Here is a 72089-nt window from a genome sequence, read left to right as displayed (position 1 = left end):
TTTGATGGGCGAATGAGGCGACTCTAAGAGCCGGCTCTTTTAGGTGAACGTCGGGAGCTGGCTCGCATATCTGAAGAGCCGACTCTATTTAGCTTCTCTTTACAAATTTAGCCTATAGAAATTAAATAATTATGTAATAAAAATTGAAATATTATAGTCAAAGTCATTTAAAGAGCCGTTTGTGAGCCAAAAGAGCCGGCTCTTTTCAGTGAGCTGAGTCAAAAGAGCCGAATGCCTACTACTATGCGTGCTTTCGAACACCCGCCCAACTCTACCTCTGATTGGCTTACAATGACATTTTACTCTACCTCAGTCGTCAGCATTTATGCGCTTGTCTCGTGCTCTGCCCACTAACCAAGGAAGAACAGTAAAAAAAGTATTTGCCTCTCGCTCAGAGATCTAGTTGGTCTGATGAAAAAACAAACAAACAGCTTCATCAGTTATAGTAACGCGCCGCATTTTTTTGGCAGTAAAAGGGAACGGCGTTATTAAGATGAGAAGACTAATCAATTAGATTACTCGTTACTGGGAAAAGTAATGCCGTTAGTAACGGCGTTATTTATAACTGTTCCACGATTGGCCAGATTCACCGGATGACAACGATCACGTGCGTTTCGTGTTTATTCGGTTTATTCTCACACCTTTAGTTCCACTAAAGCTCACAAGTCAGTTTTTTATAACAGTAAACACTCTTTTCATGTAGTCGCGATGTTATATTGTGTCATGTTTATCAAAATAAAACTGATTAAAAAACGTTGATTCCACTTCATTGATAGTAGCTGTAGGTGTAACGGAGGCCAGCTAGTAGTCGCTGTGCGAGTAAACCTCACTCCTCTGATCTCAATAGGCGCTCTAGCAACAGACGCTAGGGGCTGCAGTCTTTAGCCTCCTTGTTAGAGCGCCTGACTCTCATGCCGGAGACCCGGGTTCGAGGGTCGAGTGGGACCCGGGTGGAGGGGTTACATAGGCTTATGTTGAACTTTACTCTTGTTCAAACAGATGCTGTATGAAGCAGTAAAGTATTGAATGAAAATGTCTCTGAAACATCTGTGTATTTGGCAAATATTGCATTTATTTCACTTCAGCTGTGGTAAAGTATACAAACACCACGTGAGCGGTCACTACTGGAACCAGAAAGTGTCCGACTCCACGTCTCCGTTTGCAGCTCCTCCCGCCTGCACGCTTACATCCAGCCACAGCCGATGTCCAACACACCTAAAGTCTGTCCACAGTGTCACTGATCATGTAAGTAACATCATCTTACTGAACCAGTGGTGAATAATATGTTTTATAAATGTAGTTCATTTGTTTAATGTGGAGTGTGTGGTGGAGTTGTTAATGGGTGGAGGTGTTGCAATATATGTGAAAAAGTCTTTTATTGTGAATGTGATTGTCTCAAAGTCAATATGCAGACAATTTGAATTGTTGGCCCTTGACTTAGAAGTTTCTAAGAGTCTTCACATCACAGTTGTTGGTTGTTATAGACCCCCTTCAGCTGATGGTGGCACTCTTTCTTCATTAAGGGAGTTGTTAACAAGTTTAAATTATAATGAAATTGTTTTTTTTAGGAGATCTTAACTGGAACTGGCTTTTGCCAATGTCTGATCATTTTAAATCATTTTGTGATTCTTTTAATCTTTTTCAGATTGTGAATAGCCCCACTAGACCAAACCAAAAACATCCAGAAAAATCCTCCATAATTGATCTTATTCTTACTAATACCCCGCACAAATACTCTTGTGCCTCTGTTTTTGCAAATGATATTAGCGATCATTGTCTTATAGCATCGGTAAGGAACACAAAACTTCCTACAACAAGGCCGCGCATAATCTTTAAGAGGGCAATGAAGCAGTTCTCATTGCAAGGTTTTTTACATGATATGTCTGATTTTGATTGGGGAAGAATTACCCTTATTGATGATGTTGAGAATGCTTGGAATTTTTTTTATGATGGCTTTACAGGCCTGGTAAATAAGCATGCCCCACTCAAAAGGCATAGAGTGAAAGGGCGAAATAATGTTTGGTTCAGTAATGAATTGTCTGACCTTCTTCTAGAGCGAAACCAAGCCTGGGCTCAGGCTAGAAAGTCAAAGCTTGAGTCTGACTGGTTGAAATTTCGGCGTTTACGTAATTTATGCACTGAAAAAATCCGTAATGCTAAATCCGCTTTTTTCCTTTCTGAAACATCAAAGAATTTAAATAACCCTCTTAAGTTCTGGAAAACAATTAAATTATTAACGGAAGCAAAAACAGATTCAGAAGTACCATCTTGTATTGTTGTTGATGACAAAAACGAAATTCTCAATAGTTTTAATAATCATTTTATTGCTGCTAGCTCCCTTTATGAAACACTACATAATCCAATTTCCAGCTCTCCCATTGCTTGTCCTGTTGATCAGTTACTGTCAGCACAACCATTTCATTTCAAGACAATAACTGTATCAGAAGTAAGGAAGGCCTTGAAGGATCTAGATGCGAAAAAATCATCAGGTCCAGACAAATTGGAGCCTTATTTTTTAAAAATAGCTGCAGATTTGATAGCCAACCCAGTTTCATATTTAATTAACCTTTCTTTAGCTACGAATCACAATTACTTCAATTACTACACAAACTACAATTACTTCACAAATGGTGATCCTGCAAACATAAATAATTATAGGCCTATTTCTAAATTATCAGTATTAGCTAAATTAATGGAATCACTCATCAGTATGCAATTAAAGGATTATTTGATTAATAACAATATTCTCAATGAAATTCAATCTGGTTTTAGGAAACCACACAGTACAATAACAGCTGTTTCAAAAGTTGTCAATGACCTGGTTAATATCTTGGACAATAAGCATTACTGTGCAGCACTGTTTATTGATTTGTTAAAAGCTTTTGACACAGTGGACCATAAAATACTTCTTCAAAGACTCATCTCTTGGACTATCAGAACAAGTAGTGGGATGGTTCAATAGTTACTTGTCGGGGAGAACACAATGTGTGCAAGTAGACGGCCTCACTTCTGCTTCCCTAAATATTTTAAAAGGGGTGCCTCAAGGCTCAATCCTTGGGCCTCTTCTTTTTATTATTTATACAAATAACCTCTGCAATTATATAAAAAATACAAACTATCATTTCTATGCTGATGATACTGTTCTTTATTGTTCGGGGTCCACATTAGGTCAAGCAATCACGAATTTACAATCTGCTTTTAACATTTTACAATATAATTTGGCTACTTTAAAACTGGTTTTAAACTCTAAAAAAACTAAAGTTATGACCTTTACACTGGGGAAATCAACTAAAAACTACCTCCCAAATATTCATACACTTTCTGGTATAGAAATCGAAGAAGTGTCACATTATAGATATTTGGGCATTACTATTGATCAATCACTGTCTTTTACAATGCATGTCCAGGATTGGGTCTCTTCAATCCTAATGGTGTGTTCACACCGAACGCGAATTTAATTATTTGCAAGTCAATGCAAAGACGCGAATAGACGCATCATTCGCGCCGGCTGTTGCGAATGACGCGAATTGGGCGACGCGTTTGCCGCGAATGTCTTCCGCGCAAGTTGAACAATTTTAACTCGAGCGAACGTTCAAGCGTCTAACTAGACGCGATAGTATTTGACGCTCTATTCGCGTTCGGTGGGAACACACCATAAAGGGGTTGGGTCCGAAATCTTCAGGATTGAAATGTAGACTGCACACCGTCAGATGTCTTAGTGCTTCAATGGCTGTGTCCTCTCCGAACTTCGGGTTATTGATAGCCCGTAGCCACTTTTTGCACAAGTCCAAATCTTTGGGTAATCTATGATAACTTACTCCGTGTATTTTCCTTGTGCTGGCTGGACATGCCGGTACTATGCAAGTGCACACCATTTCGAAACAAAAACGAGGAGTAATTAAATAATTAGTTCGCAAAGTAACTCTTCACTAGAAATTGACATGGAGACATAAAAAAATGGCGGCAGATGTGTTGGGTGGTTTGTCAGGCTCCACTCCAATACTTTCTAACTCATTTTCTCAAATAGTTACTGGTTTAAGAACAAAACAAAGAAACCAGTTAAATAATAATTATAGAGATGAAGGAAATGTTTGCGTATTTCTGCTTTGCTGTTGGCTTTTGTTGTTGCCACTTGGACAACACCTAAGCGCAAACAAACAGTCGCGGCACGCCAAGCAAACAAAAACAACATTGCCATCTGCTCGAACACCAAACAAATTGAATTCACCCATCGCGGCACGCTGAGAAAGCGGGATTACCAGAGAGGATGCAAGTGGCGTGATTTCGGAGTTCTCCGTCTGGTGATGTGCAATTGAATCCAGGCCCAGTTGTTGCTGGCCTTTCCCCGGAGGTGCACCGGCGAGTGGATTGTGCGTGCAGCGGCTGAGCTCCGGAGGGACGGACGTCCCCGAGGTAACAGGAGTTCCATACGGTGACGGTATCCAATCAGTAAGGAAGCAACGAGAATTCAGATTTTTTCAGACTGTAAATCACGCACGGGTAATATGGGAGCCTATGTCTAAACCTAAGGGTATTTTAGGTGGAAATTTGAACATTCGGAGTATATTGCCTAAATGGGATCAGATCCAACATCTGTTAACTGACTCTAATTTAGATTTTTTAGCGTTGAGCGAAACTTGGCTGCACAGTAATATCCAGACCAGTATGATTGATGTCCCTGGTTACATTTGTCATAGAAAGGATAGAACATCTAAAAAAGGTGGGAGTACTATTCTATGTTAGAGACACTCTGAAATGTAATGAAATCAAACTGGATACACCATTAGAATGTTTGGCTTTAACCCTTGTGTTATGTTGCGGGTCAATTTGACCCGTTTCGATTTTCAAGTAGTTGGAAATACTGGTTAACCTTTGTTTTTTTTCTTGATATTTTGTGACTTTTTCTCATTTATCATGATGAACATGCACGCAAAGTTTCAACATGCTGATGTGTTTTGACATATACAAACAAAATTACTGTTACGTTCGTGATGTTCGCGGGTCAATTTGACCCTGATAGACAGCCATTCAAAAGCAACTGTACAGACACAAAATAAAAACATTTATTTTCTGTATGTCAGGGCACTTCAAATCCAGTTCTAACGTGCAAGTGCATCTAAAATGTGCTCTAACCCTAACCAAACACACTTGAAAAAGCTAAAATCACAGTGTTCAGAATTATTTGCAAATTACAGATGAAAATCTTTGTCAGACACAGATAGTAAAATAAGCTCTTATTTCAATATACAAAATATCTAAAATGCCTAGCTTTTAACCAAAACTTTTATGTAGGATTTTCAAAGGCAGATTCACAGAGCCAAAAAATAAATAAAAAACATTTATTTGATGTATGTTTTTGTTATGTTTGGTTTCTCATTTCCCAGTGAGTGAATAATGAAACTAGGAAAATAGGTCTTAGGAAACTAGGGAAAGTTAACTTAGGAAAATGAAAAATTTTCATTATACAGCAATTTTTTTTGTTCAGTTACGATGTTCAAAAAATGTAAAAAAAAAAGTTTAAAAAAAAATATATGCAAAAAAATCAGTATACTGTTTATTTTCCAATTTTGTCAAAACAAAACTGTTTTAAAAAATGTTTTAAAAACATTTTCATACATCATATTTTCAGATATAATGTTTTTGTAATGTTTGACAAATGTTGATATTAAAAGTGTATAGTTTGTATCTAAATCTTTGTTGTTTTTCATAGTTCGATTTTTGAGCCGGTCCATAAGGGGTGTACACAGAAATCGAACAGAACACAAGGGTTAAATGTTGTATTATCCCCAAAGATGAATTTTAACATTATAGTGCTGTATAACCCACCATCACATGATGTTTCATTTTATGAGAATTTAGACAACATTTTTAAATATGTAAATACTCGCACCGAATCTATCTTTCTTGGTGATTTTAATATTAACTGGCTAGAGAAAAGCAGAGGAAAAAATTAAAGAGACTGTTGTTAAAACACAGTCTTCATCAGATGATTAAAGGTCCAACAAGGATCACACGAGCGAGTAAAACTATGATAGATCTGATAGTTACTAACAGACCACCGAGAATCATCAGAACTTATCATTTATTAACAGGGCTCTCTGATCACAATATGATCATGGTTGTACGAAAACTCACTAAACAGCGTTTACCCAAATTTACGAACGAAAGTAAACCAGGGAACTTGGGTATCCCCAAAAATAAGTTGACACAAGTTAAAAATGATTTAGATAATTTAGATTGGAATAATGTTTTACAATCGAATGATTTAGAAAATTGTTGTAACTCTTTGATGAAAAACCTTACAAATCTGATTGAAAAATATAGTAAGACTTTTAAAGGCACGCAACGAAAAGCCTCCTTACCATGGCTGAACAATGACACTCATCAGCTAATGAAAAAAAGAGACTACGCATTGAAAAAATCGCTGCTCTCCAAAACAAATACAGATTTTCTCATCTTAAAAGGATTGAGAAATGCAGTAGTCAGAGAACTGCGTAGAGCAAAGACAGCCTATTTTATGCAATTGATTGAGGAATCGGAAGGAAATAGTGCATCCCCTTGGAAGCACCTCAATAGCCTTACTAAACTTAAGCCTTGTCAACAAAAAACAATAGCTGAGTTGGAAGTGAATGGAGTTATCAGCAATAACAATTCAGCTATTGCAAATGAATTTAATAATTTTTTTATTCAGTCTGTGGAGGAGCTTGCTGAGACTTTTAAACCAGCAACCCTCTCACAGACTACAAAGTCTGACCAATCAGATCTTTTTCAAATTAAAGAGGTTAGTCAGGAAAAAGTACATACAATTATTAATAAATTAAATAAATCTAAGGCAAAGGATGTATTTGGGTTGGATACTGCCTTTATTACAACTCACTGCTCTGTCTTGATTAAACCTGTAACCCACCTTGTAAATCTTTCCATCAGAGTGGGCAAATTCCCACAAAGTTGGAAACAAGCCATTATTACACCGATTTTCAAGGCTGGTGCAAAGAACCAAGCAAGCAACTATAGGCCAATCTCAATACTGCCGGCTTTATCCAAAATTTTAGAGAAAATGATCATAGAACAGTTAGTAGAACATCTTGAAGGTAACAAACTTATCAACTCTAAACAGTTTGGATTCAGAGCAGGGTATTCTACAGAAATGGCTTAGATCACGTGAGAGATCTCTACATTCTTGAAATAAAAGATGCTTGATTAGATTCACTTTTTATTAGTTTGTTATGTATTAAACATTTTATGAATGTTTTAATCTATATTACAGGTTTCCTGAATTGCTAAAAAAAAAAATATTTCCTTGGAACCATCACCACTTTCTCAAAACCTTAAACACAAAATGTTCATAATACATTCAGAGAACATCTGACTCTTCTGTCAAAATAAAAAAAAATACTCAAAACCATTTAATCTGTGCTCAAAATCAAACAATGCTTTCGAATCATACACACAGCTCAATATTATAACCACTACAGATCATTCATTAGACACTACATCAAAAAATGGAGAACACAGAATCCAAAGTAAGCAGTTACAGAAAAAGAGTATTGTAACAAAGTAAATCAATTTTGCAGTTTCACGTTAAAAAAAGTAGGTTATAGTAATTGCACCTCAGTAAGTGGTTTCAGTTGTTCTGTAAATAACTTTGCAGAAATCTTTGATGCCAGAAATATTAGACTTTATTAAACTTGTTTCGTTCTTTCCTTTAATCGAGAGAGTAAAATATTCTCTACTCTTTAATTAAAATTAAAATTAAACCAAGAATAAGACAGTGTTATAAGTGTGTGTATACACTTGGTTCAGCATTGCCTGTCATTGTCACAGTTATGTAAAATATGTCAAACATAAAAATACATTATACTATTAAAAGGTTTCTTGCAGTGTAGACATCTTCTTCGACCCAGACACTCTTCTGGGGAGAGGTTATGCCAGCACACACACCCCGGGTCTGCCTCATCAATCATCTTCTTCATCCTCATTTGAGGAACTTCAATCATTGTCCAATGCTTGGAAATATCCAATTTGTTTTTTCAGGGTAATCCTGAAAATACATACTTTGGTTGGCCTCTTAGCTTTCCATTTTTTTTTTTTAACTTCCATTTGCTTAGTCGTGGTTTTGACGACTAGTGATCTTAATATGGGAAGTACACAACATAATAATAACCCTCCTATTAATATTGCAACACCTAAGAACATTCCTAATTGAGCAAACCATGCTCCCAGTGTTTAAATCACGTTTTCCTTAACTTCTGCTCTTAAGTTTTTTCTCTCCCACTTAATCGTAATTGCTAAATTTTCCCTGCGCAATATTATTTAGTAAAAGTGCACACTAATCTCCAAACATAAGTCATTCTACTTTTTTCATGTAATTGTTTTTCTAGACAAAGCATTATAATAAATCTCTGCTGATTATAGTAGTCTAATTGATTCATTCTGCATTTTTGTTTCGCATGATCCATATTAATATGGGATCAAAATATGGCTGGGTAAAAATACCTCTTTCCTATTTTGTTAATCACTTCTTATTTTTATGAAGGAATATCAATTCTTAATTTCGAAGAATCAATCTTTTTAGTCAGTCATTTTTAGTTGATGAACGAACAGAACACTTTAGTGAATCTTCTATTTAATTAATCGCAATACGCTTTAATAGTTGTTATAAAGTTTTACATTATGTCAATTTTATTTCCAAATTTAAACAATAAATACTCTTTGACTTTTTTAATCTCACGTATTGTAGCTTCTCATTCTCATTGTAGCTCTTCAGTTCAACACTACCTTAATTCAATTCAATTCAAATTTATTTGTATAGCGCTTTTCACAATACATATTGTTTCAAAGCAGCTTTACAGAAAGTGCATTTCAGAAATGTACATAGAAGAATATAGTTAGTTAATCATCATGTATTAATTTAGGGCATAACATATCGCCGGCGTCGAGTCGTCTCTTCACAGGCGTCGAGTCGTCTCTTCACAGGCGTCGAGTCGTCTCTTCGCAGGCGTCGAGTCGTCTCTTCACAGGCGTCGAGTCGTCTCTTCACAGGCGTCGAGTCGTCTCTTCACAGGCGTCGAGTCGTCTCTTCACAGGCGTCTAGTCGTCTCTTCACAGGCGTCGAGTCGTCTCTTCACAGGCGTCGAGTCGTCTCTTCACAGGCGTCGAGTCGTCTCTTCACAGGCGTCGAGTAGTCTCTTCACAGGCGTCGAGTCGTCTCTTCGCAGGCGTCTAGTCGTCTCTTCACAGGCGTCGAGTCGTCTCTTCACAGGCGTCGAGTCGTCTCTTCACAGGCGTCGAGTCGTCTCTTCACAGGCGTCGAGTCGTCTCTTCGCAGGCGTCTAGTCGTCTCTTCCCAGGCGTCGAGTCGTCTCTTCACAGGCGTCGAGTCGTCTCTTCACAGGCGTCGAGTCGTCTCTTCACAGGCGTCGAGTCGTCTCTTCACAGGCGTCGAGTCGTCTCTTCACAGGCGTCGAGTCGTCTCTTCACAGGCGTCTAGTCGTCTCTTCACAGGCGTCGAGTCGTCTCTTCACAGGCGTCGAGTCGTCTCTTCACAGGCGTCGAGTCGTCTCTTCACAGGCGTCGAGTAGTCTCTTCACAGGCGTCGAGTCGTCTCTTCGCAGGCGTCTAGTCGTCTCTTCACAGGCGTCGAGTCGTCTCTTCACAGGCGTCGAGTCGTCTCTTCACAGGCGTCGAGTCGTCTCTTCACAGGCGTCGAGTCGTCTCTTCGCAGGCGTCTAGTCGTCTCTTCCCAGGCGTCGAGTCGTCTCTTCACAGGCGTCGAGTCGTCTCTTCACAGGCGTCGAGTCGTCTCTTCACAGGCGTCTAGTCGTCTCTTCACAGGCGTCGAGTCGTCTCTTCACAGGCGTCGAGTAGTCTCTTCACAGGCGTCGAGTCGTCTCTTCGCAGGCGTCTAGTCGTCTCTTCACAGGCGTCGAGTCGTCTCTTCACAGGCGTCGAGTCGTCTCTTCACAGGCGTCGAGTCGTCTCTTCACAGGCGTCGAGTCGTCTCCTCACAGGCGTCGAGTCGTCTCTTCACAGGCGTCGAGTCGTCTCTTCACAGGCGTCGAGTAGTCTCTTCACAGGCGTCGAGTCGTCTCTTCACAGGCGTCGAGTCGTCTCTTCACAGGCGTCGAGTCGTCTCTTCACAGGCGTCGAGTCGTCTCTTCACAGGCGTCGAGTCGTCTCTTCACAGGCGTCGAGTCGTCTCTTCACAGGCGTCGAGTCGTCTCTTCACAGGCGTCGAGTCGTCTCTTCACAGGCGTCGAGTCGTCTCTTCACAGGCGTCGAGTCGTCTCTTCACAGGCGTCTAGTCGTCTCTTCACAGGCGTCGAGTCGTCTCTTCACAGGCGTCGAGTCGTCTCTTCACAGGCGTCGAGTCGTCTCATCGCAGGCGTCTAGTCGTCTCTCCACAGGCGTCGAGTCGTCTCTTCACAGGCGTCGAGTCGTCTCTTCACAGGCGTCTAGTCGTCTCTTCACAGGCGTCGAGTCGTCTCTTCACAGGCGTCGAGTCGTCTCTTCACAGGCGTCTAGTCGTCTCTTCACAGGCGTCGAGTCGTCTCTTCACAGGCGTCGAGTCGTCTCTTCACAGGCGTCGAGTCGTCTCTTCGCAGGCGTCTAGTCGTCTCTTCACAGGCGTCGAGTCGTCTCTTCACAGGCGTCGAGTCGTCTCTTCACAGGCGTCGAGTCGTCTCTTCGCAGGCGTCTAGTCGTCTCTTCGCAGGCGTCGAGTCGTCTCTTCACAGGCGTCGAGTCGTCTCTTCACAGGCGTCGAGTCGTCTCTTCACAGGCGTCTAGTCGTCTCTTCACAGGCGTCGAGTCGTCTCTTCGCAGGCGTCTAGTCGTCTCTTCGCAGGCGTCGAGTCGTCTCTTCACAGGCGTCGAGTCGTCTCATCGCAGGCGTCTAGTCGTCTCTTCACAGGCGTCGAGTCGTCTCATCGCAGGCGTCGAGTCGTCTCTTCACAGGCGTCGAGTCGTCTCATCACAGGCGTCGAGTCGTCTCTTCACAGGCGTCGAGTCGTCTCTTCACAGGCGTCGAGTCGTCTCATCGCAGGCGTTGGGGCATCTGAAGTCTCCGTGAGAGGCTGGATACAAACTGGAGCTGACGAACGCTATTCACCTCGGGACTAGCGTCCCGAGATAACAGCAGAAAAGCAGATGGGAAATAATTAGCGTAGCTGCTGTTCATAATATTAATGCATTCGATCTGATTCAACAGTGGTTTAAAAGGTAAGCATTATGTGAATGCTTGGCTGAAGAGATGCGTCTTTAATCTAGTTTTGAACTGGGAGAGCGAGTCTGAGCCACGAACAATATCAGGAAGGCTATTCCAGAGTTTAGGAGCTAAATGTGAGAACGCCCTCCCTCCTTTAGTGGACTTAGATATCCTAGGAATGACCAGAAGCCTCGAATTTCGGGATCTTAAAGAACGCGATGGATTGTAGGGCGATAGAAGGTCCATTAAATACACAGGAGCTAAACCATTTAGGGCTTTATAGGTCAGTAATAGTACTTTGTAATTGATACGGAACTTAATAGGTAACCAGTGCAGAGATGATAGAATCGGTGTTATATGATCATATTTTCTCGACCTAGTAAGAACTCTAGCGGCTGCATTTTGCACTAACTGAAGCTTGTTTATTGAGGATGCAGGACAACCAGCTAATAAAGCATTACAGTAATCTAGTCTCGAGGTCATGAATGAATGAACTAACTTTTCTGCATCAGAAACAGATAGCATGTTACGTAATTTAGCAATGTTTCAAAGGTGGAAAAAAGCTGTTCTTGTAACATACGAAATATGATTTTCGAAAGACAAGTTGCGGTCTAGTATAACACCCAGGTCTTTTACTGTAGTCGATAGGGTAACAGGACATCCTTCTAAATTAAAGTTGTATTGTAAGAGATTTTGTGGGTAGTTTTTTGGACCAATAAGTAATACCTCAGTTTTATCTGGATTTAGTAGCAGGAAATTACACGTCATCCAGCATTTTATATCTTTAAGACATTCTGTCAATTTAGATAAGTTAGTGTATTCATCTGGTCGTGATGAAATATATAATTGAGTGTCATCAGCATAGCAGTGGAAATTAATTCCATGTTTTCTTATAATATTACCAAGTGGCAGCATATATATTGAGAATAGCAGAGGGCCTAACACCGATCCTTGCGGCACTCCATAGTCTACTGACGTTATCTTCGATTTTTCCCCATTTAAACAGACGAAATGGTAACGGTCTGATAAATACGATCTGAACCAGCTTAATGCCTGTCCCTGAACACCAGTGTAGATTTGTAGTCGATCCAGGAGTATTTTATGATCTATAGTGTCGAACGCAGCGCTAAGATCGAGTAGAACTAATATTGAGATACAGCCTTGGTCAGAAGCTAAAAGTAAATCATTTGTAATTTTAACTAGCGCAGTTTCTGTGCTATGATGCGGTCTGAATCCTGACTGAAATTTTTCGTATATCTCATTTTCTTGCAAGAAAGAACACAATTGAGCGGACACAATTTTTTCTAGTATTTTAGACATAAATGGAAGATTTGAAATGGGTCTGTAATTTGCTAAGTTATTTTGATCTAATTGCGGTTTCTTAATAAGAGGTTTTATTACTGCCAGCTTGAATATTTTTGGAACATGACCTAAAGATAAAGACGAGTTAATAATATTGAGAAGAGGCTCTTCCACTACAGGTAACACTTCTTTCAGTAGTTTAGTGGGTATTGGATCTAATAAACATGTTGTTGGTTTAGATGCAATGATAAGTTTATTTAGCTCTTCCTGTCCTATAGTTGTAAAGCGGTGTAGTTGTTCTTGAGGGGCGATAATTGAGGCTGAATCACAAGACACCATAGAGGATTGTACATTTACAATTGTATTTCGGATGCTTTCTATTTTCTCATTGAAGTAATTCATAAAATCATTACAACTATACTGTAACGGAATAATTTGCTCGGGTGATGTCTGTTTATTTGTTAGTCTAGCCACGGTGTTAAATAAAAACCTTGGATTATTTTGGTTATTTTCTATTAGTTTGCGGAGATGCTCTGCCCTGGCTGCTTTTAGAGCCTTTTTATAACGAGACACACTGTCTTTCCACGCGATTCTAAAGACCTCTAAATTAGTTTGTTTCCATTTACGCTCTAGGTTACGAGTTTCTCTCTTGATATCATGCGTAACACTGTTGTACCATGGTGCTTTAGTTTTCTCTCTAACCTTTTTCAATCTAATTGGTGCAACAATATCTAATGTACTAGTGAAAATGGTGCTCAAACTGCTGGTCATTTCCTCTAGTTCATCTGTTTGTTTGGGTTCACTGAGCAGCTGAGATAGATCAGGTAAGCTATTTGAGAATCTATCTATAGTGATTGGAAGGATTGTTCTGCCTGGTCGATAACGCGGCGCAACATGACAAATTTCAGCAGTGCGTATTATACAAGTTACCATGTGATGATCAGTGAGATCGTCACTTTGCGGTATAATATCTATATCGGTTGGATCGGTTCCATATGATATAATTAAATCTAGTGTATGATTTAGACGGTGAGTGGGACCACTGACGTTTTGCTTGACCCCAAAGGAGTTTAATAAATCTGTAAACGCAGTCCCTAACGCATCATTTGTGTTATCTACGTGTATGTTAAAATCTCCAACAATTATTGCTTTATCGACATTGACCAATAGATCTGAGAGAAAGTCTGCAAACTCTTTTAGGAAATCAGCATATGGTCCTGGAGGTCTATATACAGTAGCCAAGGCTAGAGATAATAGGGATTTCTTTCTTACATCTAAGAGCGTAACATTTAGCACAAGTACTTCAAACGAATTAAACCTGTGACCTGTTTTCTGAGTAACATTAAGAATATCTCTATAGATTGTTGCAACACCGCCGCCACGACCGATCAGACGGGGCTCATGCTTATAACAATATCCTGACGGAGTGGACTCATTTAGACCGAAATACTCATTTGGTTTAAGCCAGGTTTCAGTAAGGCAAAGTACATCGAAGCTATTATCTGTGACCATTTCATTTACAATAACCGCCTTAGGTGTGAGCGATCTAATGTTTAGAAGACCTAGTTTTAGAAATTGTTTTTGTTCACTGATATTTAGATTTTCTGGTTTAATTACAATAAGATTTTTCCTAGATCCTACACTAGATTTATTGTTTGGCCTCACTAGACGAGGAATAGACACAGTTTCTATATAATGTTCTTCACTACGTATATCAATTAAGTTTGGACAGCAAAGACTGTGAATTGGACTTTGACTTACTAGTCAGATGGTGTGCAACGTCTTGGAGATGTTGTCCGACAGAACAGCCGCTCCGATTCTGCTGGGGTGCAGGCCATCAGCACGGTAGAGCCTAGGTCGCTCCCAGAACAGATTCCAATTATTTACAAAGAGCAGTTTCTGTTCATTACACCATGACATTAACCATTCATTTAGAGCAAATAGTCTACTGAACCTTTCTTGTCCTAGTCGGTACGTGGGAAGCGGTCCAGACACGATGATCGTTGCCTCAGGCGCTGTGCTGCGTACCGCCTCGATCAGGCTCCTGTAGTCCTTCTTCAGAACCTCCGTCTGCCGCAGCCTGATGTCGTTCGTTCCCGCATGGAGGACAACGGCTCCGACGCGCTCGTCACCGTTCAGAATCTCGGGAACCTGTGCGGCGACATCAAGAACACGAGCACCAGGAAAGCAGTGAGTGCGCACCTTACCCTTACCTGAGGTAGCGCGGACATGACGGACCATGGAAGTGCCGATGATCACGGCGTCGTCGCGTTCCGACTCGTGAAGAGGGGAGAAGCGGTTCCGAGTGGAGATCTCGAAGACCGGGAGGGGCGGAGAGGTTCTTGCTCTGGTCCTGGCTCGTGTCTTCCGCTGTGGGATCACCCAGGGTCCATGGTGTTGTGTAGGTGCCGGAGTGAATGAAGCCAGAGATGATCGCGTCCTCCTGGGCAGAGAAACGCACGGAGTAGAGGAAGTCGGAGTCAAAAAGTTACTAACCACTGACTTGTGAGCATCGGCGCGTGACGTTTCAAGCGCTGATCGCCAATCCCGCAGCTCGGCTTGCCTCTCCAGCAGACCACGGATCTGTTTCTCCACCGATTCCAGTTCCAATCGCACCGACATCAGCTCGAATGTGTCCTCACCTGCACTCAGAGGTAACGTTAGACACACATCCGATATGTTCGCCATTATAACAGATGAACAGTAAATTAGCAGTGATACTACCAATATCACTACTAATTTAGGACTGGAATGCTGGATATAACCTGTATCCTTTCAGTGAAACGGGTGTAAAATCAGACGCTCGATAGGCGCGAGCCCACGCGTGAAATGCTAGCGGGCTAAAGGCTAGTAGCCGAGATTCGCAAAGTTGGATCTAAGTAGCGATATCAAAGCAATCCGATTGTTTTTTTTATAGGGAATAGTATCGAGGATAGGTTCACACGATATAAAAATAGAAAGTGCTTGTTAATAAATGAGTGGTAAAGAAGAAAATCAAGGATTTAATGAATCAATTCGACGGAGCTCTAAACACAAACAAACACCGCCCGCGCATGCGCAGTCTCAAAAAAAAGTCTTAACTCAATACCTTTTCTTCTTTACTAATTTCTAAATAAATCATCATGAATAAACTAATTATGTCTCATGTAATCATTCTAACTAAGAAAGCTTCAGAGCAATGTTACATTTACATCATAAAAGTCATTCAATAAACTCTTTAGACAATTAGAAAAATAACTCTAGAGAACTGTTTGCACTCTTACATATTCCTTATATGTGCATTTCTTTTTCTGTATATCTAACAATCTAAAAGTTTTTATATCAACCATTTAAACCATTAGCATTATAACTTCCTTATTAAAACTTCCTTGTGTTCGTATGCAACTTATTTTTAATCTTCAATACTTCTGTTTGGCTGACCCATTATCTGACCTTATTTCTGATAGACTTCTAATCTAAGGATTACTTCTCTGTTAGAGATTTGATTTCAGTTCCTGCCCCTCCTCTGTTGATTTCATTGCTTTTACCAGCCATATCATGTCCACATATTCCTCACCAAATGTTTTAATAGTCATTCTGATACTGACATATGGCCTATTTTTGCCACAAATTTCACAAAACTTTGCAAAAATTCCTTTTAATTTAACTTATTATTTTTCTTAATTTTGTTTATTCTTAAGCCTTCCCTTATTCCCCCCTTGCGCATGTTTTTTTTAATACCATTGCGCATTTGGATTGAGTATATTCAGAATTATTGTTGGTTCAATAATCTTTGCTTCATGTGAATGCCAAATATCTATGTTTGACCCCCCTCTGGTGCCATTTAGATTGTTCACAAGGGCCTGTTTGTTATTGTTTCAATAACTTCCTGTAAGCCTATAAACTTAAACACTACTTGATATATTTATAATTAGCCAATAGCATATTGAAGCTAATATTTGTTAATATCCAATTGCTTCAATTTCAACTGTAGCCTTAAATTAATTTTGTATACCCTTGTATTGCCCAATTGCATCTCAGTACCCATTAAGATTTATTTTAAAAGTTCTTTTTAGTTCTAATTTTTCCTTCACGAATTGTCTTAATTCCCACTATGCTATATTGATTTTTCTTAAATTAATTGTTATCATTATTTTAGTTTCTTTTCTTAATTTGTCATTATTATCGGTGTTTACGTTGCTTTAATATATTTTCCTCTTCAATCATTTTTGTTCTGGTGGGGTTATTATTAAGTTGCTACTGAATCTAATCAAGGGCTGAACATTCAATCGTAGGAAAGTTTTGGTTGATGTTGACTGTTGTTTGAGCTTGTACTCATCTCTGTTGATTCTTCTTCTTTGCACAGCTCTTTGTGAGCTTCCCACATTCTGCAACTTCTCATTCCTGTGTTTCTGGTCAAGCTTGTCTCTTTTTTTCCATTCATGATTTGATCACTCTGTTAGCTCTCTTGTCATCTTTACATCTTTCACCAGTGTGACTCTTGAGTCGTTCGTTGCAATGGACTCTTTTCTCTCATTGTCAGCATGTCTTTGGTCCCTCACTTCCTGTTGTGGGGGGTTTGAAGTCGGTTGGTGTATTTTAAGTTGAGAGGCATGGACTCAAATGTCACTCTGTTGATCATTTCTTCTGAAATTACAAGGCATAGTCAATGGCTCTTTTTGTTAGACTCGTCCCAGAAACCTTCCTGGAATTGAGCTTCCTTCATCTGTGAATTAAAGCTTCATTATTTCTGTTAGTGACAACAACATGTAATTTCATCATCTGCTCATCTGGCCTATTGTCCTTTTTGGTGTTCCCTGTAGAAAGGTCATGTGGGCGGAGTGGTGTCCTGGCCCCTTTTGGGGATTTCTGCTGTCAGTTTCAGCAGGACTTGAATCCATATATGCCCCTTTGTTTTTCATATATTTCAGCTTGTTATCATCAGTGATGGGAATAACGGCGTTATAAATAAACGGCGTTACTAACGGCGTTATCTTTTTCAGTAACGAGTAATCAAACGAATTACTGTTTCCCCCGTTACAACGCAGTTACCGTTACTGACAAAAAAAATGTGGCGTTACTATAATTGAACTCACTGAAGCGGCTTTCATCCGAGTAGGCTCTCTCTCCGCCATAAAGTTTTTTTCTCTGGTGTGTGTGTGTGTGTTTATGAGGCGCCGGAGAGGACAAAAGCGAAGCGATTGGCGCGAGCGCGCTCAATGCGCGAGAGAGACCGAATGTGTCCGAGAGCGCGCTCAACAGTTGCGCAAGAGAGACCACGGGTGTCCGAGCATTATATAGTTTGTTTATAAATAAATGACACATATCTGGAACGTTAATTAATTTACATGGTTATACAAATACAATCTAAAAAATTACCGTCAGGTAACGTTCTGTTTAGGTTATAAAATAAACCCGAAAATAACCTGCAGGCAACATTCACAGAAAACATCTTTGTTTGACCGGTTGTAAACACGTGCGGCAAACATGTCTAGAATTTGGTTTAAATAATCTCTGATGATGACGTTCGCTATAGGTTATAAAAATAAACCCCCAAAATATTATATTTTAGTATTATTATATTTTTTTTTTGGTAAATTGTTTAGTATTATATTGAGAGAGCACTTGTTAAACTGTTTACTTTTGTTAGGAAGAAAATACTCAGGCTACAGTATGTCTACTAGTTGTGAAGTTGTGTAACAGTTTTATCATTTTAATATGCACAAAGAGTATGTATATTTTTTTATTATTATTTATTCATTTTTGGTACATTTCTTAAGAAGCATAATTTATTTTTAAACTTATTTGTTGGCCAGTTGGGGTCTGTGCGATATTAAGTAAACCATCTATAATGTTTTATTGTTCTACTATAGTAATGCTAATATTTAGAATAATATATTGAATTTAATAGTCGTCTCTCACATTGTCCCACAGCAACATTAAAATAGAATAAATTATTATTATAAAACATTGAACACTAATCTACTCTATTAAGTGTCCATTTCATTAATTTAACATATTTAATACTGGGGGCATCCAAATTATTTGACATAGGCCTATTTGATTTTTTTTTTTTTTTAAGTAACGCAATAGTTACTTTCTCTGGTAATTAGTTACTTTTATAATGATGTAACTCAGTTACTAACTCAGTTACTATTTGTGAGAAGTAACTAGTAACTATAACTAATTACTTTTTTTAAGTAACATGCTCAACACTGGTTATCATCATAATTACAATTTCTTTACATTTTTTCTCATAATAAATTTCCAATGTACTTTGTGTTATCTGTTTGTCTTGAGTTCCACTATCAGCCCACTATTTATTAGGCATCTTGGATAACACTCAACCCACTTTGTTACAAGACAATATTTCATACTTTTGACAAAGATCGGCTCCATCATGATATGCTGAAAAGAAAGTCAGATGTGTTATGCGCTGCGCAATTGTGGCACTGGTTTTTCTATTTTTATTTTTTTTTTACAATTTCAACTAGGAATTTTAGGCGGGCCCGGCGGGCCCATTTGCCATTGCATGTTTAAAACAATAATATCTAAATAAAAACCTAAAGTAATATTGCCAAACTATATATCATTTGAAAGCTTAAAATCTCTAGTTTTCATATTTGGTGGCTGTTATCTAAAATAAATTACAGAGGAGCAGTAATTTATCAATTTGCAACAAGAATATTTCATATTCATTAGGAGTATTTAGGCCTTTATTTTGAAATAACAACAAACACGAAAAATCATGAAAGATTGGTAGAAACCTCAGTTTGTTTTCATGCCATGAGTTCAAAAGATAACACCAATTCCATTTTATGAGAAAAAAAGGTCTGAAAATGTTTTAAATATAAAGAAAAATGTATGGATTCTCGATTTCTGATTGGCTGCGAGCTATAACGCTATAACGTAGTCTTTTTATGCATTTATTAGAGGTTGAATTCAAATCAAATACTGCCAAACCACCCATACTACTTCTGAATAGGATGTCTACTTCATAAATTGTATGAAAATTATGGAAATACATGGTTCAGATCACTCAAAACATATGAAAATGGAGGCGCCCGCAGTAATGGAGTCTGGTGTTCACCTAGTGAAAAAGTTGGGTACTGCGCCCAAATAAAATCTTACTGAAAGCTCATTTTTTTAGATATCAACCTAAAATTTGGAATACAACTTGTTCAAATTTTTGTCTTTAATTTTCTTGCAGTTTTAGAGTAAAATATATTTTGTAATATATATATTTTATTTAAAATATTAATAATTATATTTTTACATTACACAATTTCATAAACTCAAACTTATATAACTTTTTTTCTGTTTCATTTTTTATCATTTCTAGACTTCTACAATAATCTGGAAAATGTCTTCTTTAAAACAAGACCAGCCATAGGTCTATATTCCAAAGCATTCCTGAATTACAACCATTTAAGTTTGGATAGTGATTTTTATGTCTATGCAAAAAAAAGGGGGGTGACAGTTAACTAACCAAATACATCCATGGTCATTATTTGATTGGGCAGAATTTGCCCTGTGGGCCCACATATTAAATTTAGATACAGCTGTATTGGCAAAATAATTGATGTGCCTCAGTGTTTCTTCCAACACCATCTCTCACTCCATTCACACTCAGTCACTCTCACACACACTGGCCAGCATTCATTCAGCAGGTTGTGCTCTAAATGTGGCATCTTATAATTTTAGCCACAAGGTCTGATCAGGTCAACACAACTAAACACTATTGAGAAGAGTCAGTGATCATAAGGTTTAGTCTAACACCATTGTTTCTTTTTACAAATTCTAATAGATTGAATATTTTAGAATAATAGGCTAGCCACTTGTAATTTCTCAAATGCATTTTGTCATTTGTTTGTCTAATTTTTATATTCTTTTAGTTTTTTGCTCATGAGCTGTTTTAAAAAGAAATTTGAGATCTCTGCATAATCTTGGATCCATGGCCAACAACATAACCATCTCATTATCCCAGTTTTGACAGCATTTGCGTTTTCATAATTTTGGACTTTTGGAGTAATTTTTTCCTCCAATCTATCTCTAGAAAATTACCAAAACAAAATGAAGTGACCAGTATCATTGTTTTGCCAACAATAATAATTATTCTGTGGCATTTTGTGTCTATCTTTTTCTTTGCCAGAGAATTATTCTATCATGCTTTTAGCCTTATTAATATAATAGCCCTCACTATACCAAATCCAGCCTCAGTTTTAACTATTTGGTGAGTTAAGGACTCACTTCTCTCTTTCAATGGACTTTCTTTTTCTTATAGAGCTGGACTTGTACCTACTGATAAAGCAGAGAGGGTTAGTTTAGCAGAGAATATAAAGACCAGTGAATAATCAAGAAGAATAAAGTTAATATAATAATTAACTAAATTTGCAGCAGTCTCTCTAGAGTGATCATTGGAGTTGCCGCAGCTGTGGTGCCCTTTGCCCTCTTCCATTCGACACTGAAGCCATCTGAAATTTGAACACTTAGAGAACTGCATGAATCAAATTAACTTTGTAAATATTTGTTCCTGAGCAATTAGCTCTTTATCTAAATTCCATTTTTAACCATCTTTTTCCTAGTTCTTCTATACTATATAATAATCACTGGTTGACAACAGCAGTTCTCCCATTCTGTTTTTAGTAAAGCAAGATCTTCGTTGCTGGAAAAAGCAAACTATTTCTTCATTACAATATGCAGTAATAATCTAACTTTGACTATCTGAGTATAATCCAATAAATTAAATATCTTTCCCTATCATAAAATCAGACTTCAATCTTTCTTCTATATTTGCATGCTGTGCTCAAGATAATCTCACATGGTGAATAAACTTTTCCTCAGCCATTCCCAACAATCCCCATTTACTACAAAATTCTAAGATTGATTGTTGAAACTTGGTCACCCAATCTTGTTCACCACTCTGCACAGGTCATCAATTTTTTTTATATGATATTACATTTATGAGATGTTAAATATAGAGTTTTATGTATATCTTTTCACCACCATATATTTTGTTCTCATTTTAAACCGATCAGTGATCGTTGGTAAGCATTTTGATACGGTTTATATAACAAGAATTACAACACAACATGTGCTTTACATATTATTGTTTTATTCAAATGTTGTACATGAAAATAAGTACTGTAAAGGACAAGACAAAAACACTGTTCAATTACTTTGTTGCTAGTTTGCAACTTTACAGTAGACAGCCCCTTCTGACGACAGATTCCTGCCAAGGTACAAGTCCCCGTTGTGTCTGAAAAAAGGCCTTCAGGTCATTTCTCAGCCCGGGACAACAGCAAGCAGGTTGTTGTCCCCAGAAACGAGACGTCTCCCTTCTCCTGGCATCTGTTCCCCGATTGCTGTTGTACCGTCACTGATGTTGCAGCGTCACTGAGGGTTGCCTTCACAACATCCACAGCCTTTTCAGGATGAAACTCCATTGGCCGTCCAAGAATCCTCCAGCGTGCAGCAAGGACACCAAACGTGTTCTCGATGACTCGCCTGGCCCGCGAGTGTCTATAATTGGACACTTTATGGGCATCGTCCAAGTAAAACAAACAAGTGAACAGATTTAAGATAATGTTCTTTCTTACATTCTTCACATCAAATACATGTTATATTAGTTAGTGTGGCACAATTAGTTTTTACCTGGATATGGGCGCACCAGGTTCACATGGAGTGGAAACGCAGCATCTCCCAGGAACACATGTGGTGCCTGGCAGGTTTTCAGGCTGTGGGAGTTCAAGAGTGCAATGAAGAAGTCTGGAACCAAAATACTGTCCTTGAAAATCCCACCATCACTTTCACCTCCATACGAGCCAATGTCCACCATAGTGAAACAATACTTAGCATCACAGACTGCCATTAGAACAATGGAGTGGGTTCCTTTATAGTTAAAGAAGTCACTTCCGGCATTTGGGGGTGCCTTGATTAGGATGTGTTTCCCATCCACACACCCCAAACAGTTGGGAAAGTTCCACACTCTCCAAAATTCATGCTTGATGTCAAGCCACTCGTTGCCTTTTGGTGGAGAGACAAAATCGCCTTTTAAAGCAGTCCATGTAGCCTGGCAGACCTCACTCACTATCACCGAGACTGCGGTTGATCCCAATTTGTAGCTTGAGGCAACACATTTTTGTGTACTTCCAGATGCAAGTATGCGCAGTGTGACAGCCAGTCTCTCTTGCCTACTTACTGGGCTGGTGTGGGTTCTTTTATGGTCCAAATAAGGTTTAATGCGATGCAGCAAGTCGTCGAACTGCTGAGCAGACATTCGAAAGTATCCAAAGTGCATTTGCTCGTCCACTGCACCCATGTCTTTGATCAGAACGCTGTACTCTGGTGTTTAATGGGCGGACATACCATCTTCTTCTCCTTCGTCTTTTAGTTAACCATAACAAACACAACAACTCTTCTTCAGAATTCAGCATGTCCACGCGAGACGCCATTGCTGCGTCCCAATTCGCCTACTTATACTACGCCCTAAAAGTATGTACTCTTTTTGTGAAGAAAAAGTACTTACTTTTGAGTGTGTAGCAAAAGAGTAGGCAAGCTTAGGGACATACTACTTCGTCATCTTTAACGGACAGATCTGTCGTGTGCATCCTGTCACCGTAAACTGCCCTGTCAATCATCCTGTCACAGTAAACTGCCCTGTCAATCATCCTGTCACAGTAAACTGCCCTGTCAATCATCCTATCGCCGTAAACTGCCCTGTCAATCATCCTGTCACCGTAAACTGCCCTGTCAATCATCCTGTCACAGTAAACTGCCCTGTCAATCATCCTGTCACAGTAAACTGCCCTGTCAATCATCCTATCGCCGTAAACTGCCCTGTCAATCATCCTGTCACAGTAAACTGCCCTGTCAATCATCCTATCGCCGTAAACTGCCCTGTCAATCATCCTGTCACCGTAAACTGCCCTGTCAATCATCTCGTCACAGTTAAAATCCTCCATTCAATCTAATATAACTTCTTACCATTTCGGAGAGAAATGTTGTCACACGTTCATCTGCCAGTCATGGGTCTTTCATGCCGAGACTCTCCTCGTGTGTTTGGAATTTGAATATAATAATGCATTTAAAAGTTAATGGCTAAACGTATCTTTGCAAAAGTTCACAATGCTGCTGCAATATGATGTGGACAACATTGAATAAATACATTTTCGTCAATCACTCAAACCCCTTTATCTAAACCTCTCTACACAACCGCCGGACTCGCGCGTCCTCCATGTCTGTAGTTTTTGAACACTTTTCACTCGTGTTTGTAGTTCTAACCGAATCCTCGTCCAACGCGCGATGGGTTGTGGGCAATATCAGCCGTTAGAGTGCGCATCGATCTGCACTTCGGATTCTGACCGGATATAGTAGACCATCCGGGTCTCTTTGGGACACTCATTTCAACATACTACGATTTGGGACGTACTAATTCTATTTTCGAATACTATTCAGGACGGATAGTATGCGAATTGGGATGCAGCACATGTTTTCGCTACTGTTGTTTCGGAAGACTACTTCTTCACTGCTGATTCCTGGTGTTTAGAGGAGAATCACTCCGAGTCGCCCCCTGCCGTTTCATAGAATAGCACAACACAAATGTATATAGGTGTGTTTGGGTTGGTTTAAATTAATTTTTTTATATCATAGAGTTGTTTGCTGGGGTTGTGATTAGACGAGATCTGTGGTGATGTCACAATCGTAATGCATTGTGGGACATATAGGTGCCTGAAGTGTACATATGAAGTAGACTCGCTCCCTCGGTCTAAATCGAGGGAACGAGTGTCTGTCCATACAAACTTCACGAAGTGGAACGCACTTCAAAATGGCGGCAGGGATTCCCCCGAGGGGAAGTGCTTAGGGAAGTTCGCAAGTGCGTGTCTAAAAGTGGACTGGAACACAGCCCTGCTCTCGCCTGCTGCTTTTTCTCGCTCGAACTCGAGGGGCAGGGCTTACTGTTTTAATAACCTTAAATGTCATTGGTTACATCCCTTTTATCTAATAAAGTAATCGAATGTAAAATAACACAGCATAGTTTATTATAGATAGATGAATGCTTATTAAAGCTAAAGTTATTCATTCAAGAGCTGGGAGTAATTTTCTCTTTGCCTTCAGTTGTTTTATTCACATTAAAGGTGTAATCATTAGCAGGTTTATTAGACGCTGCCACTTTAAGACCGAATGCAGATCTAATAATACACATTTTCTCCCAACTATTCCACAACTAACTCCCATTTAAGACAAACTGGGAACACTTCCCTTAAATCCTGATGTACTCGTTACATCATAAGAAGAATGGCATCTACGCTAATATTAGTGTCTTTGTTTATCCCAAGGTTTTCCCGCAGCCTGCCGGATCCATGCCGTATCCAGATCTGACGAAGGAGCTTCGCCTGGACACACACACACACACACACACACACACACACACTCCAGATCTGACTAGGAGCTTCGCCTGGACCCGATGACAACACAGTGCTGAAGTGTCACTATCCTCTCCCTATGGAGGATCCCTTTCCCACTCTACAGATAAAGCGTTGTGATTCCGGTTCGCGTACCCCGAAGTGATAAAATAAAACAAAATTCTGTATCAATTATGGGCAAGACAAGTAGTTTGTTTAGGCATGGTTTGTAGGGAATTACAAACCTGCGCACATATATTCAAAAGCACATAACTATAGAATAAATTCTTAATGCGCATGTGAACGCCATCAGCGTTTATCACAGGCTCGCGTTTAAAGTCTGATTAGAGAGAACGGCGTCGTCTTAGCGGCCCCTAATTTAATAAATAATTATCATTTTGACGGAGGTGAATCAATCAAAACTAACTTTAGCTGTAAAATAACATTATTCGACAATCGCTATCAAGGCAAGGCAAGGCAAGTTTATTTATATAGCACATTTCATACACAATGGTAATTCAAAGTGCTTTACATAGAAAAATCTAAAGGAATAACAATAATTAAAACAGTTAAGAATAAAGAAATTAAAACAATCAAAAGAAATAAGAATAATTAAAACAGTTTAGAATAAAAAATATAATAAGATACAGTACCCCTATCTGAGATGGAAGAGATTGAGCAGGTTTGCGGTGCCACTGGACCTACAATCCCGTCCTCTGCTGGGGTGGTGTCTTACACCAGTATTGCCCAGTGGGACGTCCTCTGCTGGGGTGGTGTCTTACACCAGTATTGCCCAGTGGGACGTCCTCTGCTGGGGTGGTGTCTTACACCAGTATTGCCCAGTGGGACGTCCTCTGCTGGGGTGGTGTCTTACACCAGTATTGCCCAGTGGGACGTCCTCTGCTGGGGTGGTGTCTTACTCCAGTATTGCCCAGTGGGACGTCCTCTGCTGGGGTGGTGTCTTACACCAGTATTGCCCAGTGGGACGTCCTCTGCTGGGGTGGTGTCTTACACCAGTATTGCCCAGTGGGACGTCCTCTGCTGGGGTGGTGTCTTACACCAGTATTGCCCAGTGGGACGTCCTCTGCTGGGGTGGTGTCTTACACCAGTATTGCCCAGTGGGACGTCCTCTGCTGGGGTGGTGTCTTACTCCAGTATTGCCCAGTGGGACGTCCTCTGCTGGGGTGGTGTCTTACACCAGTATTACCCAGTGGGACGTCCTCTGCTGGGGTGGTGTCTTACACCAGTATTGCCCAGTGGGACGTCCTCTGCTGGGGTGGTGTCTTACACCAGTATTGCCCAGTGGGACGTCCTCTGCTGGGGTGGTGTCTTACACCAGTATTGCCCAGTGGGACGTCCTCTGCTGGGGTGGTGTCTTACACCAGTATTGCCCAGTGGGACGTCCTCTGCTGGGGTGGTGTCTTACACAAGTATTGCCCAGTGGGACGTCCTCTGCTGGGGTGGTGTCTTACACCAGTATTGCCCAGTGGGACGTCCTCTGCTGGGGTGGTGTCTCACACCAGTATTGCCCAGTGGGACGTCCTCTGCTGGGGTGGTGTCTTACACCAGTATTGCCCAGTGGGACGTCCTCTGCTGGGGTGGTGTCTTACACCAGTATTGCCCAGTGGGACGTCCTCTGCTGGGGTGGTGTCTTACACCAGTATTGCCCAGTGGGACGTCCTCTGCTGGGGTGGTGTCTTACACCAGTATTGCCCAGTGGGACGTCCTCTGCTGGGGTGGTGTCTTACACCAGTATTGCCCAGTGGGACGTCCTCTGCTGGGGTGGTGTCTTACACCAGTATTGCCCAGTGGGACGTCCTCTGCTGGGGTGGTGTCTTACACCAGTATTGCCCAGTGGAGCGTCCTCTGCTGGGGTGGTGTCTTACACCAGTATTGCCCAGTGGGACGTCCTCTGCTGGGGTGGTGCTACACCAGTATTGCCCAGTGGGACGTCCTCTGCTGGGGTGGTGTCTTACACCAGTATTGCCCAGTGGGACGTCCTCTGCTGGGGTGGTGTCTTACACCAGTATTGCCCAGTGGGACGTCCTCTGCTGGGGTGGTGTCTTACACCAGTATTGCCCAGTGGGACGTCCTCTGCTGGGGTGGTGTCTTACACCAGTATTGGCCAGTGGGACATCCTCTGCTGGGGTGGTGTCTTACTCCAGTATTGCCCAGTGGGACGTCCTCTGCTGGGGTGGTGTCTTACACCAGTATTGCCCAGTGGGACGTCCTCTGCTGGGGTGGTGTCTTACACCAGTATTGCCCAGTGGGACGTCCTCTGCTGGGGTGGTGTCTTACACCAGTATTGCCCAGTGGGACGTCCTCTGCTGGGGTGGTGTCTTACACCAGTATTGCCCAGTGGGACGTCCTCTGCTGGGGTGGTGTCTTACACCAGTATTGCCCAGTGGGACGTCCTCTGCTGGGGTGGTGTCTTACACCAGTATTGCCCAGTGGGACGTCCTCTGCTGGGGTGGTGTCTTACACCAGTATTGCCCAGTGGGACGTCCTCTGCTGGGGTGGTGTCTTACACCAGTATTGCCCAGTGGGACGTCCTCTGCTGGGGTGGTGTCTTACACCAGTATTGCCCAGTGGGACGTCCTCTGCTGGGGTGGTGTCTTACACCAGTATTGCCCAGTGGGACGTCCTCTGCTGGGGTGGTGTCTTACACCAGTATTGCCCAGTGGGGCCCCCACAGAGCACGTTTCACTTTTGCTGTTTTTACAACCATAAAGCCAAAACAATCTCTGTTACCTTAAATTATATGTTTGTCTCTGTAAAGCTGCTTTGAAACAATCCATTGTTAAAAGCGCTATATAAATGAAGATGACTTGACTTGACTTGACAAACTGTGTTAAAGTGAATCTCCAAACCGGTCATTTAGCCATATTTTTGTGTGTATTTGATCGTTTAGACGCGCACATGAAACCCAAAGTATAGTTTGCTTGTCTAGTTGCAGTCCGTTTCCGAGCGCGCGCCGCCATGGGAACAGGGTCAACGTCTCTTGCGCAAATCATTGTGCTTATAATAGCACTTTTTACAATCAAACACCTCCCGCAATTTAGAATCAGCAGCACTGCATTTTACAACAATCACTGATCGTGCTCAGTGCTGTTTGGGTTTAACGTTAGGGAGAAGTGACAGCGCGCTGCGAAGAAAAAGATGAAGCACTAACGTTAGATGAACGTGGGTAGTTTTTAATAGTTTTACCTCACATCTTCTTTTCATAATCCTTGGTAGCCAAAATCGAAAATAAAATGAGATGAACTACCCAGATCAGATGTATATTTGATGGGCAGACTCTGTCGAAGCACTCGGCAGATATCATGAACATCGTCATATAGATAGCTTTGTGAAATATTTTCTAACATTAGTGTTCAAAACTTAACTTAACAGTCCATTGGATGTGCATCAAACTAACATATTCCAACATATTTAGACATTTTAACATGCTTAAATTTGTGAAAATATACCTACAATTCAATTGTTCCTTTCCATCTTGTTTAAAAACGTTTGGCTCGCTGAGTCCGCAAGGTATCCTGGGTAATTTCATCTTCCACTTCGTTTTAAGCCTGCATTGGACCGCACTATGTTTTGAGGGTTGATTTTAAGGGGAGAATAGCACTCCCCCTTGCTCTTTGGAGTATTGGGACACCAATAGACACGAGAACGTGCAAAAACAAGGGTTAGGGCAGAAATCTAGGGTAAGGGGAGGTATTGGGACAGGGCCTTATTGAAAAGGTACAAAACTGTTCTTTGAGGAACATTATTTGTACCTTTTTTTCTGAGAGTATCTGAATACCTTGTAATTAAATGCCTATAGTTGGAGATTTTGTGTCTGTATTGTGCGAATACAAAATATAGTATTTTTAATACAATAATGCAGTGTTTTCTTTGTCATTTTTGACAAATACATCCACAAAGTACCATAACCATATGCCACAGCTTTACAAATGCATCAGTATCACATGCATGTGTGTTTACATACATTTATTAAATATGTGGAAAACAAACATGTATTTCACATATTTATACTTAATGTTGTCCATATATGCGGGAAACCAATACTATACTGTAATATGCAGCTATATGGTATCATATATGGATGAACTCAAATATTTTCTTCCCATGTTTGGACACATAAATGTCCATATATGTTGCAGGCATATATTGTGTTCTCAGATAAGTCAAATATACAGGTCCTTCTCAAAAAATTAGCATATTGTGATAAAGTTAATTATTTTCCATAATGTAATGATAAAAATTTAACTTTCATATATTTTAGATTAATTGCACACCAACTGAAATATTTCAGGTCTTTTATTGTTTTAATACTGATGATTTTGGCATACAGCTCATGAAAACCCAAAATTCCTGTCTCAAAAAATTAGCATATTTCATCCGACCAATAAAAGAAGTGTTTTTAATACAAAAAAAAAAGTCAACCTTCAAATAATTATGTTCAGTTATGCACTCAATAGTCAATACTTGGTCGGGAATCCTTTTGCAGAAATGACTGCTTCAATGCGGCGTGGCATGGAGGCAATCAGCCTGTGGCACTGCTGAGGTGTTATGGAGGCCCAGGATGCTTCGATAGCGGCCTTAAGCTCATCCAGAGTGTTGGGTCTTGCGTATCTCAACTTTCTCTTCACAATATCCCACAGATTCTCTATGGGGTTCAGGTCAGGAGAGTTGGCAGGCCAATTGAGCACAGTAATACCATGGTCAGTAAACCATTTACCAGTGCTTTTGGCACTGTGAGCAGGTGCCAGGTCGTGCTGAAAAATTAAATCTTCATCTCCATAAAGCTTTTCAGCAGATGGAAGCATGAAGTGCTCCAAAATCTCCTGATAGCTAGCTGCATTGACCCTGCCCTTGATAAAACACAGTGCACCAACACCAGCAGCTGACATGGCACCCCAGACCATCACTGACTGTGGGTACTTGACACTGGACTTCAGGCATTTTGGCATTTCCTTCTCCCCAGTTTTCCTCCAGACTCTGGCACCTTGATTTCCGAATGACATGCAAAACTGAGCAACAGTCCAGTGCTGCTTCTCTGTGGCCCAGGTCAGGCGCTTCTGCCGCTGTTTCTGGTTCAAAAGTGGCTTGACCTGGGGAATGCGGCACCTGTAGCCCATGTCCTGCACACGCCTGTGCACGGTGGCTCTGGATGTTTCTACTCCAGACTCAGTCCACTGCTTCCGCAGGTCCCCCAAGCTCTGGAATCGGTCCTTCTCCACAATCTTCCTCAGGGTCCGGTCACCTCTTCTCGTTGTGCAGCGTTTTTTTGCCACACTTTTTCCTTCCCACAGACTTCCCACTGAGGTGCCTTGATACAGCACTCTGGGAACAGCCTATTTGTTCAGAAATTTCTTTCTGTCTTACCCTCTTGCTTGAGGGTGTCAATCATTGCTGGTCTAGAACAGAGCCAAGTAAGAACCGCTTGCGTCAGGGGCTGGGGGCGGGGTTACCGTGACCAACAAGACGAATAGAAACTTGTGACCGCCATTTTTAAATAGCAGCTAGTCGAGCTAATAGCAGCTTGATTATAATATCCGTCTATGTAAGTTAAGGCGAGCTGCACAAACGCGTTGGATTCCGATGTATTTTTGCAAACCCATGAGCCTCCATAGTAACGCATCGTCCGTTATTGTTGATGGCTTGTTCGAGATGCATCGGAGCGGCGCGGACCGATCGGAGCTGCGGGAGTGTTTGGAGATCATACGACTCCTTGTGCTTTTGGATCGCTTTCGCAGTGCTTTGATGTCATGCGGCGATCGATCTGCGAGAAGCCGATGCATCTCAAACAAGCCTGGCGTGTTTGTGTTTGGCGCTACCGCACTAGCGTTGCTGGGCAACATGAGACGTATGCAGTGACGTAAGATCTGGCTCTGTTGTGGCTCTCTAGCCGATGGAAAGGCAAACCGGTTCTTAGTAAGCTTGTCAGTCGAACCAACTCCGAACCAGCTCTGGCTCTGAACCAGCACCTGGTTCTTGTTGGTGGAAAAGGGGTTCTGGACAGCAGTCAGGTCGGCAGTCTTACCCATGATTGCGGTTTTGAGTAATGAAACAGGCTGGGAGTTTTTAAAAGCCTCAGGAATCTTTTGCAGGTGTTTAGAATTAATTAGTTGATTCAGATGATTAGGTTAATAGCTTGTTTAGAGACCCTTTTCATGATATGCTAATTTTTTGAGACAGGAATTTTGGGTTTTCATGAGCTGTATGCCAAAATCATCAGTATTAAAACAATAAAAGACCTGAAATATTTCAGTTGGTGTGCAATGAATCTAAAATATATGAAAGTTTAATTTTTATCATTACATTATGGAAAATAATTAACTTTATCACAATATGCTAATTTTTTTAGAAGGACCTGTATGTATATATGTCATGCTATTTAAAATATAAGTACATTTATGGCCATATATTACATTTTTGTATGGGATGACTAGTCATAATCACATTGTATATTAATTCCATTTACAACGAGTCAAAATTAGAATTAAAATATCTGAAATTTGAAGTTTGACTAGTCAAAAATAAATTACGACTAGTACAGCCAGGGGTTTAATGCTAAACCGGCTTGCCATAGGGGCGTCTCTGATCTTCTACCGTTGGCGGCCGATGACGTCACCGCTCGCTCGCGCGTCTTTCTCTCAACGTCGAGTCTTCTGAGGCGAGGAGAGCAGTTCACGGTATTTCTCATCTTTACACAACCACCAAACACACTTTATACAGTTTGATTAAGCGACAGACTCATTTCTGTATTGTTTTCATCGATCACAGCGATACTTGTGTGTCTTTTCTGGCGTCTTCCTTCTGAAATAAACATTTAGTGCAACAGCAGCGAGCCTGAGGAGAATATGTGGAGTTCATTCAGTCCTGAGAGATTTTGAGTGCATTTGTGTGATTGTTTCAAGTCAAAAGTCAAAGTTTAAGATCTGTGAGGGGAATGAATGGGATTCGATCTCAATGTGTCATACTGGAACAGATAGTGCTAAATGCTTTACATTTAGGCGTGAGACATTAATCAATACCAATAAATACCAATAGCGTTTTACTCTTGGAACAATAGTGTTTTGTTTGTGGTGGTCTTTTTTATGGTGGTCTTTATATATATATATATATATATATATATATATATATATATATATTTAAGTTTTATGATAATACATTTTCTGTTAATCCAACTACTTTTTAGTGATTAATGTAGTTATCATAAGATCAAACTAGCTATATTTAGATTAATTTGGTCATATTATCCTGCTGTAATTATTTATCTGTCGTGGTTTATGAAGATAAGTGTCATTAGTGATTGTTTTTGTGTTATTGATGTTTTATCCATGTCATATTGTGAGAAATAACAGTATTGACTTTCAGTATAGCAGTAGTTGTATAGGCTTTTATATCCTGACTCAAATAATGTGTTTCTAACAGCAAACGCTCAGAATAAAGTGAGATGATCTGCTGATGATCCCGAATGGCTTGTTGAATGCATGTTGATAGTCTGAGGCTCATCAATATTAACAGATCTGCTGAAAACACTCTTTAGTTCATGACAATAGTTCCTGTTTTCTCCTCATTTATTATGCTGATGTCTTCAGATCTCCTGTAAATTGTCACTTAAAGCTCATTTCATTGGTGTCAGCAGACTGAGGGGATTTGTTGGCTACTGTACACGTTTATTTCTGTTTATGATTTTAACTGTTTTTCTTACCATTATTTATATTTTTAAAAATGTAAATTATTTATATTCTTTTCTATATTTCTAGATGCCTGTATTTTAATGAAGAAGCAGAATAATGTTAGGATTAGCAATACAAATAATGAATGAATTGCCATTAGTTACTGTACGATGAATGACATAAATGCTTAAAAGTTTCATTTATTATAAAAACAAACTCGGTATTTTTTATTTTTGCAGATCAGCTCCTCTGAATACATCATCAGTGAAGCTCCTCCCACTGCAATTACATCATCAGTGAAGCTCCTCCCACTACAATCACATCATCAGTGAAGCTCCTCCCACTGTAATCACATCACCAGCAAAGCTCCTCCCACAATAATTCCCCAATAAATGCTGTAAATTCCCATCCACTGCAAGTGAAGACGAGCATGAAAGCTTCAGGAAGAGCTGAAATCTGCCAAGACTGAGTTTATTAAAGAGGACAGTGAGAACACGAGTGATCCAGAACCTGCAGAATGAAACACACTGAAGATCCTGAAGAACAAAGAGGTTGGTGTTTATTCTTCATTCATTCATGATGCTGAAGAACATTCATGTTAGAAACATTCAAGCACTTCATCACATTTAGATAAACAGTTCAACTATGAAATGCTACAGAATGTTCTGTTTTTTTTTTAAACAAATGGTCAGTAAAGGGAGGTTTCATATTGTCAACATCAGGTCAAACTAAATCTAAATATTTTAACCTGCTTTATTGTACATTTATTTGATATATGGTTTACAATTTGTAACAATTTTACCAGAATTTGTACCTTAATTTTGTGCGTATTTTTACAAACATGTATAACAAATAAAATTAATTCCAAAATGTAAAATTATACAATCTATTCTGCTTTACTGCAAACATTTGTGTTCTTTCTTGCAGTGAAATTCACTTGATCTTGTGTTTCTTGTGTCCCACTTTCACATGCATGTGAAGTCAACGCAAGAAGTTCAGTGTGAACGGCCCTTAATTAAAACGTTTTAGTAGTTTTTAACATAATTAAATATCAATCTAAAAGTTGGTGTTAAAATATGGCAGTATTGTGTATTTTAATGTTCATATCATGTTAGATAATTGTCATAGATCAAACAAATTTAATAGTTCTCACTACAGAAACATGGGATTTGTGCCTATAATGTTTTAAAAAAACAAGTCAAGTCATCTTCATTTATATAGCGCCTTTAACAATGGATTGTTTCAAAGCAGCTTTACAGAGACAAACATATAATTTAAGGTAACAGGGATTGTTTTGGCTTTATAGCGATACTTGAATAATGTTATTTCCAGCTAAAGTTAGTTTTGATTGATTCACCTCCGTCAAAGTGATCATTTGTCATTAAATTAGGGGCCGCTAAGACGACGCCGTTCTCTCTAAACAGACTTTAAACGTGAAAATGTCGGGATAAACAAAGACACTAAAATTAGCGTAGATGCCATTCTTCTTATGATGTAATGAGTATATCAGGATTTAAAGGAACACTCCACCGTTTTTTGAAATGGGCTTATTCACATTCTTTCCTACATTTAGATAGGTGTGCAAATGCATTTTTGTCTCAGTGCATGCATTGTTTTAGTTTGACAGGGTCGGCGTTAGCTTAGCTTAGCACAATGAATGGAATCCTTTGTTGCCAGCTAGCATGTCCTGAGTAAAAGTAATAAAAAAACAACAAAAAAAAACACGTAATTACTTCTTGTGGCCTGCGTATTCACAACGAGTATGAGTACAAATAGCGATGCAGATTAACACTAGGCGATTTCCTAGGCAGATATTGACTTGGGACTATATTAGGGGGAAGCACAGGCGAAGCACTTTTTTTTTTTTTTTTTTTTTTTTTGTAACTCTAATGAGAGCGGTCTCAGTGCTATGATACGGTCTAAATCCGGACTGAAAATCCTCGCAGATATCATTTCTTTCAAGAAAGGAACACAGTTGTGAGGATACTGCTTTTTCTAATATCTTTGACAGAAAAGGCAGATTCGAGATCGGCCTGTAATTGACTAATTTTGTATGATCAAGTTGCGTTTTTTTAACAAGCGGTTTTATCATAGCCAGCTTAAAGGTTTTTGGTACGTATCCTAGAGACAAAGACGAATTAATGATATTAAGAAGAGGATCTATGACATCTGGAAGCATCTCTTTCAGTAGCTTAGTCGGTATAGGGTCTAACATACAAGTTGTCGATTTAGATGAATTAACAAGTTTAGACAATTCTTCCTCTCCTATAGCAACCAATGAGTAAAATTTTTCCTCAGGGAGACTACAATGCACTCCCTGATGCGATACTGTAGACGGTTGCATAGTTATAATTTTGTCCCTGATATTATCAATCTTATAAGTGAAGAAGTTCATAAAGTCATTACTGCTGTGTTGCTTGGACATTTCTGGGCTTGAAGCTTTCTTTTTCGTTAGTTTAGCCACTGTTTCAAATAAATACCTAGGATTATGTTTATTTTCTTCTAATATGGTTGAAAAATAAGCAGATCTAGCAGCTTTTAAAGCCTCTCTGTAAGCAATCGAGCTCTCCTTCCATGAAATGCGAAATACCTCTAGTTTGGTTTTCTTCCAGTTGCGGTTATAGGTCTAACATATTTATAACACGGAGTCGGCTTTGCAGCCTTGGCTAAATGAAGTTTACATGAGACTAGATAATGATCTGAGATGTCATCGCTCTGCTGCAGAATTTCAGATCTAGAGTATGATTACGACAATGAGTAGGTCCTGACACGTGTTGTCTAACTCCAATAGAGTTTACAATGTCTTTAAATGCCAATCCCAATGCATCTTTTTCATTATCTACATGTATATTAAAATCACCAACAATTAGTACTTTATCTGCAGCCAATACTAAATCTGATAGAAAGTCAGCAAATTCTTTGATAAAATCTTTATGGTGCCCTGGTGGCATTTATACAGTAGCCAGCAGAATTCTCATACGTGATTTATCGTTTACACTATACATTTTTACATTAAGCACCAACACTTCAAAAGAAGTATATTTAAAACTAGATTTCTTAGTGGTTTTGAAAATATTACTGGGCGATTCCACAGTTTAGGCCTAACGACAACAGCCTGCAAAATCAATCTTCATGGAGAAAGCCATTGTCCTCAGGTTAACATCCTGAGAAAACCTGGGCTACAGCTGTGTGAAAGGCAGGATAAATCTGGCAATGGTAAACTAGTAAACTTTGATCAAAGTTGAGTTGATGTAAAATTTTACGTATGTAACATGGACGGAAAAACAGTGTAAGTTCAAGCAGAAAGTGTACTTAATCTAATTCAGTTTAATAAAATTCTGGTTGTTGAATCCAAGTTCATGTTTTGCTTTGTTCCTAATTTGGTATAGTTATGAGTCACAAAACTGGTAATAGGACTTCCATGCAGGCAGGGTGGCCATCTAATATTATCTGTTCTATAAACTTAAAGGTGCATTTTTGAGTCTGGTATGTTCATAAACTTAAAGCCAGCAAAATTACTAACAAATACCACAGATATATTTTTTTAATTTATTTGCCAAATGTAGAAGACAAAGGAACTCCTAAGTGTGCAAGATTTCCATTACACGAGAGTAGATGTTAAAACTTCATGCTGATTTGTACTCGGCTTTCGCCAAGATAAGCAAAACTAGCTTTACAGTAAACTATGCTTCTCCATCCATTTACGCTTCTTTCCATATGGTGGTGTGACTCCCCTTCTGTCCGGCGTTAACGGCTGCAGTGTACTTGGCGCGTCAGCACACACGACGGCTGCAACTTACAGTGTGGTCTCCCTAGTGGACCAGCACGACAACCGTCTGGATTGAGCCGAGTAGGGGACATCTCTAGGGTCTTCAAGTGGGCACCTTCCGTCCTCAGTGTTTCGTCGACTAGCCCACGACACCTCAAGAGGGCTCGACAGTGACTCTGGCGTCCCAGAGTCACCCCCCTCCGTCCCCCACTCAACTCAGCCCAGCTTACTGACCTCTACATCCCTCCTGCTGCTGAGACCTAACCACAATCTCACAATCTCTCCGCAACCCAACCATACGCGCCAACCCGTTTGACTAAGACTGTCGAGCCCCACTGGTGCGTTAATATGCAGTTTCAGTGGCAACGGTTCCGTATGGCATACCACCTACAGCAAAACACAATATCTGCCCAACCACCCGTCATTCACGCAATATCCACAGGAACGTATACAAATAAACCAACAGACTCTTCAAGCTTTCAAGAATTCTACGAAACCGTAGCGTGGCGGCCTGTACACAGCCAGCTAGAATCTTTCCGTCTCAACCACAGCCAGTGCTGCTCCTTTCTGCTGCTTCAGATAAGTTCTTTACTGTGCGACGCAACTCTTGGCCACTGAATCCGACGTCTCTGAGGAACCGGGTTGTAGAGTGTGCCACAAAACCTCGGCAACCCACCTCCACTGGATAAACCTGGACTCTCCATCCTCGCTGTTCTGCTTCAGTGGCCAGATGAGCATACCGCAGTTTCTTCCTCTCATATGCCTCATCTACCGCATCCTCCCATGGCACTGTTAACTCTATCAGTTTAACAATGCGTGCTGATCCGGACCACAAAACAATATCTGGTCGTAGGTTAGTGGTGGCAATCTCAGGTGGAAAAATAAGCCGTTGATCAAGATCAGCCAGCATCTTCCAGTCCCTAGCAGCTTCCAGTTGTCCTGGTCGAGAATTGGTGTTAACACCTTTTCTTGGTGGTTGCTCGCCTGGGCGGAGGAATATTGTCTTCTGCGTGTAATGTTTTGCTAGAACAGGCGGCAACTTATTGGTCATACTACGCTTGCCTTCCAATGCTAAAGCCAAACATCGCAGTACTTGGTCATGGCGCCAAGTAAACCGACCTTGGCTAAGAGCCACCTTACATCCTGTCAAAATGTGCCTTAATGTGGCAGGTGATAAACACAAAGGACAAGAGGGATCCTCTCCTACCCAGAGGTTTAGGTTCTGCGGTGATGGGAGAACATCATATGTTGACCTAATAAGGAAACTGATCCTACTCTCTTCCATTGACCAAAGGTCTTGCCAGCCCATCTTGCGTTGTTCCACACTCTCCCATCTCATCCACTCTCCCTGCTTGGCCTGGGAAATGGCCTTTATACACCTCATCCTCTCCTCCTGCTTTCGCACCTCGTTGACTACCAGCTTCCTCCTTTGAGCTGGGCCTGCCTTGTGCCATTTAGGAGGAGCTAAACAGAGCCCAAAACCCCCTCTTCCATGCTGTACCTGTCCCACGATATCCCCAATTTGAAGGGCAGCCTTTGCCTCTACTACAGATTTCTTTGCGGACCACTTTCTACCAGTTTTTAACACAGGGGCTGCGTCCCTTACACATTTGTCGCGTGACTCTACTAAGGTCATTTCCAGTCTGACCTTGGCACACTTAAACTCCTCGATTAAAGCAGAGACTGGCAGCTGCAATATTCCTTTACTATAAAGTCCCACTCTGCTGAGGCAGCGTGGAACTCCCAACCATTTCCTGATGTATGAACTTATCACCGCTTCCAGCTTATCCACTGTTGTCAAAGAAACCTCGTACACAGTCAGTGGCCACAGCAACCTCGGCAGTAGACCAAACTGAAAGCACCAGAGTTTTAGTTTGCCTGGTAGAGCACAGCTGTTTATGCTCTTCAACCCTTCCACTGCTTGTCGTCTAACTTCTCCCACCTGAACTGTGTCCTTTAGATCCCCATCGTACCATCTCCCAAGACTCTTCACTGGCTTCTCAGAAACTGTTGGTATTGCCTCACCATTAATGAAGAATGTTTTATCTACTACCTTTCCTTTAACTATTGAGATGCTCCTTGATTTAGAGGGCTTAAATTGCATTCGTGCCCATTCAATATTATCTGTTAACTTCCCCAATAACCGATTAGTGCAGGTTACTGTTGTAGTCATGGTTGTCATGTCATCCATGTATGCTCTGATTGGTGGTAGTCGCATCCCAGAAGCCAAGCGCTCTCCTCCTACTACCCATAAAGTTATAACGTGTGTAACGTGGACGGAAAAAATTAAACAATCCTGCAAAATTGCCTCTGTAACAAAATAATAACATTTCATGAAAACTGGCAAAGAATAGAACAAGTTCATAACACATTTAAATAACCTGTCATCATACTATCAAATTTAAAGACCATACATCGTGAATTAAATAACATTTGTAACGTGGACAGATAAAATGAGTAATTCTGCTGAATAGAGCGCCAATAACTCTTTATGCAAAGTAACCCTGAATATTTGTTAACTAAAGGACAATAATTTACTGCAGAAGTAAATGGAAGGCAGTTGAGGCAGATAAATATAAGTTAAAGGGTTAGTTCACCCAAAAATGAAAATAATGTCATTAATGACTCACCCTCATGTCGTTCCAAGCTCGTAAGACCTCCGTTCATCTTCGGAACACAGTTTAAGATATTTTAGATTTAGTCCGAGAGTTTCTGTCCCTCCATTGGAAATGTATGTATGGTATACTGTCCTTGTCCAGAAAGCTAATAAAGACATCATCAAAGTAGTCCATGTGACATCAGTGTGTTAGTTAGAAGTTTTTGAAGCATCGAAAATACATTTTGGTCCAAACCAAACAAAAACAACGACTTTATTCAACTTGATTAATTTCCTTCTCTATGGGCTTTGAGTAGTTCACGTAGTGAAACAGCGTAGCGCTTCTGTGTTCTACGTCACACGTAGGCTCACTATTGGCCGACGCTGGTCATGTGTGTGATGTATAACCTATTTATGAACCATAAACATGATAAAAGAGGTAGTGATTTCACTGCTTACATCTGTACAGCTGCTTTGTATCTAGCTGCTGTCTCTCTGTCTTCTCTCCACTTGTGGGCCTGTTTTGCACTCTCATGACTGTAGGACTGGACTTCTGCAAAATTATATTAGGAAATAAACTTAAAAAGAGAGAGAATGTTCAGCTCACATTTTTCATGTGAATTTTTAAGCTTTGTATGGAATTCCAGATGACGCTAAAATATGGACAATTACCTGAGACTCACTGTACAACTGTGTTTGGGAGCAGCCAACTACAACAACAGGGTCAGTCTCATGTACATTTGTTGCAGGACTTCGGTCCTGAAAGTGATGTGAAACATTTGTTGTGTTAAAAAATCTGTACGATATCAATGATGTGTAAGGTGATTGAATACTGTATACAATTTAATACATTTTTAGCAACTGAAAAACCATGTAAAAAATATATTAGTATCTTTACTCACCTCAAGCTGGAAATGACCACTTTCTAAGTCTTCTATGAGATCATCCACTAGATCACTGATTTCTGCAAGATCACCTGCATCGGAGTCTGGGCTTGGAAACAATGCTGACATTGAAAGAAATTAGTGTTAATATCAAAGCTTAAAATACATTGAAAACATATAAAAGTATTATCTTTTAGTTTTGATGTGTGGTACACTTTTTGAATAGAAGCTGACAGGGCTTTTACCTCATCTGATATACCAGAGATGTCCAGGGATGGATCTGCATCTGGCTGTTTCTTCAGCTTGATTACCCTATCAACCCAGGGACCTGTGTATGACCTATCAGCACACTCTCCTCTGCCCTCTTCACATGCTTTGCAGAAGTAGGACAACCTGCGAGTCTGGACACTGTACGGCTCACGACCTCGAACAACATGAATTTTGCTTGTCCCTGGAACAGTCACAACATCAACCGCAAAAAAAGTGTCTTTCTACAACAAAACCTAGATCCTGCTGACCGAATGAAATGTCAACAAAAGGAGTTTTAGACTTGTATTGTCCACTACATCCATCTGTGAACTGAATCATCCTGGACAATGCAAGTTGGCGAACTTCTTTCAGATGACCAGTGACCGTATTAACAAATACTGCGACAGCATGGGAATCATGCTTGGCATCATTTGACACAATTATCACTGAATCTCGTACTGGCTCTGGATCACCACAAGAACAAGAGTATAAACACACTACTGGGTGAATTGTAACCTGGACTTTAGCCCAGTGGGCACTCTGTACCTCGTTCTGTAAAAGGCATGTATAATTCTCAGCAAAGTCCATAATAGAGACAACTGAATCTTTGGGGGGATTTTTCACTATTTCCCAGAACAACTTCTGCTGCCATCTAGCTTGAAAAAGATGGTTGGGTAAGATCTTGAGCTCACTTTTCATCTCCTGGATCAATTCTTTAAGCTGGCCAGACCTGGGTAGTAGGGCCTTCCTAAGATTTCCACGCACTGTAGTATTTCCCCAGACCTGCCAGGAGACTTTGTTTTCTGCTGCTACATCTTGTGGTTGCAGATATGCTTCTACAGCATCAACACCGCATTCTTGACATTTTCAGTCAATACACGGTAACTTGTGAAGCTTTCTGGCATCATCTGAAGGTGGACAGACGGTGATGTTGTCACTTGCATGGTATCGATCTCTGATTTTGCAGTCCAGATTTTTAGCTTGGACAACCTGGTTTATCACCTTTAACTTCAAGTCAATATTCTCACAATATTCACAGAGGCATTGGTTCAAATGGGCTTTTACATAGGGCAAAATGTGGCTTGGTCGGAGTGTGCAAAAATTACTGAAGCACAACTTCATGTTGGGATTCTCATTTTGCCAGGCAGAGTATGTGGATTTCATGCTTTTCTGCAGGATTTGCTTCTGTAAGCCAGTTCGTTTGCTGACTGTTTTCTTGTGAGGCAGTGTGGTTGATACATCAGGTCTTTAAAAAAATTCTTGCACAGAAAGCCAAATTGCATCACTTACTGCATCACAATGTTTTTTTCGTTGTTCTGGATCATGCCCTGCTTTTCTCAGACGGTCATATTTCCTAATGATCTTCTGTGATATTCCTAACTTTCTGCTAGAGGCATCCCTGACTTGCTTACTGGCAGATCCAAGGATGGCGGCAAGATTGGCATTAAACATTCTTCTATTGGCTGCGGACATCTGTTTGCAAGTTTGCTTCACATATCCTAAAACAGAATCCACATCCTTGTCCTTACCGCCAAGCAATCATGTCATGGAGAGCCGTTTTTTTCGCGGGCTTGCGGATACAACTAAGCCAGCTACTATTGTCCCATACTTCTGTGGACTTTTTGGCATCAGCCTTTTTATCCTCCAAGTTGCCTTCCTTCTGGCACCTTGTGTTTCTTAGAATTTTGTCACTAGGAGCTACTCTTTGCATTAAGATTCTTTATGAATACGGGCCCTGAAATTTGAATGATGACTGTTAGTCTCCATGTTCATGTCAATTACAAGATAAGGATATTATCTTCTCTATGATAGGCTGCAGTTTACATAGCCTGATTTACAGAATATGATGCTGCATGAATGGTGGCCTACAAAGTATTTGGAGAAGTTTTTTGATTTCATATTAGGCCTGCCGGTGTGTTCCTTTTAAAATAATGAATATGAGCTACTTCAGACATTTATTAGGCATGGTGTTCTAAATATGATTAGGAGAAATAATACACAAAACTATAGGCTCATTCTACAGAAACATCCACTTTTGGTATGGCAAGATGTCTAAAAATTGATTTATTTTTCTAACATTTAAACTTACACCACATTATTAGATTACCCTTTGACTTTATGAATGCGCATAAATGACAGCTTAATGATTTTTTATATATTTTTTGTGCATTTATTTAAAGACAGCATGTACCATTTTATTTTTTTTCACTGGTGTTACCCTACTACTTTGGCAATATTATTTTTTTCAGCACATGTAGTCAGTTACCGAAATAATAATAATAATAATCCAACAAATAAGGAGATTGTTTTATTTATTGTAATCAGGTTTGTTAAAAGTGTGCTTGAATGAGGTTAGTTCGTTTGCGCAATGAACATATTTAAAAAAAACCAGTTAAAATCAAGTAATGATGCAATCCTTTAAATCTTAACTTTTGAGTGTAGCAGAATTAAATGGATGTAAAATTATTATTATGTGACATTGTATTGACAAATTTATACCACAAAGCACTAGCTTTATTGTGTGCCGTCAGTGCGGAAAATCTGTGTGTGTTCCTTAACATGCCCAGTTCACTGTTGTTTAACAACCTGCGATTGACGCCAACAGTTTATTCTAATGGCATAAGTGAGATTGTGTTAACGCACTATTTGGACAGAAAAAAAAATCATAAACAGAAAAATGTCATTGACGATGTTGACTTTCATGAACAGCTTATTGAGTCAAAATACGCAGAAAACAACGCTCGAAGTTGGACAGACTGAAAATTTTCATCTAATTTATGAACAAGATGTGCAGAATCTGTCAAAATGTATAAAACCACCATTCATGCATGATCTTTCACGATGAACACGACGCCGCTTTCGGTCCGAAACCACTCGCAATCATCCGACTTGCACACTCTTTTATCCTTTCTCACCACAATGATCCTATTTAATGTTTACTTAACCAAAGTTTACCACGTTCGTATCATTTTAATGTTCGTAAACTTTTGGACAGAATCCACAAACTTACCCACATTCGTCGAAATCCTGTTAACTCTTCTCCCACGCAGAGCGACCGTGATCTAGACAATCTTATTTCTGACATGAGAAACGTTGAGACATTAGGAGATGAAATCAGCGTCAAAAAAAAAAAAGTACGAGTGTTATGATTTTTGGACTGAAGATCTCGGCCCCTGTTTTATCCCGATTTATTAACAATTTATCATGTAGCAACGCATATGAGAATTTAACCCACACAAGATGTTTTTATCGTTTTGCTACTGATAGAATTAACGTGCATAACTGCTTGGACAGAAAGTGTAACGAACGTTAGTAAATGTTTCCATTGCATCGTGGTAGATTAAGGGAATTATACTTTCAGTCTTAGTAGTAGTATTTTGTAAAAGACACACCAAAATAAATGTTATGCGCCAAAATTCAGGATTTTATAAAAGCAAATTAAAGAAATGACTTAGGAAAAATCCAGATGCACTGAATGTCCCACCCTGACATCTGCAATTTCTGGGGACGGAAATAAAATAAAGTCTCATTACACGATAATGCCAAGGCTTAGTGGTGTTACGGCTGGCTCGTAAACCGCAACATAAAAGAGGCAAACAACAAATACTTGAACAATAAACCAATTTATTGACAAACCAAACAAAACAATTATTAACTAATCAGAAAAATCAATGTCTAGGGGAAAAGTAAATACACGCGCGTTTCTACACAAAATAAACAATATCCGACACTAACAATAAAGATGGGAGAACAAACAAATACCCAGAAGAAATAAGGTGGGAGAAAAAACAAATAAAACGTGAGAGAGCTCAGCTCCCGAGAGAGACAGAGCCTCAGAGCTGCGAGCTGAGACTAAGAGCTGAGACTAAGAGAGACCGCTCACTCCCCAATCACAGATCTTTATACTACTCCATATAAGGAGTTAATTAGGGATGGAATACACCTGTTGCTCAACTAACGCCTGCACTGTGTAGCAGAGCCAGTAGAGGCAACCAGGCGGGCGTAACACCTCCCTCACAAAAAGTATTCCTCTAAACTAAGGAATGCAACAAAAAAAAAAACAACAACAACACAACAACAACAACTGCACGGTTTATCCCACTCCACTCGGTTCCTGGTTCCTGCTTCCTGGGCCCTAGGAAAACAGGATAGAAAGAGAAGGGAGAAAAAGGGAAAAACGCAATACATTATATACTCATGCTCGAGATAAGGCATCAGCGATGACATTTTCCGTGCCCCGGATGTGTTTAATGTCAAGGAAAAATGGCTGTAAGAAGAGACTCCACCGCATTAACCTTTGATTACGATCCTTCATTCTGTGTAAAAACACCAAAGGATTATGATCGGTGTAAACCACGATTGGACTTGTGGACGATCCCAGATAAATTTCAAAATGTTGGATGGCCAAGATAAGAGCAAGTGTCTCCTTTTCAACCACAGAGTAAACTCGCTGATGGACGTTGAACTTTTTTGAAAAATAACAGACTGGGTGGTCTATTCCATCTTGACTTCTCTGTAGGAGAACAGCTCCGGCTCCAGTATCACTGGCATCAACAGCTAAACAAAAAGGCTGGGAGAAATCGGGTGCAACAAGCACAGGAGCACTAGCCAACAGTGCTTTGGCTCCCTCAAATGCCTGTTGGGCAGCTGTAGTCCAATTAAAGGATACTTTTGGGCTTATGAGATCAGTCAAAGGTGATACAATAGAGGCAAAATTTGGGCAAAACCCCCGATAATATCCGGCCATTCCCAGAAACCTGCGCAACTCCTTGCGATTTGTAGGCACTGGAAAAGCACAGATGGACTCAATCTTAGCTTCGATGGGGCGAACATATCCGTTTCCTACTATTTTCCCTAAATAGGTAACCGTAGCTTTCCCAAATTCGCACTTTGCTAAGTTTAAAGTTAAAGAAGCGTCAGACAAGCGAACAAACAACTCCCTTATTTGGACTAGGTGATCCGACCAAGAGGAACTGTACAGAACCACATCGTCCAAATAAGCGTCACAGTCAGGTAATCCACACAACACCTTATTTATGAGGCGTTGGAAGGTGGCGGGAGCATTTCGAACCCCAAACGGCATCACACGATATTGCAGGAAGTTATCAGGTGTTACGAATGAGACAGTTCCCTTGCTCTATCAGTTAATGGAACCTGCCAATATCCTTTCAAGAGATCGAACTTGCTCACAAATTTTGCAGACCCCAGTCTATCCACGCAATCATCGATGCGGGGTAAAGGATAACAGTCAGGCTTAGTTATGGAATTAAGCTTGCGATAGTCGGTGCAAAATCGGTAGGATCCGTCAGGCTTATTTACAAGAAGACAGGGGGAACTCCAGGCACTAAAGCTGGGCTCAGCCAAGTTGTGATCTAATAAGTAAGTCACTTCCTTTTTCAACAAGTCCCGCTTCACGGGATTTACCCTATACGCATGCTGCTTAATTGGTGAAGCAGAACCCACATCAATATCATGTTCAATCACTGTAGTGCAAGTGGGCACATCAGAAAACAACTGAGGAAAAAACTCCACTAGCTGAAGAATGTCGCGTTTCTCAGAGGGAGATAGATGAGGTAAATGAAAGACCAGGTTTGAATACATCTTAGAGTTATTCAACCGTCCCTCGACAACCCCTCGAGAAGGAAAATGTATGGAATCATCCCTCATGCAATTCAAGGAGGAAGTCTCCGAAAATGGTGTTCCTTCCACGCTCAACTGTGAAGAATCAGCAGGCACAATGGCCACTAACCCCACAGAAGATCCAGAAGGAAAGTAAGGCTTCAAAAGGTTTATGTGGCAAACCTGTACTCCCTTACGTCGTTCTGGGGTTTTCAAAAGATAATTCTGTCCAGAAAGACATTTGAGAACCGGATAGGGACCTGCAAAACGGGCTTGAAAAGGATTAGTTACAAGCGGCAACAAAGCTAGTACCTGGTCCCCAACCTTAAATTTCCGAGCCACTGCTCGTTTGTTAAACAACCTCTCCATCTTACTCTGTGACTTCCCCAGTTTCCTCTGAGCAATTGCTCGAGCCTCATGTAACCGATATCGGAAACCGCTCACAAAGTCCAAAACATTTTTGGAGGGTTCAGAAGGACTCCAATTGTCAGCTAAAACCGCAATAGGACCACGAACTTCATGACCGAATACCAGATCATTTGGACTAAATCCAATGCTTTCCTGAGTAACCTCTCTCACTCCCATAAGCAACCAAGGCAGCCCCTCCTCCCAATCAGAACCAAGCTCCACACAGTAGGATCGCAGCAATGACTTCAAGGTCTGATGAAATCTTTCGAGGGCCCCTTGACTCTGAGGGTGATATGCACTGGAAATGTTGTGACTGATCTTCAACTGATGTAAGGCCTTAGCAAACTGACGGCTCATAAAATTAGAGCCCTGGTCAGACTGAATAACTCTTGGAATGCCAAATGTTGACATGAAGGAGGTTAATGCTCTTAGAATAGATTTTGCAGTAATGGACCGGACAGGATATGCGGCTGGATACCTGGTAGATAAACACATTACCGTAAGTAGATACAAATGACCAGTCTTTGATCTAGGTAAAGGACCTACACAATCAACCAGCAAATACTCAAATGGTTTCGAGATAGCTGGGATAGGTTGGAGAGGAGCAACAGGGATTTTCTGGTTTGGCTTACCAGTGAGTTGACACACATGACAAGTTCTAATAAACTTTGCCACGTCCCTTTTCAAACCAGGCCAGAAGAACCTGCGTTGTAATCGATCATATGTTTTCCTTACTCCCATATGTCCAGCCATTCCATCATGTGCTAACGCGATCGCAGACTGCCTAAATTTAAGAGGAACTATCACTTGAACATAAACCTTAGTAATGGGTTCAGATTCACCGACCCACCGTCTGAGCAACAATTCATCTTTCAGGAAGTAGCAAGAGGGTAACCGAGTCTCAACATCCCCCTCGACACAAACCACCGAGAACAAAGGCTTAAGCGTTACATCAGCTAACTGTTCTCGAATCAGGTCTTCTCTAGAAACATGGAAAATGGAAGATAAAAATTCCTCCGAAACTGCCGTCTCCCCAGAGGCAAACTCTTCTGAAAAGAGAACAGCTGAGTCTGAAATACTACATCGTTCTACATCATCGTCAGACTGAATGGATAGCTGTTCCTCCATGGTTATTTCACCATCAGGATGTAAATAAATTTCACCTTCACTCTGTCGTTCAGCTTCAAGTTGTCTTCCCCTGGCTCGGGTGACAGCACAGGAAGGAAACACGTGGGGAAATTTCAAACCACACTCATCAGGAACATCTGTAAGCATAGGTGAGGAGACTACAACAGTTGATGGTACAGGTTTTAATGTTCCCCAGACATTTCCCTGAGCAAGATCGTTCCCCAAAATAAAAGACACCCCTGGTACAGGAAGGGAAGATCGTACTCCAACAATCACATCTCCATTTACAATATCAGAGGCAAGGTGTACCCTGTGTAAAGGAACTTTTAAGAAGGTCATTTCTATCCCCCTAATTAATACATCCTTCCCGTTCGCAGTCTGACCTGAGAGTGGGAGAACTCCCTCTAGCAAAAACGACTGAGAAGCGCCAGTGTCTCAAGATCTTCAAAGAAACTTCTCCCTCTTGCCCTGGCAAAGACACTATGCCGGTAGTAATGAATGGAGCATACTCCGAATAATTATCTCCAACATCTACCTCTTTTGAGATTCCCTTTTCAATCTCAGGATTCTGTTGGTAAACATAACTCTCCAGCGGTTCACGTCCAACCAACCCAACTGGCTTAGCACACTTCTTCAAAGCGTTACATTCAGATATCTTATGTCCTGCTTTGTGACAGTAAAAACAAATCACCTTACCCTTCTCTGATGAAAAATTCTGACTGACAGGGGGCACACTTGGGATTGTATTTGATGTACTCACTGGAGGCATCCAACGATTCCGGAATGACTTTCTACTCGGCTCACCTGAACCTCTATCAGAAAAAGAAACTCGGTGGGTCAGAACAAATTCATCAGCCAACACAGCTGCATTAGCTAATGTAAGAGCCTTCTGTTCATTCAAATAAGTAGACACAGACGCTGGTACACAGTTTTTAAATTCTTCCACAAGAATTAACTCCCTCAACTGGTTCAAGGTTTCTACTTTCTGAGACTGACACCACCTAGTAAACGTAATTTCTTTTTCCCGAGCAAATTCAACATATGTTTGCCTTTCAAGTCTTCTATAACCACGAAATCGCTGACGATAAGCCTCTGGTACTAACTCATACGCTCTCAAAATGGCTATTTTAACTTGTTTGAAATCTCCACTCTCTTCTTCAGAAAGAGAAGAAAACACCTCCTGAGCCTTTCCCGTCAGAACACACTGCAAAAGCAAAGTCCAAACAACTTCTGGCCATTTTAAAGAAGAAGCAACTCTCTCAAAATGTGCAAAGTACTTGTCTACGTCACGTTCACAAAATGGCGGCACCCTCTTAATGTTTCTACCAACATCAAATTCAAATGAAGAACGCACAACCTGAACAGATTTTGAAGCTTCAGTTTTTTTTGCTTCCAATTCAAGTTCTAGCTTTCTCATCTCATACTCTCTATGTTCACGTTCACTCTCACGTGCATACTCTAACTTCTTCAGCTCAAATTGTGTACGCTCACGCTCCTGTTCAAGCTCTAGTTTCTTAAACTGAAAACGTCTTTCCCAGTCCCTATTTTCTAATGCTTGAGTACCTTCAAACGATAGTTTCTCAATTTCAAACTGTGTTTGTTTCTCTGTAGAGATTAAATCTCGCTCAACCAATGGATATGCTGTCTTACCAAGACCAGCTTCATCTTCCACAACCAGAATTCCTTTGTCTATCAACTGAGTTTTAACAGCTCTTAACAAATCCTCCTTGCGCTTTTTATCAGCCCCAGTCAAAATGATTGTATACCTCTCTGCAATTTCTAGAAGTTGTTCCTTGGTGCACCGATCCAGAAACTTCTCAGAAAGCTCAACACTCAATCCCTGAATGGAAGTCATTTTGGACTAACATCCAATTCACACAATGAAGATTAGTTAATTGACTACAACAAATCCAAAATAATTCTAATAAAACCTCCCAAAACAAAAGTGCCAGCAAACAGCTTAAGCCCTAGCCCCTATAACGCTAGAAATTCAAAAAGATCAAGTGAATCTATATGTCCATGACAAAAATCTTAGTTTTATTCAGATTAATCAAACAGATTCTAAAGTCAATTCAAAAATTTCAGCGTCATAAGGACGATAAACTAGTGCTCAATTACTATAGGAAAACTTGGTATAACCACTCAATACAGTGCTAATTTACTCACAGTAAACAACAATCGGTCATACTCTATAGGCTACAACAGCTGTGACAAACTAACTTCCCCACTAGTCATCTATCACTATTGTCCTCAACACAAGATCTTCGTGTAAACGAATCAAATTTAATATTTTAACCGTTCTACACAAACATCAACTTCCTATAAAACGAAACACACTGATAACCGCACGCGAAACATGTTTTCCTTATAATCAAGCTAAACAAACTCAGGGAGAAAATATAAAGTACTCACCAGGATTTCCATTGGCTCTTCATCTCCGATATGCCTGCCTGTTGAAACTAACTATCCTTTCTAGTCTTCAAAGGACTGCCGGGCTCGAGGCGACTTGAAACGCTAAACCTCGTAACAACCGTTCTCTAAATGAGTTCAGCTGCGCGAGAAGCGTACCCCCACCCGGGATTTCCTTCCAAAACTCAAAATAAAATACAAAACGAAATCAACAAAACAACAAGCAGTGTTTCGATGGAAGGACGCTCACGAGCTGCCCAGCTGAAACACTCTAACTAACCGGAGTGAAAAGCCAATCCTTACCAGAAATCCTGAAGAGACAATAAACCACTCCCTCAAACAAAAACGCTCAAAAATCTCGGACGAGGCCCCATTTCATGTTATGGCTGGCTCGTAAACCGCAACATAAAAGAGGCAAACAACAAATACTTGAACAATAAACCAATTTATTGACAAACCAAACAAAACAATTATTAACTAATCAGAAAAATCAATGTCTAAGGGAAAAGTAAATACACGCGCGTTTCTACACAAAATAAACAATATCCGACACTAACAATAAAGATGGGAGAACAAACAAAAACCCAGAAGAAATAAGGTGGGAGAAAAAACAAATAAAACGTGAGAGAGCTCAGCTCCCGAGAGAGACAGAGCCTCAGAGCTGCGAGCTGAGACTAAGAGCTGAGACTAATGGCTCGTTTCCACTGAGGCGTACGGTACGGTACGGTACAGTACAGTACGGGTCGGGTCGGTAAAGCATGATCCGGCTAGCGTTTCCACTGCCAACAGTACCCTTACTTGATAGGCGTGGTGTTTGCCGGAAAGAAGAGATCGACGTCATTTTCGCGCGAAGAAAGCGACATAGTAAACAACAATGGATGACAGACAGCAGATCTTGTTCTTGCTTCTCGGCATGTTTGTCACAAGAAACAAGCGCTGGCATTAGGCGTTTCTCAATACCAAGTAGCCACGCAAGGTCCGACTTAGGAGAATGATCCCGAGGACGCGAGTCCAGTAATTCTGCTGTTGGAACAGCGCGTTCTTGAATGCGCGACTCAGCTCGCTCTGCTACTCCGATTATGTACATTTAAGGCAACAATAAAACGAAATATGTTATAAAACACCACTCTGCTTCTTTTCGATTTAATTTAAATACATTTTAAACATTATAAGCACACAAATGTGGTTCAGGCAACGCACAGCCTATTGATTATATTAACTGCATGTATGTAACGTTATATTTATAACAAAACTAAATATAAAACACAACCCTGCCTCTTTTCGTTTACATTTAAAAATATTAAACATATTCCAGGCAATTTATTGCATATTGCATTGGTACAAATGTTGCAATAAACAACTTTACAGATGATCTTGTAATAAAATAAAATAAATGACAAAACTATCTATTTTTGTTGAATTTCAGTTTTATCAACAATAGCCATTATAAAAGTATAAGTAAAAGGTACAAAAAGATATACAGTAAAGCTTTAATAACATAAAGCAAATTCAGTAAAATATACAAATTCAGCGCTCAAATATATGAAACTTCACTTAGCCTTCTGCCATAACCTTCTGCCCAGGGAACGAATTATAGATTCACGAGACCAAAGATCGCCTGTTAGGTCTGTACAAGGCGAATTATATCTCATGTTTAACCACTACAGAGACGTCAGAGTCAGCGGCAAACATCAGAATGACTAGCCGGGGAAAGGCTGCTCCAGGCGGGGTGCACGAGCGCCGAGCGTCCGGTGATTGCTTGGAATGGATCTTCAAATTATCATAAATCTATAAATAAACCACAGATTTGAGCTTTAAAAAACTACTTTCTCGCCTGAAAAACTCTTAAAACTACATTTCGTGACACAATAACAGTAGTATTATATTTCAACTGTATGCTGCTAATGCCCTTGTAGCACGCGCAAGTGACGATACTCTGTCAACCAATCAACGTTCTGCAGTGAGTCTAGCTCCACCTTTTAGTACCGTACCACTGTGCTAGGTACCCCAACGGAAGGGTACCCGAAAAGTGGTACGGTACGGTTCGGCTTTTTGGTACCATTCACAACTTTTGACAGTGGAAACGCAAATAATTGCGTACCGAACCGAACTGTACCGTACCGTACCACTCAGTGGAAACGAGCCATAAGAGAGACCGCTCACTCCCCAATCACAGATCTTTATACTACTCCATATAAGGAGTTAATTAGGGATGGAATACACCTGTTGCTCAACTAACGCCTGCACTGTGTAGCAGAGCCAGTAGAGGCAACCAGGCGGGCGTAACAGTGGGATAAAAGTAACTTTATTATTTCTTACATCTATCTTTAAAGGGGTCATATAATGCCATTTTTGTACAAGCTAATATGATTCTTTAGGGTCTAAATTAAAAGTTTGTAATATACTTTAATTAAAAATTCTCATTAGTATTGTAAGAAAACACTTATTTTACCTGGTCAAAAACAGCTCTGTTTTCAGCACGCCGTTTCAGTGCATATGCCTTTAAATGATCATGAGCTGCGCTCACTCCGCCTCTCTGTTCTGTGCTACACCGTTTGTAACACAATAACACAATAACCATAACGCGTTGTTCAGTATAAACGTGGAATTATGAATTATATTGAGAACTTCATACATAGAAAACATGCCGTAATGTACCCTGACTGAGTGTAAACCTTAGACGCATTCATTGTGAAGCGTGCAGCTAGCGATTTGCAAAGATTAATATATTAATATAAAGTTTAATAAAACGTTTCACTCACTTCCGTTCTTCTGGAGGTTCAGCAGGAACACGAATATCTGGTACCGATCCTTTTTAGCAAAGCTTCTTAGCAAATCCAGCTTTATACTGACCCTCGTTTATAAAGCAGTCTGGTGTGTGAAATGATTCGCGCAAACATGAACGCATTGACGTTGCTCGTGTGGAATATTCCCTTCGAAAACAAAACTCAGCCACTGCGTCTTCAGCGGTTCGGATTCAGGAACATTAAAATGACTGTGTTCGTTATTACACCCAAGAACAGAACACCACAATCGCTTAGACGCCATTCTGCTCATAGACAGTGCTCCGGCACATCAACAATGACCGCGCCGGTCCGCGCAGACTATGATTGACAGCTACCTCATATGCGAGGGCGGGTCTGTGTTGAAACGCTCCCGTCAATCAACAATCGTGGGAGGGGCGTCCGTTTTATTGACGTCACAAAAACGAACGGCTCGATTTGAGGCAGGGGAAAACATATAAGGAGATTAAAACAAAACCACTGGATGGATTTGTATCATTATATGATGTTTGTGTACAGGCACTGCCAACACACATTTCAGTACAATCAACTTGTAAAAGTGCATGTACCATTATATGACCCCTTTAACAAAATAGTGAACTAAAAATAAAAAAATGACAACAACTGGGTATTATTCAATCTATATTGTTCATTACACCCCTTGTGGACAGAAACTGTGGAATCGCCCTACTATAAATTACCGCAACGCCTCCCCCTTTGCCTTTTAGACGAGGTTCCTGTTTATAACTGTAATCTTGTGGGGTTGATTAATTTAAAGTAATGTAATCGTTTAGTTTTAGCCAGGTTTCTGTCAAACACAGCACATCTAGATTATAATCTGAAATCATATCATTAACTATGAGCGATTTTGGAGTAAGGGATCGAATATTCAGCAACCCAAGCTTTATCATTTGCTCATCTGTATTAGATCTGTTTTTTATTTGTTGAACATCAATTACATTTTTTACCTGACGTTTTTTGGATTTCCAAATTCGGGGAACAGACACAGTCTCTATATGATGATATCTAGGTGAAAGAGGCTCTATGTGATGGGATTTATCTGACCTTGGTGACGTGAGGCCGCTAGCAGACGGTCGGTTTAGCCAGTCTGTCTGCTTCCTGACCTGAGCCCCAGATTGTCATGTTTGAGCTCTAAGACTATGAACATGCCTTTGGTGTGAGAGACCCGGGTTCGAATCCACTGCGAGACACCAATGTGTCCCTGAGCAAGACACTTAACCCCTAGTTGCTCCAGAGGCGTACGACCTCTACCATATATAGCAATTGTAAGTCGCTTTGGATAAAAGCGTCAGCTAAATGAATAAATGTAAATGTAAATGGTTATGTGAAGTCGGCTGATCGCTATGATTTTCAGAAACGGAATTTTGAGAAAAACAGGTTTAATTAACTGTCACGTCCTGCTAGCGGGACGACTGGTGCTCTTTTTTTTATTGCCTTTTTTTCATATCACATATTTTAGTAATCATTATGGATTAGGTATCATTCGAAAGCTTACGAACTCAAAATGCATCCTGTGAATCCTCATGATGCATGCATCCTGTGAAACTTGTAATTGCGCATCTCACCACACGATAACGTTGGATAAAACTAAATAAAAACTTGTGTGCCGTTGTAGTTTACTTTATTCTGTTATGTGGTTTTATTTTGATAGGCGAAACTGTCTTTGTAGTGTTAAGAGAAGGAGAGCTAAATGGGCGATTACGTTTTTTGCACTTCCGCTCCGCCGTGCGTGTTTTTTAAAGAGAAAGACAGTCTTTTCAGCTTGCCACTATAAATCGCTATTTTTCTGCACTAAACTAGTGAATTTTCCCAAGATATATTCAGAGATGATAAACAAGATTTTACAGAATAATAATTTATTGAAAACCTAATTTTGACGACAAACTGACATTCAATCTATTTTTAGACCTTACTGAAAATGTACCAGCGCGACATCCGACGGGTTTTCCCAGATCGCATCACATATTCAACGGACATCACTTAGACAGCCAGCCATTGAGTGACCACAATCTGCTAATTATCTCATCGCTCCTGCGTACAGGAAGGGGGCCAGAGCAAATTACAGTGCCTGACATACTTGCGAGTTCACACACCTCTTTAATATTAATTTTGGTGATATCCGACTGGCGGAGTCGAACATCATTAGTGCCGACATGAATAATGATCTTAGAGAATTTACGATTAGCATTAGCCAGCACTTTTAAATTTGCTTTGATGTCAGGCGCTCTGGCTCCCGGCAAACATGTGACTATGGTGGCTGGTGTCTCTATTTTCACGTTCCGTGTGATCGAATCACAATTACCAGGGCACAATCAACAGAATTCTCAGTGGGTGTTTCACTGAGTGGGGCAAATCGGTTTGTTATGGTAATCGGAACGGAAGAGTGGTCTTTTGATCCGCGACTACGATCTCTTACTGTCACCCATCTGCCCTGCTGCACGGGCTCTACTTCAGCCGGAACCGTATCATGTACAGAGTTCACTATGCTAGGCGCATCCAAAACACTATCTAAAGCTCTAGTACTATCCTTACTGTCCTCAATTAAAGTTTGGATGCGTGTCTCTAGTTCTGAAATCTTCTCCGTCAGCCTGACTGTCTCCTTGCATTTATCTCAAATAAATCCTATATTGCCATCGGAGAAGGCTATACTAAACATATGACACGTGACACAGGTGACAATAACAGGACAAGACATTACTCACCGTGTTTGTTGACTGATTCTTACTTACCTGGGCTTTTATGAACTCAAAGGCGCGGGCGCGCGAGAGAAAATAAATAAATAAATAACTGAGCGCACGGGTGGCGCGTTAACAGGCTAGCGAGCTACTAGCGTGCAGTGCTAACAATAACGGAAGCTAGTGATGTAAAGTTAATCTGAGATGTTGGGTAAGCTGTATTTAGTAGTATAAACAACCAGAAATGATGGTTCAAAACAGAAAGAAATACGAGGCTTAGGCGGAGGTTACAACCTCGGAGCAAACCGCAAGTGAATAACTGGAAGATCAGTGTACTCATTCATGGAAAGTTTCAGGGACGTATAATTAATTAATCAAAATATTTATAATTTATAATTAATCTTCATCAACTCCATATTTCTCTATTTTGATTATTTAGAAATGTTTAAAATCTGAGTTTTTCTTTCATGTCAGCCCTGATGGAAGAGAGCGAGGAGAGAGAAGAACTGAGTGAAGTGAAGGAGGAACATCATGTCAAACCTGGAGGAAAACCTTTGAGTCGCTCAAAGACTAAAAATAAATTTTTAAAGAAAAGAAGAGCCAAGAAATCTTTCACCTGCACTCAGTGTGGAAACAGTTTCACAAGCAAATCTAATCTTCAGATTCACATGAGGATCCACACCGGAGAGAAGCCGTTCTCATGTGATCAGTGTGGGAAGAGCTTCAGTCAATCATCATCCCTTAATGTTCACATGAGGATCCACACCGGAGAGAGGCCGTTCACATGTGATCAATGCGGCAAAAAATGTCTTAGGGCATCACACCTGAAGACACACCTGAGAGTTCATACAAAGGAGAAGCCACATTCATGTTCTGTGTGTGAAAAGAGTTTTTCACAGCTGTCTATTTTACATAGACATGAGAAAACTCACACTGGTCTGAGAGAGTACATGTGCTTTGAGTGTGAGAAGACTTTTACTACAGCGGACAGTTTAAAACTGCACCAGAGAATTCACACTGGAGAAAAACCTTACAAGTGTTCACACTGCGACAAGAGATTCACTCTGTCATCATCTCTGAAAATACATGAGAGGATCCACACTAGAGAACAACCTTACAAGTGTTCACACTGTGACAAGAGATTCAGTCACTCATCATCTCTGAAAACACATGAGAGGATCCACACTAGAGAACAACCTTACAAGTGTTCACACTGTGACAAGAGATTCAGTGTGTCATCATCTCTGAAAACACATGAGAGGATCCACACTGGAGAACAACCGTACAAGTGTTCACACTGCGACAAGAGATTCAGTGAGTCATCATCTCTGAAAAAACATGAGAGGATCCACACTAGAGAAAAACCTTACAAGTGTTCACACTGCGACAAGAGATTCAGTCAGTCATCATCTCTGAAAAAACATGAGAGGATCCACACTGGAGAACAACCTTACAAGTGTTCACACTGTGACAAAAGATTCAGTCAGTCATCATCTCTGAAAAAACATGAGAGGATCCACACTGGAGAAAAACCTTACAAGTGTTCACACTGTGACGAGATTCAGTGACTCATCAAATCTGAAAAAACATGAGAGGATCCACACTGGAGAACAACCTTACAAGTGTTCACACTGTGACAAGAGATTCAGTCGATCATCAAATCTGAAAACACATGAGAGGATCCACACTGGAGAGAAGCCGCACACGTGTGATCAGTGTGGAAGCCGTTCTCGGCCCTGAACCGTTCTCGGCTAACCGTGCCGAACCGTGATGGTTGAATGTGTGTAGTGACATCGTCACTCAGGATTGGCCACTTGTCAATTGTCTTGTTTAACCCTCTGGGGTCCACAAACGCGCCGGCGCGTTTTGCACGATTTTTTTCACATAGCAGCAAAATAGACTTAAAATATTCTGTTGATTTTGATCTTACATATACGTGTTATACATCATTCAAAACTGTTAAATGCCTTCTTTTATTTGTGTACACTCATAGTTAAAACAAAATGTTGTGTTTTTCGTAAAATAAAGAAAATAAACATGATGCGTGTTCTGCCGTCTCTCTCAATGTGAAGTTCATTCTGAAACGCGACAGAAAATGATCTGTAAATCTGTGAATGCTTATCACTATGACATGAAACATATGTCTTTACAATGCTTGAAGTCTCTATATTAGTCCATTTTAGTCCATTTTAAATATGTTCATTTTAAAATGATGTAAATCATATCAAAAACACATATTCTCTGTTTAAGTAATTCGTATGAAAGCAACGACATGTACAGTTTCTCCAGCCCGGGCTCATTAGGGCTAATGTGACCACACCCACGGTCGTGAGAGCTGTTCAGATGCAAATGAGCCCCGCGGAGGAACGCAACGCCCTCTAAATAAAGAATCAGCGACTTAAGTGTTCAGTTCTGCTCTGCTTTTCACCGAGTTTGAAGACTGTGCTGTGCTGTTACCTTGTATTGGATTTACCAATACAAGAAGAGTTAGAAGAACACGATTTGATTATGAGAACGATTTTTAAGGTAAGACACGAATAGTGGCTTATTGATGTTAGTCTTAACTTTACATTGTATGTAGCTACTAGTTAAACTGGTGCCAGACTAAAATGTACGTTATGAAATGTGATTGGAGTAAAAACATAAAGCCTAATGCTAAATGTATATACATGTACGACACGAGAATGTTTTTATGTTCGATAATTAAACACCGCACGATATAACAGTATAGGCTATAGGCTTGTATTTTTTTATTCATGGTGAATATTATAATGTTTAAACCTGTGTTTACTGTTAAATACTGTGTTTGTGGATATCTGCTCACACATAGATATGGTAAAAATAATGTTTCATAGTTTGGAGCGGTTCGATCTCTTCAGTAAATGTTCTCTACACGCGCTGTGAGTTTGAGTTGCGCTGTGGGATTGAAAAGCAAAACGCACCAAACATTAGGCTTCATGTTTTTACTCCAATCTCATTTCATAACGTCGTAATGAATGGAAACGTTTGAAGTAACATATGATAATCCATATATTTGTCTCTAGTGTAGAGGCTGTCTGCTGTCTAGGCTATTGTTAATAAATGTAGCCCTACACATATGCCTACAAGGCACAACAAACTTGTTCATATATAGTGTATGTATGTATTTAGTAAATTTCATAATTTTAACCAGAAAAATCTAAAATGTATTCCCAAAATCGTGCAGCCCTATAGTTTCTCTTGATATCAGCATGTTCACAGGTGTGTTTTTTTACATGAGTCTCTGTACACGAACATGGTAAAGTGAAAAATCAAACACCTTGGAGATGACGGGTATGTAGCCTACTATGTTTTAGGAATGGTCCAACTGTCCAAGTCTTGTAGTGTTGTAAATAAATCCAAACAATCTAAAAGCCATTCTTTTTTAAGTCTCTCCTCATTCATATCTTACAAATTTAAAATTAATATATTGTATTATATCTGAATGAGTAGTCAGGATGATTTTCACATAGTTTTGAAGCAAATATTCTAGGCCAGGGCTATTCAAATACATTTGCAGGGGGGCCAAACTAGGAAATTCCTAAATTTCTGAGAGCGGGACGGACAAATTTATATCAGCTAAAGCAAATTAAAATATACTATACTTGTTGTTGGCATCCTTCTGTCTTCGAGAGACAATGGTTTAGAATCTGCACCCAGGTCAGTCTGTGGTTTGGTTGCAGACTCTACTATGACTGTAGAGTCCGATACGGGAGCGACAGCACCGCTGGCACTTGCTACAAGTGTAAGCAGTGGTGATGTCAATGGGAACAAGCTGAACGCTTTGCTGCCGGCGAGCCCTCTTCTCCTCGCACTGCATTGCTCTTCGGCTAAAAGGACACCAGTCTTAACGGTGGATCGCCAATTTTCGCGGTCCGATGTCACTGCTTCCAAATCAGCCGGACAGATGCTGCACATTTTCAAGTCTCGCTTGCAGGCGTCCTTATAGCGCAGGGTTGGCCGTCCAGATGGTCGTGTTCCTGTGGTAAGCTCCCCGTACAGAACGTCCTTTGGAATACGACCATCATCCATCCTGCACAGGTGACCAAGCCAGCGCAGTCGCCTCTGTGTAAGGATGGTGAACATAGTTGGCATACCTGCCTGGGCCAGGATGGCTATGTTTGTGATACGATCCTGCCAGGTGATGCTCAGGAGTCGTCTGAGGCAGCGCATATGGAAGGCATTCAGTCTTTGCTCTTGGCGAGAATATAGAGTCCAAGCTTCACTGCCATAGAGTAGGGTGCTCAAGACGCATGCTTGGTACACCTTCAGTTTTGTTTTGAGTGTCAACAGAGTGTTATCCCAAGCCCTCTTTGCTAGTCGAGCCATGGCGGTGGCTGCTTTGCCTATCCTTATATTGAGCTCAGTATCCAGGGATAGGTTGCTGCAGATGGTGGAGCCAAGGTATGTGAAATTCTCCACTACCTCCAGGGTGTGGTCGTTGATAGTGATTTCAGGAGTGGTGTTGACATCTTCCATCATTATTTTGGTTTTCTTGATACTGATGGCAAGGCCAAACTGCAAAGCAGGTGATAAGTCGCTGGAGGGCACCCTCAGTGTGTGCAGCAAGAGCAGCATCATCTGCAAACAACATCTCTCGTATGAGTACCCTGCGGACCTTAGTCTTTGCTCTGAGGCGGGCAAGGTTGAAAAGGTTCCCGTCACTCCTAGTATGGAGGAAGATCCCGTCTTCAGAGTTGCAGAAGGCATAGCGCAGGTGCAGGGAGAAGAACACGCCAAAGAGTGTTGGCGCCAGAACACACCCCTGCTTCACACCACACATGATTGGAAAAGGGTCTGAGGATGACTCGCCATTCTGGACTGTGCCCATCGTATTCTCATGAAATGATATAATCAACTTCAAGAGCTTGGGGGGCATCCAATCCTGTGTAGGAGGGTGAAGAGGCCAGTCCGACTTACCACGTCGAACGCCTTGGTCAGGCCTATAAAGGCAAGGAACAGAGGACGTCTCTGCTCACGGCACTTCTCCTGTAGCTGCCTAAGGGTGAACACCATGTCAATTGTTGACCGTTTTGCTCGGAACCCGCGTTACGACTCCGGTTACACACGATCGGCGAGCAGTTGTAGGCGGTTAAAGATGACGCGAGCAAAGGCTTTCCCCACAACACTGAGGAGGGAGATCCCACGATAGTTATTGCAGTCACTGCGATCACCCTTGTTCTTATAGAGCGTGAGGATCTTAGCATCTCGCATGTCTTGGGGTATAATGCCCCCTTCCCAGCATTTAAGCAGGAGGTTGAGAAGGTGGCCAAGAAGAGAGCTCCCCTTTCCTGCCTTGATAATCTCTGGTGCCATTCTATCACTGCCTGGTGCTTTCCCACAGGCCAGTGAATCGATGGCCTTCCCAAGTTCCTTGATGGTGGGTGGCGAGTCAAGCTCCTCCATGATGGGCAGAGGCATGGTATTTCGAATGGCTGTGTCAGCAACAATGTTCTCTCTTGAGTACAGTTCCTGGTAGTGCTCAACCCATCTCTCCAACTACTTTCGGCGATCTGTGATGATCTCGCCGGAAGTAGATTTTAGGGGAGCAGTCTTGATGGCATTGGGACCAAACGCTTTCTTCATGCCTTCATACATGGCTCGGATATTACCACAGTCTGCCGAAGTCTGAATATCGCTACACAACTTCAGCCAGTAGTCGTTCGCACACTTTCGGGCAATCCTCTTTGTGTTATTACGTGCCTCTCTGAGGGCAGCCAACGTCCTTGCATAAGGCTGTCTCTTGTGCTCAAGGAGAATGGTACGTTTTGCAGTGATGGCAGGCTCCAGCACCTCGATCCCTGCCACAAACCAATCTTCACTCTTTTTTACCCTTTTTCCCAAAGGTGTCTGAGGCGACCTTGTACACGGTGTCACGGATGTACTCCCATCGCGTCGTAACACTGTCTACAGGGCAGTTCTCCAGGGCCTCATCAATGGCCCTGGCGAAACATTCCCGCAGCTCTGGCACTGATGTTCTTGCCGTGTTGATGCGAGGGCGGCCCTTCTGCTTCGAGCGGTGGGCTTGTCTAAGTTGAAAACGCACCTTACTGCTGACCAGGGAATGGTCCGTGTCGCAGTCAGCACTGTGTTACGTGCGGGTGACGAGCACGTGCTTGAGCATGGGTCTCCGAGTAACAATAAGGTCAAGCTGGTGCCAGTGTTTGGATCTGGGGTGTCTCCAAGACACTCTGTGGTGGGGAAGAAGGTGTTGAATACTATAATAAGGTACATAATATGAAATAAAATAAGGTACATTATTCTTTTGGTTTCCTTTTATTATTTCAACACATTCAACTTGTATTGATAAGGCCTGCAACAAAGTGCAAAACTGCAAATACTGAGACATATACACAGTTTTTACCCTTAAAATAGTAAACATAAGTAAGAGCTTATATAAATATATATATATATATATATATAAATTAATCAATAAAGCTGTCATAAGTGCAAAACTGCAACTGCAGTTTCAAGTATCAAATCTTATTTGGGGAAATTACAACATTCAAAAATCCCTGATGTATATTTTTCAAAACAGTGAGTACACATTTAAAAAACTTTCAAGTGTACAGTAAGTACAAATCTGCTACATATGTGCTGTAAACATACTCTTGATGAAAACTAACTAATAACAAGAATATTTTTTTCCTCATTTAGTTTACTTTATTTATCAGTGATCAGTATGTGACTCAGTGGGAGAAGTGACAACGATTTGCTTTTGCCATTTTAACAAAATCTGGCTCATGTGGTAATTGCAATTCTCAGGCACTGGGATAACTTCTCATTGTTTAGGCAGCAACGTGCCTTTGTTTTGATTGCATTCATATGAGAAGCTAGACTCGCATGTGTAGGTGGATCCAAACATTGTCAGTATCAGCACAGACGTTCTTAATTGTGGGGGTATTTAGCCTGGCTAATATGGTTACACCAAAAGTTGATTGGACCTTCAGATTGCAAGTGCAGTTTCAAAGCCAGTGAAGACTGGATATCAATCATTTCTAGCTGAAGAGCACTCTCATCAATGTTAGGTATGAGCTCTTTAACTTTTGCTATGAAGTTTGAGTCATGGTTTATTGAGAATGGATCGCGAGTAAACTGCATAACCTCCATTGGAAGACTAAAGCCCTGAAATCTGTCACTGAAGTTTTCAGTCAGCTTTGTCATGAATTCAATCATAGTTGGCATGACTTGTGCCCCTGGCATACTGCTCAAAAATGTACGAAGGTGTATAAAGTGCATCAAATTGTTTGTGGTTAGGTCAGACACAAATACATTAAGCTTTGTTTTGAAAGCACACAATCTCTCAACCAAATCCGCAATACATTTCTCTCGCCCCTGTAACTTTGAATTTAGTGAGTTTAAGTGTCCAAAAATGTCACAGAGCAAATGAACTTGTGTCATGAACTGTTCATCAAGCATGTGCTCCAAGAAATGAGCCGCTCGTTTGTGTTTACATGTGCGAAAGAAAAGAAATAATCTCACTGCGGAGATCACAAAAACGATCCAAAACTTTTCCTTTACTGAGCCACCTGACATCGCAATGAACCAGTAAGTCAGCGTGCTCAGCAGAAGTCTCATCAAGCAACAGACGATGCTGAAGGCTTGAAGTTGAGCGGATGAAGTTGACAATGCTTGTGACCTTGTCCATAGTGTTTTTTAATTCACCGCTGAGCTTTGCGCACAAGACAGACTCGTAATAATGCAGTGTAAAAACTGCATGAGGTGCCACAGCTGACAGTCTTGCTGCTAGTCCTTGCACTCTTCCGAGCATAGCTGGTGCTCCATCCGTTACTAGTAAGCAAACCTTTTGTAAATCCAGTTTATGCTCACTGAAAAACGCGACAACATTTTGAAACTGCACTTCACCTGTCGTATGTCCCTCCAGTGGAATGAGTCCCAGAAGCTCCTCACGAAAGCAAACTGCATCGTAAAATCTCACATAAACGCACATCTGGGCCACATCAGTTGTATCTGTCGATTCGTCAATAGCAATGGACATCAGCTCCGTTTTTTTGATGTTTTCCAGTAGTTTATCAAATACATCCTTTGCTAGTAGATCCACTCGACGAAGAGCTGAGGTGTCTGACAGTGGTACTTTTTTAATAGATGAGGACACGTTGTCTTTAATTTTTTGGTCAACAATCATTTCGTCAACCGCCAGCATGCAGTCTTTTAATAGTCTCTGACTCAGTGAAGGGCCTCTTTTTTTCTCGTGAGTATCAACGCCACTCGTAGAGAGGCAATGAAAGCTCTCTCTTGTTCGGTACAAAACCCGCCAATTGCACGCTGACTTTGCTCAAAAGAAGTTACCAGTCTGTCTATTCTACGTTGTCTCTGCACTGAGCCCTCTTGGTATTGCGAAGAAAAAGACAAATGTTTTGTAGTAAAATGTCTCTTCACATTATATTCTTTGGCCACAGCCACTGATTCGTTGCACAGTAAACACACAGGTCTATCGGTCCCTCGCTTGCTTGCCGTAGTTGGCACAGTAAATAAGTACTTCTCCGTCCATTCACTCTGAAACTTACGATTTTCTCTGTCAACTTTGCGGTTTGGCTTGGACAACGCCATGATGCATGTGTCATAGGCAGCGTGAGAACATTGAATCAGCGAGAATGAGTGTTTGTCACCATGGAGACTACCTGCTCCGCTCTAGAATCTTTGCCTGTACTCTTGTCTGTGCGCCGCGGCAGATTCGTAGATTTTTTTTACTTTTTTTTTTTTACTTTTTATAATTATTAATTTTTTATTTTATTTTCTATTTGAATAGGCCTGTTCTAGGCCACGTGATACAATTTTCAAAAGTCTTGTGAATGAATAATTAGTATGGGTTTTATGACCTTATTTGAGTGACATTTGTTTTTTGTTTTTTTACAAACCATGCATAAACGTCATTATCTCAAAACTAAAAACTTTTACATACATGCTGCTGACATATTACTGTAGCAGAGTTTGTGCTGAATACAGTTTTATCAGACTTTAGCCATGAAAATGTCACAAGTATCAGAAATAAGCACAAATGTCAGAGCATGTCAGAACACCTCCAGGACCCAGAAAACACCTCAGACCCCAGAGGGTTAAGTACTCACGGAAGAGATGAGTTTTCAGTTGTCTTGAATGCTGTCAGGGATTCTGCATTCCGGATGAGGGTGGGGAGATCATTCCACCAGCATGGAACCGTGAATGAGAATGTTCTGGAGAGTGATTTTGTGCCCCGCTGTGATGGTACCACGAGCCGTCGCTCATTGACCGATCGTAGGCTAAGGGTAGGGGTGTAGACTCGTAGGAGTGAGTGAAAGTAAGACGGAGTTGAGTCTGTGGTAGATCTGTAGGCGAGTGTCAAAGCCTTGAACTTGATGCGAGTGGTAGCCAGTGCAGTGAGATGAACAGAGGAGTGACATGGGCCCTTTTGGGCTCGTTGAAGACAAGACGAGCTGCAGCATTCTGGATCATTTGTAGAGGTTTAGTTGCACATGATGGAAGACCGGCCAGAAGAGCATTGCAGTAATCAAGCCTAGTAATGACCAAGGCCTGGACGAGAAGTTGTGTTGCATGCTCAGTTAGGTAAGGCCTGATCTTCCTGATGTTGTGCAGTGCAAACCTGCATGATCTTTGTAATGTGGTCTGTGAAGGTCAGCTGGTCATCAAAGATTCCTCCAAGATTTCTGAAAACCTTGATGGGGTGATTGAGGAAGAATCTAGCTGGATAGTGAAGTCGTGCTGTAGAGACGGATTGGCAGGGAGGACGAGAAGCTCAGTCTTTGCCAGGTTGAGCTGCAGGTGATGTTCCTTCATCCATGCCGAGATGTCCGCCAGACAGCTTGAGATACGTGTAGATACTGTGGGATCATCTGGTTGAAATGAGAGGTAGAGCTGGGTGTCATCAGCATAGCAATGGTAAGAGAAACCATGTGCCTGTATGATGGGTCCCAGTGATGTGGTGTAAATGGAGAAGAGGAGCGGTCCAAGAACTGAGCCCTGAGGAACGCCTGTGGTCAGTTAATGTGCTTTGGATACCTCACCTCTCCATGTGACCTTGAAGGACCTACCTGTGAGATAGGACTCAAACCAGTGGAGGGAAGTTCCAGTGATGACAGGGTGGACAGAAGGATCTGATGATTCACAGTGTTGAAGGCAGCGGACAGATCCAGGAGAATGAGAACTGATAATTTGGAAGCAGCTTTTGCAATCCGTAGGGATTCTGTGACCGACAGTAGTGCAGTCTCGGTTGAATGCCCTTTCTTGAAGCCAGATTGGCTTACATCTAGCTGGTTTGTCTGAGACAAAAAAAGATGACACTTGGTTGAAAGCAACTAGTTCAAGTGTTTTCGCAATGAGTGGTAGGAGAGAGACAGGTCTCTAATTCTCTAAAAGTGATGTGTTTAATGTTGTTTTTATTTAGCAGTGGAGTTACCCGAGCCTGCTTGAATGCTGCAGGGAAAATGCCAGTGTGGAGGGAGGAGTTGATGATGTGTTTGAGTGCTGGTAGAAGTGTGGGAGAGATGGCTTGTAGAAGGTGTGAGGGGATGGGGTCTAGAGGGCAGGTGGTAGGATGACTAGAGAGAAGAAGTTTAGATACTTCTTCCTTGGTTAGTGGAGAGAAGGAGGAAAGAAAGATTTTGGTTGTTGTAAAGGTTGTCACGATTAATACCGTTCCAAATTGGACATCATCCCCCAACACATTGTGGGAGAGGTTGGTCTGTGTGGTCTTGGAGCTTCAATGAGCTATGCTGGGCAAGCCTAAGGAGGAACGCGGCTCGGCATGCAGTGGAGTCTCTGGCCGCCCAGATGTCCGATTTGTCCAACCAACTGACTCTAATAAAGCCTGAAAAGGTCCCACCTCTCTGGGTTTGCTTTACCAATGAGAAGGATGGACTTTCTGGTGAGAGTTTCCTCTGTGGGCAAGATTTGTCTTTGTCCTATGTTTGGTTAGACCTCTGCCTTGCCATTTTTCTGTTCATTAATGCTCCGATAGATAACACATCCACACTGCATTCTAAGAGAAGGTGATGTACATCAAAGTGTTATTAAACGAGGACTAATTAGGTAGGAGGCATGATACAGGTGAGGTTACATTGACCGTTAGTTGGTTGTATAATAAAATACATACCATAGTATATACATAATAGTACACAAGACAGTAAATCATTCACACAGTTTCTGGGATGCATGTTCATTTATAGATCACTTGTGTTATGTTGCGGGTCAATTTGACCCGTTTCGATTTTCAAGTTGTTGGAAATACTGGTTAACTTTTGTTTTTTTTCTTGATATTTTGTGACTTTTTCTCATTTATCATGATGAACATGCATGCAAAGTTTCAACATGCTGATGTGTTTTGACATATACAAACAAAATTACTGTTACGTTCGTGATGTTCGCGGGTCAATTTGACCCTCATAGACAGCCATTCAAAAGCAACTGTACAGACACAAAATAAAAACATTTATTTTCTGTATGTCAGGGCACTTCAACTCCAGTTCTAACCTGCAAGTGCATCTAAAAGTGCTCTAACCCTAACCAAACACACTTGAAAAAGCTAAAATCACAGTGTTTAGAATTATTTGCAAATTAAAGATGAAAATCTTTGTCAGACACAGATAGTAAAATAAGCTCTCATTTCAATATTCAAAATATCTAAAATACCTAGCTTTTAACCAAAACTTTTAAGCGGATTTTCTCAGCTTCACAGAGCCAAAAAATAAATAAAAAACATTTATTTGATGTATGTTTTTGTTATGTTTGGTTTCTCACTTCCCAGTGAGTGAATAATGAAACTAGGAAAATAGGTCTTAGGAAACTAGGGAAAGTTAACTTAGGAAAATGAAAAAATTTCATTATACAGCTATTTTTTTGTTCAGTTACGATGTTCAAAGCATAAAAAAATAAAAAATAAAAAATACATGCAAAAAAAATCAGTATACTGTTTATTTTCCAATTTTGTCAAAACAAAACTGTTTTAAAAAACTGTTTTTAAAACATTTTCATAAATCATATTTTCAGATATAATGTTTTTGTAATGTTTGACAAATGTTGATATTAAAAGTTTACAGTTTGTATCTAAATCTTTGTTGTTTTTCATAGTGTGATTTTTTGAGGAATTGTATTGAATCCAATTAGGGTCAATTTGACCCGGTCCATAAGGGGTGTACACAGAAATCGAACAGAACAAGGGTTAATGCAGCAAAGTCTGTATTAAAGATTGTTTCTGTCTTCACATTGTCTCTCTCTTGCGCATGTGGCCACATTCCTTTGCCCCATAAAACCAGCTTAACTGATCATGGTAGGACCTTCATGCCTTGTTCGGGGGTGAAGTTTAAATATTATTTTGTACATATACCAAATAATTGTGTCTGATTTGTCTCAGTCGTTACACTGTTTTCAAAAGATTGTTGGAGTTTAATGCCTCTTTATATTTTTTTTATGGTGCGTCATTTTAAACACCATTACCTTATTTTAATTATTCTCAGGTTAGGTAATGTAAGTCAAATCTGTCCTAAATAATAAGTATTTGAATTTCCATACTTACAATATTTAGATCACAGAAGACTTCTCCATGGTCAGTTCAGCTCAAGCTTTTGTAAAACAGAGACTTATGGCAGGCGAGCTTCTTCATTTCAATTATATATATTTTTTATTAAATACAGGTTAGCTAGGTTCCATAAAAAACCCAAATAAAAGTAAATCAAAACCAAATAGGTTACCAGCTTTAACTGCATGAGGCGCAATGGCAAGGCATCTAACACCGAAGAGGCCATTGGTGAATCAGCGTATGCTGGACATTCTCTCTCCAGTCCTTTAAAGTCCATCAAACTCTCTGACATCTTCAGAAATCCTCCTGGAAACTCCCTAGGACTTGTTCATGCCTTTCGTCTGTCCGTCCGTCCTCCTTCCAGCAACAACTGTAGTATTTTCCTCTACAAACCATTGTGTCAATAAATGATTTTACAACAACAATTGCAGTGTATTCTCCATAAACCACTTTCTCAATAAATGGTTACAAAAATTATTACAAGTGTCCTTCATTATATAACACTTTCTTAACAAATCGTTTAACAACAACCTCGGGTGTCTTGCTTTATAAAAACACTTTCATTATATAAAGTTACAATTGTGGTTAACTATAATACATAAGTACTTCATACACAAAAAAGGCATAATTATAATAGAATAATTGCATATTCATAACAAGATGAATATATCTGCAGAAATAGACAGTTGTCTCCTTTACACGCAGGCGCAGAACGCGCATTCTAGCTGACATTCTAGCGCATTCGGCTGACGCCAAAGTCAATGGGAGTCAATGGGATGCTAACAGCAGGTGATGGTCTGCTACAATGGCGGCGCCCGGGGAAGCTTCAGTTTCTGGTGGATGGATTACCCCCTTTGGCGACAACAAAGTCGGCTTTGATCGGCGTTGGCTTGGTCAGTTCCAGGACGTGAAAGGGGCCGTGTTTCAAGATACGCGATAGAGTAGACCAAACTAATTAACGGGGAGGGAGGGCAATACACTCACATGCACACAAAACACTTGTCGGGATCGACTCACTCATCCGTTTGCGTAGAAAAGACATGTAATGATTTCCGTAATTATTATTTTTTTGTCATGATTCCGGGTGGGCCGGCCCATATTGGCCAGGAAAAATCCCGCTGCTCCAAAATATTTAATAGTAATAATCCCTGAAGTAATTAGATTAATCCAGTAGCTTTTCTCTCAGCAGACTAACGTTACTGTTGTTAGCACTTAGCACTAGCATTAAGCAGGGAGGGGCTCCAGTGAGGGGGAGGAACTGAGTAAATTTAGGCTCATGTTGGTCGTTTTGATAGTTTGTTTTCCAATTTGAAACGAAATAAGCAGAAACGAGAAAACGGCGCCTTATTCGTTTTTTCGTTTTTTTTAAAAAAACGAGATTTCGGTTGATTTTTCGTTTTTTAGTTCACAGGCAAAAACGAATAAATTACTTTAAAATTAGTTTTCCACATGTGGGCGGTCCTGAGACGCCCCCTTCCGCCGATTGGTCAAGCAAATCTGAGCATGTGACGTCATCAGTCGTCGCTCGGGTCTGTTCAACAAAATAATAGTCCTAAAAACAAAACAAAATAATAGTCCTCTACTATGGTTACCGATTCTTAAACTGTACAGGGCAGGTCCTATTGGGCTTATTTCTTCTGTGCAACTTTACGCGTTTCACAGAAATCTTTACATCAGAAATATTATAAATATTATAAATATAGAAATATTAAATATTAGTCTGCCACTAGCCCGTTTATTTAGCTGTGCGGAGTTAAATCTGTTTGGTGAAGCTGCGCTTGACAGCGGCGAGCGGGAGAGGCATTTATTTATTAATTTTGAACGGTAAACAGTCAGTTTCACCAGAACTACTTTACTAGGTGTCCTCTATCACTTTTTAACGGACACCCTGCAGCCAATCAGAATCGAGTTTTCACCCAGACCATGGTATAACTTCAGTTAACAAAAACACAATTTAAAAAGTCTTTAATATAAGTGACTTTGTCTTTGTTTTATTGTTTTTGATGTTTTTAATCAAATAACTGTGAACCACAAACCGATCGAGCCTTCGTTTTAAAGGGCGATTTCCAAATATATTTTATTTATTTGTTATAATATGGGTATTTTATGTCACCTTATTAGTTTGATTATAGTATACGTGAGTTTTTTTATTGTACTATTTTATTGTTGTTTTTTAATTAACAATATATCATAATGACTTCTTGTTCGGTACCTAAGGGGTTAACCCGTCAACGTCAGTGCTCAAACAAATACATATGAAATGCACAACGACACACCTAAAAAAATTTTTAAATGTCACATTCATGTATACACAGATCCACACAAAGCTTACAGAGAAATGATGTGATTTTCATGAAGTAAAATTCAATCTGTGTCCATGAATCACCCAGACATCACAACCAAATATATTATGACCAAGTCTATAATGTCTTTAAAGTTCCTATGCCGTCTGGTGGATCTGCAGTGTGTTTTCTGATTCAGTTGTGCTGCCATCAGTCACCAATGGCTCTTGTATGGCTTTATTGCAATGATTAAAGCATGTCTTCTGTCACCATGTTACTCGCTTAAAGAAAACACCAATAAACATGTGTTGCCTGACTCTCGTAGGAGTCTTTCTTCATATACCCAAGCAGTGTTTTTCTCAGATAACTCAATACTTTGCCCCGTAAACAAACATCACAATCACAATGTATTACAGCTGTATGTGCAAATGTGTCCCACTAACCAAAACTGAAGAGTTCAGGAACCACATGTAACTGAATAGAGCAGATATACAGAGGAAAGATCATTATAAAAACAGTCTTTGGCCTGGAAAAACAAATAAAGTATACTTTTCCTCACTATGGTGTCCTGAGAATCACTGTGCACTGTGATCTGCACAGAGAAACTCGATCATGCTTGAGAGGTCATAGCAATAATGTGGAAGTTGATCGGTGTTTAAAAGAGCTATAGCATGTATTTGTGATATATTCCCTTTTTCAATAGGACATTGCTAATGTACTGAATTATAAGAGGGTATACGCTCAGAAAATATCCTGAGCTGAAAAATGTAATGCAACTTCCACTCGCCACGAAATCCAGAATCAGGAAACAGAAATAATGAGCACTTTAGTTACAGAAGAAATCGTCAGAGATGCATTTTATACACAGCTCACTGTAACTAACACAATTATTATGGTTTAATTAGCTTGTGGGAAAGGAATTTTTAACTGGTTATTAGGAGTAAATAGTTCTGACTTTACATTAGGTCATGGATAAAGGGAACATGGCATTTCGCTTTAAACCAATGTTTATTAGACATTAATTGTGTTCATATTCATATTGGTATTCCCTAGTGAGCTCACGTGCTCTACTGAATCAATAGGAAATTGTGTGATTTGACTGAGAAAACATTGCCTAACGAGACACCGTTTTTAAATCTAAAACTCCCTGTACATTCTTACAACACAAACACCCTAAGCATTTAAATGGGTATTTGTTTAAAGTCGGGAACACCTGTGGACTCTTTATCTGGTGTTGTCTTTATTCCCCAGCCCAACAGCGCCCTCTCATGGCCGGAAACTGCACTGAGGGTTCAAACCATGTAAACATTGTTATGTAGTTTCACTACATTATTATCCCACAAGTACTGTACTAAAGTACACTTTTTGAGTATTTGTACTTTACTTGAGTATTATTATTTTTCTGGAAACGTTTTACTTTAACTTCACTACATTTGAAAGACACATATTGTACTTATTACTCCACTACATTTCTGTCGAGGTCCGTGAGTAGACAGTAGTAACATCAGTCAGGGGAGGATTTTGGTTGCAGACGTTGCATTTTGGTTGGAAATGAAAGTCGGGTTGACGTCAGAAGAAGATTTTAATTGTCAGCGTTGGGTTTGGTCTTCTAAATGCGCATTTTGCCATTGTTTTGGAGCACACTAGCTTATAGATGGCAGCTTATAGATAACAGCTTATAGATAGCAGCTTATAAAGAGCAGAAGGCTAACATATTCATTCTAAAGGCCAAACAACTTTAAATAGGGCACTATTTGAGGGATCAGCCATTTGTGTGTCCAAACCCATTGTGGGCGTTATTACTCAAGCTCACATCCAATCCCACGACTGGAGCTGTGTTCTAGAGACACATGTGGTATTGATATGAGGGCAGCACGCATAGATTCAGTAAGTATTACATACAACAAGGCAACAATAATAAAACAATGCATTGATATTTACTTTTGATACTTAAGTACTTTTAAAAACGAGTACTTCTGTACTTATACTTAAGTAACGGATTAATATTGACCAGTAGTATCTGTACTTTCACTCAGAAGTTGTGTACTTTGTCCACCTCTGTATCATCATCATCATCATCATCAGGTGTGTGATCATCATCATCATCATCAGGTGTGTGTTCATCATCATGATCATCATC

At 40.5% G+C, this 72089-nt stretch overlaps 1 protein-coding gene and 1 pseudogene across 1 annotated transcript; one reads left to right on the top strand and one right to left on the bottom strand.

The window, feature by feature from the left end:
* Positions 1-33019: 33019 nt before the first annotated feature.
* LOC130105982 (zinc finger protein 239-like) lies at positions 33020-56834 on the top strand. The gene is made up of 2 exons (XM_056272182.1): positions 33020-33127; positions 55592-56834. Exons 1-2 carry the CDS (start codon positions 33094-33096, stop codon positions 56683-56685), a joined length of 1128 nt encoding a protein of 375 aa, XP_056128157.1. The 5' UTR covers positions 33020-33093; the 3' UTR covers positions 56686-56834.
* A 3800-nt stretch (positions 56835-60634) lies between these two features.
* LOC130106014 (uncharacterized) lies at positions 60635-67959 on the bottom strand (annotated as a pseudogene).
* Positions 67960-72089: the final 4130 nt, after the last annotated feature.

The sequence above is a fragment of the Rhinichthys klamathensis genome, unplaced genomic scaffold (assembly GCF_029890125.1).
Source record: "Rhinichthys klamathensis goyatoka isolate OS25496 unplaced genomic scaffold, OSU_Roscu_1.1 h1tg000331l_1, whole genome shotgun sequence".
Classification (NCBI taxonomy): domain Eukaryota; kingdom Metazoa; phylum Chordata; class Actinopteri; order Cypriniformes; family Leuciscidae; genus Rhinichthys; species Rhinichthys klamathensis.
Note: the sequence above shows the minus strand (reverse complement) of the source record. Positions and strands in the feature narration are given on the sequence as shown.

Bases quoted from the DNA above. Each gene is read 5' to 3' on its own strand.
- LOC130105982 (XM_056272182.1), top strand. From the start codon at position 33,094: ATGAAACACACTGAAGATCCTGAAGAACAAAGAG. The intron at 33,128-55,591 runs GTTGGTGTTTAT...CTTTCATGTCAG, and splicing joins AGATCCTGAAGAACAAAGAG to CCCTGATGGAAGAGAGCGAG.